Here is a 72,089-nt window from a genome sequence, read left to right as displayed (position 1 = left end):
CCCCCCGGGAGACACGGAAGCTTCCGTGTCTCCCCCCGCCCCCCCACCCGCCCCTTTGTGACGTCAGCGCGCCTCGCGGCGCGCTGACGTTGCAAAGGTGTTTTCCCCATCAAAGCAGGAAGCAGCCTTGCGGCCGCTTCCTGCTTTGATGGGGAAAACGGCCTTTCTCACGTTCGGGAAGGCCTCGTAAGAAAGGGGAGTGTCTCCCCTTTCTTACGAGGCCTTCCTGAAAGTGTTTCCTGGCCCCCGATCGCAGCACAGCTGCGATCGGGGGCCAGGAAACACTTTCAGGAAGGCCTCGTAAGAAAGGGGAGACACTCCCCTTTCTTACGAGGCCTTTCTGAAAGTGTTTCCTGGCCCCCCGGTCGCAGCTGTGCTGCGATCGGGGGCCAGGAAACACTTTCAGGTTTCCTGGCCCCCCGATCGCAGCACAGCTGCGATCGGGGGGCCAGGAAACACTTTGAAAAGGCCTCGTAAGAAAGGGGAGACTCTCCCCTTTCTTACGAGGCCTTCTCGAGTCTCCCCTTTCTTACGAGGCCTTCTCTAAGTGTTTCCTGGCCCCCGATCGCAGCACAGCTGCGATCGGGGGCCAGGAAACACCACTAGACGCCAGGGATTTCACTTTGGGGAGGCGGCCCCCTCGGAAAACGGGCCGCCCCCCCGGGGGCATAATTAATAAAAAAAAAAAAAGGTAGGTGCCCCCTGGGGGGGGGGGGGGGGCGCGATCACGCCCCCCCCCCCCCCAGGGGATTGTTTTTAAAAAAAAAAAATAATAATAAAAAAAAAAAAAAAATGACAGGGGGTCGCCCGTGGGCAGGGTGACCCCCTGTGGGGGCAATTTTTTTTTTAGATGTTGTAGGGTTTCCCTGGGGGCCATTTTGGCCCCCAAGGAAACCATACAACAACTAAAAAAAATAGATCTATATATAGATCTATATTTATATATCTATGTAGATAGATATATCTATGTACATGGATATATCTATAGATATATCTATGTACATAGATATATATATATATATAGAGGTAGATCTATATATACCAAAGAGATTTATAAAGTGTGCTACTCACCTGTGAGGGTCTCAAGGCGCTTGGGGGGGGCGGGGGGAGGGAAAGGGGCTGGGAGGTTCACTGTTCGAAAAGCCAGGTTTTGAGGCCCTTCCTGAAAAGAAGTAGGTTTTGGGTCTTGCGAAGGTGGGTTGTGAGGGCGTTCCAGGTTTTGGGTGCAAGGTAGGAGAAGGATCTGCCCCCGGTGGTGGTGTGTTTGATGCGGGGGACAGAGGCGAGAAAGAGGTCAGCTGAGCGGACGTTTCGTGTGGGGGTGTGGAAGGTGACTCTCGTTGAGGTAGGCAGGGCCTGTGTTGTGGAGTGATTTGTGTGCGAGGATGAGGATCTTGAAGGTGATCCTTTTGTCAATGGGGAGCCAGTGGAGGGATTTGAGGTGTGGAGAGATGTGTTCGTGTCGGCGGAGGTCGAGGATGAGTCGTGCTGCTGAGTTCTAGATGCGTGTAGTTTGCGCTTGAGTTTTACAGTGGTGCCGGCGTAGAGGGCGTTTCCGTAATCAAGCCTGCTGCTGATGTGTGCGTGAGTGACAGTTTTTCTGGTCTCTGTGGGGATCCATTTGAATGTTTTTCAGTATACGGAGTGTGTTGAAGCATGAGGAGGTGAGAGCGTTGATTTGTTGGGTCATCGAGAGGGAGGAGTCTAGGATGATGCTGAGGTTGCGTGCGTGGTTGGCGGGGGTGGGTGCAGGGCCTAGCGTGGTGGGCCACCATGAGGGGTCCCAGGTGTTTTTGTGTGGGCCAAAGAGGATTATTTCGGTTTTGCTTGAGTTGAGTTTCAGGTGATTGGCTGTCATATATATATCACTTTTGTCAATATGTGTGTGGTTTCCCTGGGGGGAAAAGGGTCCGACTTGTCTAGTGGCAGTTTTAGTGCCATAAAGAAGCGCAGAAGGTTTATATGCCTACTGCAAAGAGCAAATCTGTATTTTATGTAAATAGCTGAGTACATTAGCAAAGTCTATGGAGAGATGAAGGGCACTTTTGCTGGGTGGTAATGAGGGAATCCGAGGAGGAGGGAGTGGGAGCACCAATAATGATTGTTGGACTGGGCGCAGGAGGTGCTAAAGACTGTGACGAATGGTATGTGACAAGGTGTTTTTTGAGTGTCTTGAAAGTACGTGCTGATTGAGAGAAGAAGCGCAGGTAAGGTGGCCTCTACTGTTGCACGTATCTCACACACCATCGATTTTGTGACTGTCTACGTAGGCTAGTGTTTTAGAGCAACAGTTTAGCCAATAGCAGAGATGGCATCTTGATGGATGACTGCTGCCTACACTCGGGTTATAGAGGACCGCTCTGACATAGGATCAGAGACTGAGACATCAGATACTGAGACAGCATCTGAGGGATAGGACAATGGCGCAGACTCTGGGAGTGATTTTTCAGTCAGAGGAGTCCCATTCGATAACTCCTCTTCCAGTACATTATGAGGGAGGTGATGAGGACAGTCCTGCTGTCCCTTCGCAAGCTGTTTGTGCAACTGGGTAATAGTGGGTTAGGTCAACCCAGAGAGCAGGTGAATGCGGCGGCAAGCAGAGAGAGAGTGCTCTCTTGGGAGCTCCCCAATTTAGTTCAGCCCCAAATTCCACCACCCAAATCATATTGTGGAGACATCAAAATTATCCATGGCAAAACAAACTGGTTTTGTAAGGCAGGCACCTGTGTTTTTGGTCCTGGATTCGGCGGCCATATAGAGAAACACACTAAACCCAAACATTTCTGGAAACTAGACATTCGGGGGAGTCCACAGAGGTGTGACTTGTGTGGCTTCCCCAAAGTTTTCTTACCCAGAATACCCTGCAAAGCTGAAATGTTGAAAAAAAACTCAATTTTTCTCGCATTTCTGTCACACAAACTACAGGAATATGCTGGGATCCACAATATTCCTACCACCCAGTGACTCCTCACCTGTCCTGATAAAAACACTACCCCACTTGAGTGCCTACACCTAGTGTCTGTGTCAGGAATGGATCACCCCAGGGTCAACAGCTGCCTCACGTAAGGACCAACATTGACCGTTGTGTGATCTATTCCTGTCGCAGGCACCAGGCCTAACCACACAAGTGGGGTATCATTTTTATCGGGAGGCTTGGGGGAACGCTGGGTGGAAGGAAATTTGTGGCTCCTCTCAGATTCCAGAACTTTCTGTCACCGAAATGTGAGGAAAACTTGTTTTTTTAGCCACTTTTTGAGGTTTGCAAAGGATTCTGGGTAACAGAACCTGGTCCGAGCCCCGCAAGTCACCCCTCCTTGGATTCCCCTAGGTCTCTAGTTTTCAGAAATGCACAGGTTTGGTAGGTTTCCCTAGGTGCCGGCTGAGCTAGAGGCCAAAATCTACAGGTAGGCACTTTGCAAAAAACAGCTCTGTTTTCTGTGATGTGTCCACGTTGTGTTTTGGGGCATTTCCTGTCGCGGGCGCTAGGCCTACCCACACAAGTGAGGTATCATTTTTATCGGGAGACTTGGGGGGACGCTGGGTGGAAGGAAATTTGAGGCTCCTCTCAGATTCCAGAACTTTCTGTCACCGAAATGTGAGGAAAACTTGTTTTTTTAGCCACTTTTTGAGGTTTGCAAAGGATTCTGGGTAACAGAACCTGGTCCGAGCCCCGCGAGTCACCCCATCTTGGATTCCCCTAGGTCTCTAGTTTTCAGAAATGTACAGGTTTGGTAGGTTTCCCTAGGTGCCGGCTGAGCTAGAGGCCAAAATCTACAGGTAGGCACTTTGCAAAAAACAGCTCTGTTTTCTGTGATGTGTCCACGTTGTGTTTTGGGGCATTTCCTGTCGCGGGCGCTAGGCCTACCCACACAAGTGAGGTATCATTTTTATCGGGAGACTTGGGGGGACGCTGGGTGGAAGGAAATTTGAGGCTCCTCTCCGATTCCAGAACTTTCTGTCACCGAAATGTGAGGAAAACTTGTTTTTTTAGCCACTTTTTGAGGTTTGCAAAGGATTCTGGGTAACAGAACCTGGTCAGAGCCCCGCGAGTCACCCCATCTTGGATTCCCCTAGGTCTCTAGTTTTCAAAAATGTACAGGTTTGGTAGGTTTCCCTAGGTGCCGGCTGAGCTAGAGGCCAAAATCTACAGGTAGGCACTTTGCAAAAAACAGCTCTGTTTTCTGTGATGTGTCCACGTTGTGTTTTGGGGCATTTCCTGTCGCGGGCGCTAGGCCTACCCACACAAGTGAGGTATCATTTTTATCGGGAGACTTGGGGGGACGCTGGGTGGAAGGAAATTTGAGGCTCCTCTCCGATTCCAGAACTTTCTGTCACCGAAATGTGAGAAAAACTTGTTTTTTTAGCCACTTTTTGAGGTTTGCAAAGGATTCTGGGTAACAGAACCTGGTCAGAGACCCGCGAGTCACCCCATCTTGGATTCCCCTAGGTCTCTAGTTTTAAAAAATGTACAGGTTTGGTAGGTTTCCCTAGGTGCCGGCTGAGCTAGAGGCCAAAATCTACAGGTAGGCACTTTGCAAAAAACAGCTCTGTTTTCTGTGATGTGTCCACGTTGTGTTTTGGGGCATTTCCTGTCGCGGGCGCTAGGCCTACCCACACAAGTGAGGTATCATTTTTATCGGGAGACTTGGGGGGACGCTGGGTGGAAGGAAATTTGAGGCTCCTCTCCGATTCCAGAACTTTCTGTCACCGAAATGTGAGGAAAACTTGTTTTTTTTGCCACTTTTTGAGGTTTGCAAAGGATTCTGGGTAACAGAACCTGGTCAGAGCCCCGCGAGTCACCCCATCTTGGATTCCCCTAGGTCTCTAGTTTTCAAAAATGTACAGGTTTGGTAGGTTTCCCTAGGTGCCGGCTGAGCTAGAGGCCAAAATCTACAGGTAGGCACTTTGCAAAAAACAGCTCTGTTTTCTGTGATGTGTCCACGTTGTGTTTTGGGGCATTTCCTGTCGCGGGCGCTAGGCCTACCCACACAAGTGAGGTATCATTTTTATCGGGAGACTTGGGGGGACGCTGGGTGGAAGGAAATTTGAGGCTCCTCTCAGATTCCAGAACTTTCTGTCACCGAAATGTGAGGAAAACTTGTTTTTTTAGCCACTTTTTGAGGTTTGCAAAGGATTCTGGGTAACAGAACCTGGTCAGAGCCCCACGAGTCACCCCATCTTGGATTACCCTAGGTCTCTAGTTTTCAAAAATGTACAGGTTTGGTAGGTTTCCCTATGTGCCGGCTGAGCTAGAGGCCATAATCCACAGGTAGGCACTTTGCAAAAAAACAGCTCTGTATTTTGTGAAAAAATGGGATGTGTCCACGTTGTGTTTTGGGGCATTTCCTGTCGCGGGCGCTAGGCCTACCCACACAAGTGAGGTATCATTTTTTTCGGGAGACTTGGGGGAACATAGAATAGCAAAACAAGTGTTATTGCCCCTTATCTTTCTCTACATTTTTTCCTTCCAAATATAAGAGAGTGTGTAAAAAAGACGTCTATTTGAGAAATACCCTGCAATTCACATGCTAGTATGGGCACCTCGGAATTCAAAGATGTGCAAATAACCACTGCTCCTCAAAACCTTATCTTGATCCCATTTTGGAAATGCAAAGGTTTTCTTGATACCTCTTTTTCACTCCTCATATTTCAGCAAATGAATTGCTGTATACCCAGTATAGAATGAAAACCAACTGCAGGGTGCACCTCATTTATTGGCTCTGGGTACCTAGGGTTCTTGATGAACCTATAAGCCCTTTATATCCCCGCAACCAGAAGAGTCCAGCAGACAAAACGGTATATTGCTTTCAGAAATCTGACATCGCAGGAAAAAGTTACAGAGTAAAACATAAAGAAAAATGGCTGTTGTTTTCAGCTCAATTTCAATATTTTTTTATTTCAGCTGTTATTTTCTGTAGGAAAACCTTGTAGGATCTACACAAATGACCCCTTGCTGAATTCAGAATTTTGTCTACTTTTCAGAAATGTTTAGCTTTCCGGGATCCAGCATTGGTTTCACACCCATTCCTGTCACTAACTGGGAGGAGGTTGAAAGCACCAAAAATAGTAAAAATGGGGTATGTCCCAGTAAAATGCCAAATTTGTGTTGGAAAATGTGGTTTTCTGATTCAAGTCTGCCTGTTCCTGAAAGGTGGGAAGATAGTGATTTCAGCACCAGAAACCCTTTGTTGATGGCATTTTCAGGGAAAAAACCACAAGCCTTCTTCGGCGGCCCTTTTTTCCCATTTTTTTGGAAAAAACTAAATTTTCACTGTATTTTGTCTATTTTCTTGGTCTCCTCCAGGGTAAACCACAAACTCTGGGTACCATTAGAATCCCTAGGATGTTGGAAAAAAAGGACGCAAATTTGGCGTGGTTAGCTTATGTGGACAAAAAGTTATGAAGCCCTAAGCGCAAACTACCCCAAATAGCCAAAAAAGGGCTCAGCACTGGGGGGGAAAAGGCCCAGAAGCTAAGGGGTTAAAACTTTTTAAGAACTTTTTAGAAAGTTTAGAGGTACTTTTCAGCACTTAGTAAAGAAGTGAGAGAAGAAAAGCAAAACTTTTTGGTTAGGTGTACATACACTGAACTTGTTTTGTATATTTTTCTCTTATGAAAAGTACAATGACAAAAGTGGTAAGTAGTTGCAAAGTACTTATCCCACCGCTGCACAACCAATGTAGGAGGCTGGACTGGCTTGTAGTGAGTACCAAGGGGTTCTTACACCTTGCACCAGGCCCAGGTATCCCTTATTAGTGTATAGGGTGTCTAGCAGCTTAGGCTGATAGATAATGGTAGCTTAGCAGAGCAGCTTAGGCTGAACTAGGAGACGAGTGAAGCTCCTACAGTACCACTAGTGTCACTTGCACAATATCATAAGAAAACACAATACACAGATATACTAAAAATAAAGGTACTTTATTTTTGTGACAATATGCCAAAGTATCTCAGTGAGTACCCTCAGTATGAGGATAGCAAATATACACAAGATATATGTACACAATACCAAAAATATGCAGTATAGTATTAGAAAACAGTGCAAACAATGTATAGTTATAATAGGATGCAATGGGGACACATAGGGATAGGGGCAACACAAACCATATACTCCAAAAGTGGAATGCAAACCACGAATGGACCCCAAACCTATGTGAGCTTGTAGAGGGTCGCTGGGACTGTAAGAAAACAGTAAGGGTTAGAAAAATAGCCCACCCCAAGACCCAGAGAAGTGAGTGCAAAGTGCACTAAAGTTCCCCAAAGAGCACAGAAGTCGTGATAGGGGAATTCTGCAGGAAAAACCAACACCAGTAATGCAACAACGATGGATTTCCAGAGTAGAGTACCTGTGGAACAAGGGGACCAAGTCCAAAAGTCACAATCAAGTCGAGAGTGGGCAGATGCCCAGGAAATGCCAGCTGTGGGTGCAAAGAAGCTGCTACTAGGCAGTAGAAGCTGAGGATTCTGCAGGAATGACAAGGGCTAGAAACTTCCCCTTTAGTGGATGAATGTCCCACGTCGTGAAGAGTTGTGCAGAAGTGTTTTCCTGCAGAAAGACTGCAAACAAGCCTTGCTAGCTGCAAGCTTGCGGTTTAGGGTTTTTGGATGCTGCTGTGGCCCAGGAGGGACCAGGATGTCGAACATTGCGTGAGGGGACAGAAGGGGTATTCAGCAAGACAAGGAGCCCTCTCAAAAGCAAGCAGCACCCGCAGAAGTGCCAGAACAGGCACTACAAAGTGGAGTGAAATGGTACTCACCTGAAGTGGCACAAGAGAGTCCCACGAAGCCGGAGGACAACTCAGGAGGTCGTGCAATGCAGGTTAGAGTGCCGTGGATCCAGGCTTGGCTGTGCACAAAGGAAATCCTGGAAAAGTGTACAGGAGCCGGAGTAGTTGCAAAAGACGCGGTTCCCAGCAATGCAGTCTGGCGTGGGGAGGCAAGGACTTACCTCCACCAAATTTGGACTGAAGAGTCACTGGACTGTGGGAGTCACTTGGACACAGTTTCTGGATTCAAGGGACCTCGCTCGTCGTGCAGAGAGGAGACCCAGGGGACCGGTGATGCAGTTCTTTGTTGCCTGCAGTTGGAGGGTGACGATTCTGTCGACCCACGGGAGATTTCTTCAGAGCTTCTAGTGCAGAGAGGAGGCAGACTACCCCCACAGCATGCACCACCAGGAAAACAGTCGAGAAGGCGGCAGGATCATCGTTACAGAGTTGCAGTAGTCGTCTTTGCTACTTTGTTGCAGTTTTGCAGGCTTCCAGCGCGGTCAGCAGTCGATTCCTTGGCAGAAGGTGAAGAGAGAGATGCAGAGGAACTCTGATGAGCTCTTGCATTCGTTATCTAAGGAATTCCCCTAAGCAGAGACCCTAAATAGCCAGAAAAGAGGGTTTGGCTACTTAGGAGAGAGGATAGGATAGCAACACCTGAAGGAGCCTATCAGAAGGAGTCTCTGACGTCACCTGCTGGCCCTGGCCACTCAGAGCAGTCCAGTGTGCCAGCAGCACCTCTATTTCCAAGATGGCAGAGGTCTGGAGCACACTGGAGGAGCTCTGGGCACCTCCCAGGGGAGGTGCAGGTCAGGGGAGTGGTCACTCCCCTTTCCTTTGTCCAGTTTCGCGCCAGAGCAGGGCTGTGGGATCCCTGAACCGGTGTAGACTGGCCTATGCAGAGATGGGCACCATCTGTGCCCATCAAAGCATTTCCAGAGGCTGGGGGAGGCTACTCCTCCCCAGCCCTTCACACCTATTTCCAAAGCGAGAGGGTGTAACACCCTCTCTCAGAGGAAATCCTTTGTTCTGCCTTCCTGGGCCGGGGCAACCCAGACCCCAGGAGGGGAGAATCCTGTCTGAGGGGTTGGCAGCAGCTGCAGTGGAAAGCCTGAAAAGGCAGTTTGGCAGTACCAGGGTTCTGTGCTAGAGACCAGGGGGATGATGGAAGTGTCCCTCCAATACCAGAATGGTATTGGTGTGACAATTCCATGATCTTAGACATGTTACATGGCCATGTTCGGAATTACCATGGTGACTCTACCCATAGGTAGTGACCTATGTGCAGTGCACGTGTGTAATGGTGTCCCCGCACTCACAAAGTTCGGGGAATTTGCCCTGAACGATGTGGGGGTACCTTGGATAGTGCCATGGTGCCCACATACTGAGTAACTTGGCACCTAACCTTCACCAAGTGAGGGTTAGACATATAAGTGACTTATAAGTTACTTATGTGCAATGAAAAATGGCTGTGAAATAACGTGGACGTTATTTCACTCAAGCTGCAGTGGCAGTCCTGTGTAAGAATTGTCAGAGCTCCCTATGGGTGGCAAAAGAAATGCTGAAGCCCATAGGGATCTCCTGGAACCCCAATACCCTGGGTACCTAAGTACCATATACAAGGGAATTATATGGGTGTACCAGTGTGCCAATTAGAATTGGTAAAATTAGTCACTAGCCTGCACTGACAATTTTAGAAAGCAGAGAGAGCAGAAACACTGAGGTTCTGGTTAGCAGAGCCTCATTGATACAGTTAGGCACCACATAGGGAACACATACAGGGCATACACTATGAGCACTGGAGTCCTGCCTAGCAGGATCCCAGTGACACAAGGGCAAAAACAAACATACATACAGTGAAAATGGGGGTAACATGCCAGGCAAGATGGTACTTTCCTACAAGTCCGTGCAGTGATTTTTGAAGATTTCATTCCTAACGGTGATGCGTGGAAAATCCCAACACACGGCAATGATGAATCCATGCTGAGCTGCCGATGCATCAAATTCACTGGCGCTGCATTGATTTTTCTGCCTCAGTGCAGGCACTGCATTGATTTTGTTGCCGCTTGGCTCCGGTGTGTAGATTTTCACTCTGGTTCTGACAACTTGTCCTTCCAGAGCCCAGGAACTGGATGTGGTACCACTTGGCAAGTCCGGGGGATCTCTGCAAGAAAGACCTGGTGCTGGTAGATGAAGTCCTTGATGTCCCTGAGACTTCTTAAGAGGAGGAAAGCTCATACTGACCCAGAGGTGTATTCAGCAGCCAGGCAGAGGCACAGAATGGTTAAGCAAGAAAATGCTCACTTTCTAAAAGTGGCATTTTCAAACAGACAATCTAAACACCAACTTTACCAAAATATGTATTTTTAAATTGTGATTTCCGAGACCCCAAACTCCGTATCTTTATCTACTCCCAATGGGAAACTGCACTTAAAAGATATTTAAAGGCAACCCCTATGTTAACCAATGGGAGACATGGGCCTTGCAGTAGTGAAAACTGAATTTGGCAGTATTTCATTATGAACTCAAGTAAAACTCACCAATCCATGTCCTACCTTTTAAATACACTGCATCCTGCCCATGGGGCTACCTAGGGCCTACCTTAGTGTGACTGCATGTAGTAAAATGGAAGGTTTGGGCCTGGCAAGTTGGTACACTTGCCAGGTCGAATTGGAAGTGCAGAACTGTACACACAGACACTACAGTGGTAGGTCTGAGACATGTTTACAGGGCTACTGATGTGGGTGGAACAATCAGTGCTGCAGGCCCACTAGTAGCATCTTATTTACAGGCTCTGGGCACCTCTAGTGCACTTTGCTAGGGGCCTACTGGTAAACCAAATATGCCAATCAGGGATGAGTAATCAATCACAATTTACACAAGGAGCCACTTGCACTTTAGCTCTGGTCAGCAGTGGTAAAGTGCCCAGAGTACCAAAAACCGGCACACAGTCAAAAATACAGGAAGCAGAGGCAATAAGACAGGGGAAACCACTCAGAGGATGTCAGGTCTAACATTTTGAAAATAAGGAATTAGTGAAGAACATGCAGCAAGCATCTGATATGGAATATGAAGACATACTAAAAGACATTCAAGTGTGAGCCCCGATGAAACAGGGGAAACGTACTTTGAAAGCTCCCCTTACCAAGAGTCTATTCCCATTTAGTATTACAGCAGCAGAAATAATGTTTAATTTAATTAAAGAAGAGAAATCTATAGTTTGTTTAATGCCAACAATGATAAAATGTAACATCAGGGAGTTACAATATTACTGACAGATAAACTACAAGCAAAATTAGATTCTTTGGAGAAATCAGTGTCCAGCACTGCAGGATTAGAAAAACGATTATGTATCTGCAAAGAGTTTCGAGTTATTTTGCAAAGTAACTTAAAAGTTGAAGAAGGCTTAGTAAATGACGCAATTAGTAAAGTACTCAATTTCATTAATTTTCCAAATAGAGATGAGGTTGAATATTTGGCTATTAAATTTGATCAGAGAGATGATGTACAGAAGATTGGACGGCATATTGTGCATTTTTATTTTGCTTGTAAAAGATTTATGTAACCGATTTCAACAATTCCCTCTCTGTTTAACATATGCTGTAACGATCCACAAATCCCAAGGTTTGAGTTTAAATGCAGCTTTGATTAATGTTGGAAGTTCTATAGTCATGTGTAGCATTGAAGTGAATTAGAACATTATTGGGTTTCTTTTTGATTGATTTTAATGAGAACAAAGTTAGGGTTGGTATAATCTGTGTAACAGAGTACAATTGTTTAAGAAGTCTAAATGCTCCTCATTTAGGCCAGTACCCGCTTCATGAGAAACAGCAATTCTGTGCAAAGTGGAAAGATTGCAAAGCAAGCTACGGACCCTCAGGAAAAGAATGGACAGAAGGAGAACCCAAACACTGCTAAAAAGAGAAAGCTGGAATTTGTAAGTAAATATTGACAATATTTTTGGGCTCAGTTACAAATGGACCCATGACTGCGAACAGTGCTCTTATACATATAGCACTGAAATTAACTTTCAATGATTTCTCTACTTAACATTACCAGATTGTAAAACTCTATCTTTTGACAAATTGTACAGAAATGCTAATCAAAGTATGACGTGCCCAAACCACAGATCTGACCTCATCTCCACACTGTTTCTGCAAAGGGTAGGAACATATCTTATAGTAATGCTACAATTATGCAGACCAGATGGTTCCAAATTGGAAACTCCGATTACAAACTTTAAAGCTGGACAAATATCTTACAGTACTTTGGCAATCATTTTTCATGATGGAGTTTCTACAAGTTCTGGACATTACACTGTGTATTTAAAAAGTAAAACTGAATGGACAGAATGCAACAACAGCAACCTAAAATACAAACAAAAACTTCCATTCAAACTACCAAATTCGTAAAAATATTATTCGGCCTATAAAGGGTAATATCTTTTAAAAAGATCTCCAAATGTCAACACTCCTTTTAATATTCTAGAAAGAAGTCAATATAACAAATCATTACTGCACTCTCTAATTAAAGTGTGAAACTGGATGGACATACTACTAATATAGTAGCCTGAAGTTGAAGGAATACAATTAATTTACAGCTCCAAAAAAGTCTCATTTTATTTCTCCAATGAAACTTCTACATCCTAATTTAGGACCAAAGCTACTGTGTTGACTTTTGTGCACATGGATCATCAGCAGTATAGACATCATTTGACCTGCCACAGATGATGTTTTCAAATTGATTTCTAAAACTGAACAGTACGACACATTTTTGATCTAGTACCAGATACAATTATTAAAGAGAGCCCTTACAAATCTGCTTCACTATATTACTATAGTAACTTGAGACAAAGCTACTAATCAATGAAATGTAGTGAGTGTGAAGCATAGTATCACTTATTTGTAATGATCCACTGCGCACTTGGCTTTTTTTTTTTTTTACAATTCATTGACTCTTTTTTCCCGCTTTTCTAAGATGATGCTTTATACAAACCATTGTTTATGGTGAAGAAGTATAAACCTGGGAACAGAAAAGTAATACAAATGATATTTTAACTTAATTGTAATACAGGTTTACATTATAAGTTATGGGTATTGTTATATTTCCGTACGTTTGAAGATTAAATACTAATATATGTTTTTCTTCTTTTCTTTTTTAATAGTGGCTTCAGCTGAACACCGTTCTACGAAGAGTTTTTGAACCATAAACATATTACATACAGATATGCATAGAGTGTTTTTTAATATAAACTGCTATTGCCATATCTTTTCATTTGTTTACTTTGTCTAGATTCTGTTTAAATCTTAATATTCTCATACATGCACTTATTCAATCATTGAAGTTGTTCTTTATGCAAACACCCAGTTTACATACTCATTATCCATTCAGCCTCTGGGCTCACGCCGACAGGCCGGCGGTAAAGAACGCCACATTACGAGTGTGGCAGTTTGGCCTCTGCCAAACCCCCACATCCCGTTGGTACCACCAGGGCGGTGGACAGCCAGGCCAGAGGACAGCACCTCAGGAACAACTGTCCACTGAAGACCGCTGGCGGGAGTTGCCTGTCCGCCAGGGTTTCCATGGCAGTACCACCTCCACGAAAACCCTGCCAGAAAGGTTGCCGGTGGCAGGAAATTCCTTTCCTGTCGCCGGCAGATGACTCCCCTGTAGGAGACTGGACTGGCTTGTAATGAGTACCAAGGGGTACTTGCACCTTGCACCAGGCCCAGTTATCCCTTATTAGTGTAAAGGGTGTCTAGTAGCATAGGCTGATAGATAATGGTAGCTTAGCAGAGCAGCTTAGGCTGAACTAGGAGACGAGTGAAGCTCCTACAGTACCACTAGTGTCACTTGCACAATATCATAAGAAAACACAATACACAGATATACTAAAAATAAAGGTACTTTATTTTTATGACAATATGCCAAAGTATCTCAGAGTGTACCCTCAGTATGAGGATAGCAAATATACACAAGATATATGTACACAATACCAAAAATATGCAGTATAGTCTTAGAAAACAGTGCAAACAATGTATAGTTACAATAGGATGCAATGGGGACACATAGGGATATGGGCAACACAAACCATATACTCCAAAAGTGGAATGCGAACCACGAATGGACCCCAAACCTATGTGACCTTGTAGAGGGTCGCTGGGACTATTAGAAAATAGTAAGGGTTAGAAAAATAGCCCACCCCAAGACCCTGAAAAGTGAGTGCAAAGTGCACTAAAGTTCCCATAAGGACATAGAAGTCGTGATAGGGGAATTCTGCAGGAAAGACAAAAACCAGCAATGCAACAATGATGGATTTCCAGTCGAGGGTACCTGTGGAACAAGGGGACCAAGTCCAAAAGTCACAAGCAAGCCGGAGATGGGCAGATGCCCAGGAAATGCCAGCTGTGGGTGCAAAGAAGCTGCTACTGGACAGTAGAAGCTGAGGTTTCTGCAGGAACGACAAGGGCTAGAGACTTCCCCTTTGGAGGACAGATCCCACACACCGTGGAGAGTTGTGCAGAAGTGTTTTCCCGCCAAAAGACTGCCAACAAGCCTTGCTAGTTGCAAATCATGCGGTTAGTGTTTGTGGATGCTGCTATGGCCCAGGAGGGACCAGGATGTCGCCAATTGTGTCAGGGGACAGAGGGAGCGTCGAGCAAGACAAGGAGCCCTCTCAGCAGCAGGTAGCACCCAGAGAAGTGCCAGAAATAGGCACTACGAGGATGCGTGAAACGGTGCTCACCCGAAGTCGCACAAAGGAGTTCCACGTCGCCGGAGACCAACTTAGAAAGTCGTGCAATGCAGGTTAGAGTGCCGTGGACTCAGGCTTGGCTGTGCACAAAGGATTTCCGCCGGAAGTGCACAGAGGCCGGAGTAGCTGCAAAAGTCACGGTTCCCAGCAATGCAGTCTGGCGTGGGGAGGCAAGGACTTACCTCCACCAAACTTGGACTGAAGAGTCACTGGACTGTGGGAGTCACTTGGACATAGTTGCTGGATTCAAGGGATCTCGCTCGTCGTGCTGAGAGGAGACCCAGGGGACCGGTGATGCAGTTCTTTGGTGCCTGCGGTAGCAGGGGGAAGATTCCGTCGACCCACGGGAGATTTCTTCGGAGCTTCTAGTGCAGAGAGGAGGCAGACTACCCCCACAGCATGCACCACCAGGAAAACAGTCTAGAAGGCGGCAGGATCAGCGTTACAGAGTTGCAGTAGTCGTCTTAGCTACTTTGTTGCAGTTTTGCAGGCTTCCAGCGCGGTCAGCAGTCGATTCCTTGGCAGAAGGTGAAGAGAGAGATGCAGAGGAACTCTGATGAGCTCATGCATTCGTTATCTAAGGAAATCCCCAAAGCAGAGACCCTAAATAGCCAGAAAAGAGGGTTTGGCTACTTAGGAGAGAGGATAGGCTAGCAACACCTGAAGGAGCCTATCAGAAGGAGTCTCTGACGTCACCTGGTGGCACTGGCCACTCAGAGCAGTCCAGTGTGCCAGCAGCACCTCTGTTTCCAAGATGGCAGAGGTCTGGAGCACACTGGAGGAGCTCTGGACACCTCCCAGGGGAGGTGCAGGTCAGGGGAGTGGTCACTCCCCTTTCCTTTGTCCAGTTTCGCGCCAGAGCAGGGCTAAGGGGTCCCTGAACCGGTGTAGACTGGCTTATGCTGAAATGGGCACCAAATGTGCCCATGAAAGCATTTCCAGAGGCTGGGGGAGGCTACTCCTCCCCTGCCTTCACACCATTTTCCAAAGGGAGAGGGTGTAACACCCTCTCTCAGAGGAAGTCCTTTGTTCTGCCATCCTGGGCCAGGCCTGGCTGGACCCCAGGAGGGCAGAAACCTGTCTGAGGGGTTGGCAGCAGCAGCAGCTGCAGTGAAACCCCTGAAAAGGCAGTTTGGCAGTACCAGGGTCTGTGCTACAGACCACTGGGATCATGGGATTGTGCCAACTATGCCAGGATGGCATAGAGGGGGCAATTCCATGATCATAGACATGTTACATGGCCATATTCGGAGTTACCATTGTGAAGCTACACATAGGTAGTGACCTATGTGTAGTGCACACGTGTAATGGTGTCCCCGCACTCACAAAGTCCGGGGAATTTGCCCTGAACAATGTGGGGGCACCTTGGCTAGTGCCAGGGTGCCCACACACTAAGTAACTTAGCACCTAACCTTTACCAGGTAAAGGTTAGACATGTAGGTGACTTATAAGTTACTTAAGTGCAGTGGTAAATGGCTGTGAAATAACGTGGACGTTATTTCACTCAGGCTGCAGTGGCAGGCCTGTGTAAGAATTGTCAGAGCTCCCTATGGGTGGCAAAAGAAATGCTGCAGCCCATAGGGATCTCCTGGAACCCCAATACCCTGGGTACCTCAGTACCATATACTAGGGAATTATAAGGGTGTTCCAGTATGCCAATGTAAATTGGTAAAATTGGTCACTAGCCTGTTAGTGACAATTTGAAAGAAATGAGAGAGCATAACCACTGAGGTTCTGGATAGCAGAGCCTCAGTGAGACAGTTAGTCACTACACAGGTAACACATTCAGGCACACTTATGAGCACTGGGGCCCTGGCTGGCAGGGTCCCAGTGACACATACAACTAAAACAACATATATAGGGTGAAAAATGGGGGTAACATGCCAGGCAAGATGGTACTTTCCTACACAACCCCCCCCCCCCCAAACGAAGGACAATAAGACTAGTCATTCCCTGATGGGTCTTCGTTGTCTAAGTGGAAATATCTGGAGAGTCCATCTGCATTGGAGTGGCTACTCCCAGGTCTATGTTCCACTGTATAGTCCATTCCCTGTAGGGATATGGACCACCTCAACAATTTAGGATTTTCACCTTTCATTTGTTTTAGCCAAAGTAGAGGTTTGTGGTCTGTCTGAACAATGAAGTGAGTGCCAAACAGGTATGGCCTCAACTTCTTCAGTGCCCAGACCACAGCAAAGGCCTCCCTCTCAATGGCAGACCAACGCTTTTCTCTAGGGGTCAACCTCCTACTAATAAAAGCAACAGGTTGATCCTGGCCCTCAGAATTAAGTTGTGATAGGACTGTCCCTACTCCTAATTCAGATGCATCAGTCTGGACATAGAATTTTTTAGAGTAACAAGGGCTTTTTAGGGCAGGTGCAGAGCACATGGCCTGCTTCAGCTCCTCAAAAGCTTTCTGACAGTTTGCTGTCCATAATACCTTTTTAGGCATTTTCTTGGATGTGAGGTCATTAAAAGGGGCTGCCATGGAGCCATAGTTCTTAATGAACCTCCTGTAATACCCAGTGAGGCCTAGGAAGGCTCTCACCTGAGTCTGAGTAGTAGGGGGAACCCAATCAATAATTGTTTGGATTTTCCCCTGTAGTGGTGCAATCTGTTCCCCACCAACAAGGTGTCCCAGATAAACCACCTTACCCTGCCCTATCTGGCACTTTGAAGCCTTGATAGTGAGGCCTGCCTTTTGCAGGGCCTCTAAAATTTCCATAGGTGGACCAGGTGATCATCCCAGCTGGAGCTAAAGACAGCTATATCGTCCAAATATGCTGCACTGAAAGCTTCCAGCCCTTGCAGGACTGTGTTCACCAACCTCTGAAAAGTGGCAGGTGCATTTTTCAATCCAAAAGGCATTACAGTGAACTGGTAATGGCCTCCAATGGTTGAAAATGCAGTTTTAGGTTTAGCATCTTCTGATAATTTGATCTGCCAATACCCTGCAGTCAAATCAAAAGTGCTTAGATACTTGGCAGATGCCAGTGTATCTATGAGCTCATCTGCCCTGGGTATAGGGTGAGCATCAGTTTTGGTTACCTGGTTGAGACCTCTGTAGTCTACACAAAACCACATTTCCTTCTTTCCATCTTTGGAATGGGGTTTTGGTACAAGTACCACAGGAGAAGCCCATGGACTTTCAGAGTGCTCAACCACTCCCAGTTCTAACATTTTCTGCACCTCTTGCTTTATGCAGTCTCTGACATGGTCAGGCTGCCTATAGATCTTACTTTTGACAGGCAAGCTGTCTCCAGTATCTATAGTGTGCTCACACCAAGAAGTGGTACCTGGCACAGTAGAGAAGAGTTCAGAAAACTGACCCAGGAGATTTATGCAATGGTCTTTCTGCTCAGCAGTAAGACAATCAGCCAAAACGACCCCTTCCACCAGAGCATCTTGTTCAGTGGAAGAGAAGAGATCAGGAAGATGATTACTGTCTTCTTCCTGTCCCTCATCAGTTGCCATGAGCAGGGTGAGATCAGCCCTGTCATAGTAGGGTTTCAGGCGATTGACATGGAGCACCCTAAGGGGACTCCTGGCAGTGCCTCAGTCAACTAAATAGGTGACTTCACCCTTTATCTCAACAATTGTGTGGGGTCCACTCCATTTATCTTGGAGTGCCCTTGTGGCCACAGGCTCCAAGACCCACACTTTATGCCCTGGTTGGTACTGAACCAAAACAGCCTTCTGGTCATGCCATTGCTTCTGGAGCTCTTGGCTGGCCTGAAGGTTTTTACTGGCCTTTTTCATGTACTCAGCCATCCTTGATCTGAGGCCAAGTACATAATCCACAATATCTTGTTTTGGAGCTTTTAAAGGTTGTTCCCAACCCTCCTTAACAAGTGTTAGTGGACCCCTAACAGGGTGTCCAAAGAGGAGTTCAAAGGGGCTGAAGCCCACTCCTTTCTGGGGTACCTCCCTGTAGGCAAAAAGGAGGCATGGTAACAGGATATCCCATCTCCTGCGGAGTTTTTCAGGGAGACCCATAATCATGCCTTTGAGAGTTTTATTAAATCTCTCCACCAGTCCATTTGTTTGTGGATGATAAGGTGTGGTGAACTTGTATGTCACCCCACACTCCTTCCACATGGCCTTCAAGTAAGCAGACATGAAATTGCTTCCTCTGTCTGAAACTACCTCTTTTGGGAAGCCCACCCTGGAAAAGATTCCCAGGAGGGCCTTTGCCACTGCAGGAGCTGTAGTGGTCCTTAGAGGGATTGCCTCAGGATATCTTGTGGCATGGAACACTACCACCAAGATAAATCTATTGCCTGAAGCAGTAGGAGGGTCAAGGGGGCCAACTATGTCAACCCCTACCCTTTCAAAGGGAACCCCAACCACAGGCAGTGGAATAAGGGGTGCCTTTGGTGTGCCACCTGTCTTACCACTGGCTTGACAGGTTTCACAGGACTTACAAAATTCCTTTGTGTCCTCAGACGTTCTAGGCCAATGAAACAAGGGGACAAGCCTGTCCCAAGTTTTCATTTGCCCCAAATGTCCTGCTACGGGAATGTCGTGAGCAAGAGTTAGGAGGAACTTCCTGTACTCCTGAGGAATCACTAATCTCCTGGCAGCTCCAGGTTTAGGATCCCTTGCCTCAGTGTACAAGAGGTTGTCCTCCCAGTAAACTCTGTGAGAGTCACTGACATCCCCATTAGCTTGTTTGACAGCTTGCTGTCCTAGACCCTCTAGTGTGGGACAGGTTTGCTGTGCCACACTCAGCTCCTCCCTGGCAGGCCCCCCTTCACCCAAAAGCTCAGCAGTGTCTGCTTCCAGCTCCTATGGTGTAGGTTCTGCACAGGGTGGAAATTCTTCTTCCTCAGAAGTAGAATCCACTGTAGAGGGAGGGATAATAGGTAGTGCTTTACTTCTACTAGCCCTAGCTTTAGGGAGCACTTGGTCCATTGTTCCAGGATCCAAGCTTCCCTGTCCTTTTTGCTTTTTGGCCTGAGCCCTGGTTAAAGCAAAAATATGCCCTGGGATGCCCAGCATTGCTGCATGGGCCTCCAACTCCACATCTGACCAAGCTGATGTCTCCAAATCATTTCCTAGTAGACAGTTTACAGGTAAATCTGAGGCTACCACAACTTTCTTTGGACCAGTAACCCCCCCCCCCAGTTGAGATTTACAACAGCCATGGGGTGGCTAAGTGTGTTGTTGTGAGCATCGGTTACTTGGTACTGGTGACCAAGTAGGTGTTGTTCAGGGTGGACCAGTTTCTCTATCACCATTGTGACACTGGCACCAGTGTCCCTGTAGGCCTGAACCTCAACACCATTTATTAGGGGTAGCTGCTTGTACTCATCCATATTAAGGGGACAAGCAACTAAGGTGGCTAAATCAATAGCCCCCTCAGAGACTAACACAGCCTCTGTGGTCTCCCTAACAAGACCAACCCCAACTAAGTTACCAAAGGTGAGCCCAGCTACGCCCTTGGATTGGCTATTAGCAGGTTTGCTCCCACCAACACTGCTATTAGTAGGGACACTAGGAGTAGCAGTAGGGGTTGTAGTGGTAGGAGGCTTGGTGCTTTTCTTTGGACAACTGGGATCTGTTGTCCAATGGCCTTTTATTTTACATAAATAGCACCATGGTTTCTTTTCTTTGTTCTGATTAGAAGAGGATTTGGGCCCACCACCCCCACCAGAGTGTTTTTGTGGGCCTGATGAAGACTCATTTTTAGATTTGTCCCCACCCTTGTCAGAAGACTTACCATCCTTCTTCTTGTTGCCATCTTTGTCACCCCCTGTATGAACTTTTCTGTTCACCCTTGTTCTGACCCATTTGTCTGCCTTCTTTCCCAATTCTTGGGGAGAGGTCAGATCAGAGTCCACCAAGTACTGGTGCAACAAATCAGACACACAATTATTAAGAATATGCTCTCTCAGGATCAAGTTATACAGGCTGTCATAATCAGTAACTTTACTGCCATGTAACCACCCCTCCAAGGCCTTCACTGAATGGTCAATGAAATCAACCCAGTCTTGTGAAGACTCCTTTTTGGTCTCTCTGAACTTTATCCTGTATTGTTCAGTGGTTAAGCCATAACCATCCAGGAGTGCATTCTTAAGAACTGTAAAATTATTGGCATCACTTTCTTTCACAGTAAGGAGCCTATCCCTATCTTTCCCACTAAATGATAGCCATAGGATAGCAGCCCACTGCCTTTGAGGGACATCCTGTACAGCACAGGCCCTCTCAAGTGCAGCAAACCACTTGTTAATGTCATCCCCCTCCTTGTAAGGGGGAACTATCTTGTGCAGATTCCTGGAATCATGCTCTTTTGCAGGATGACTGTGGGGAATACTGCTGCTGCCACCATGGGTATCTAAACCCAATTTCTGTCTCTCCTTCTCTACTTCTAAGGTCTGTCTATCCAAATCCAGCTGTTGCTTCTTGAGCTTCAGTCTGGTTTGTTCCACTCTCAATCTATTGAGCTCCCTTTCTAATAATCTGTCATCAGGGTGGGTGGGAGGGACATGCCTTGAAACAGAAGTGTGGTGAGAATGGACAGAAGGAGACCTGTCCCTCACAGAGGGCACCCTAGCAGCTTGGCTAACAGAAACATCACTTCTACTGTGGTGAGAATGAATGTTCTTGCTATGATGTGAGACAACACTATCTGTATGGTGTGACTCTTCATCATTACCAACTATGCTAGACTGTCTAGTAATGGGCAGGGTAGGAAGTTTCTTTCCTGAATCTTTTCCTAGGGGAGTCCCTGGATCAGATTGGGAACCATTAGCTACTTTTTCAACAGATGGGGCACTTTTGGCCTTATCTTGTTCTCTAAGCATGTTAAGCAACAATTCCAAGGAAGGATTCTTCCCTACACTCAAACCTCTTTCTATACAGAGACTCCTTGCTCCTTTCCAGCTAAGGTGGTCATATGCAAGTTTGGACAGATCAACATTTTGGCCTATGCCAGACATTTTTAGAAAGAGTTTAAGTGACAGAAAAAGTGAGAAAAAGGTTTTAGAACTTTTAGAAAGACAGAAAAAAAACTTTTTAAACTTTTTAGAACTTTTTGAAAGTTTAGAAGTACTTTTCAGCACTTCGAAAAGAGTGAAAAGAGGAAATGCAAAAACTTTTTAGTTATGTGTACACACACTGAACTTGTTTTGTATATTTTTCTCTTATGAAAAGTACAATGACAAGAGTGGTAAGTAGTCTCAAAGTACTTATCCCACCGCTGCACAACCAATGTAGGAGGCTGGACTGGCTTGTAGTGAGTACCAAGGGGTACTTGCACCTTGCACCAGGCCCAGTTATCCCTTATTAGTGTATAGGGTGTCTAGCAGCATAGGCTGATAGATAATGGTAGCTTAGCAGAGCAGCTTAGGCTGAACTAGGAGACGAGTGAAGCTCCTACAGTACCACTAGTGTCACTTGCACAATATCATAAGAAAACACAATACACAGATATACTAAAAATAAAGGTACTTTATTTTTATGACAATATGCCAAAGTATCTCAGAGTGTACCCTCAGTATGAGGATAGCAAATATACACAAGATATATGTACACAATACCAAAAATATGCAGTATAGTCTTAGAAAACAGTGCAAACAATGTATAGTTACAATAGGATGCAATGGGGACACATAGGGATAGGGCAACACAAACCATATACTCCAAAAGTGGAATGCGAACCACGAGTGGACCCCAAACCTATGTGACCTTGTAGAGGGTCGCTGGGACTATTAGAAAATAGTGAGAGTTAGAAAATTAGCCCTCCCCAAGACCCTGAAAAGTGAGTGCAAAGTGCACTAAAGTTCCCCAGAAGACAAAGAAGTCGTGATAGAGGAATAATGCAGGAAAGACACAAACCAACAATGCAACAACTGTGGATTTCCAATCTAGGGTACCTGTGGAACAAGGGGACCAAGTCCAAAAGTCACAAGCAAGTCGGAGATGGGCATATGCCCAGGAAATGCCAGCTGTGGATGCAAAGAAGCTTCTACTGGACAGAAGAAGCTGAGGTTTCTGCAGGAACGAAAAGGGCTAGAGACTTCCCATTTGGTGGACGGATCCCTCTCGCCGTGGAAAGTCGTGCAGAAGTGTTTTCCCGCCGAAAGAACGCCAACAAGCCTTGCTAGCTGCAAATTGTGCAGTTAGCGTTTTTGGATGCTGCTGTGGCCCAGGAGGGACCAGGAGGTCGCAAATTGGACCAGGAGGTAGAGGGGACGTCGAGCAAGACACGGAGTCCTCTCAGCAGCAGGTAGCATTCAGAGAAGTGCCAGAAACAGGCACTACAAGGATGCGTGAAATGGTGCTCACCCGAAGTTACACAAAGGAGTCCCACGTCGCCGGAGACCAACTTAGAAAGTCGTGCAATGCAGGTTAGAGTGCCATGGACCCAGGCTTGGCTGTGCACAAAGGATTTCCGCCGGAAGTGCACAGAGGCCGGAGTAGCTGCAAAAGTCATGGTTCCCAGCAATGCAGTCTAGCGAGGTGAGGCAAGGACTTACCTCCACCAAACTTGGACTGAAGAGTCACTGGACTGTGGGGGCCACTTGGACACAGTTGCTGGATTCGAGGGACCTCGCTCGTCGTGCTGAGAGGAGACCCAAGGGACCGGTAATGCAGCTTTTTGGTGCCTGCGGTTGCAGGGGGAAGATTCCGTCGACCCACGGGAGATTTCTTCGGAGCTTCTAGTGCAGAGAGGAGGCAGACTACCCCCACAGCATGCACCACCAGGAAAACAGTCGAGAAGGCGGCAGGATCAGCGTTACAGAGTTGCAGTAGTCGTCTTTGCTACTTTGTTGCAGTGTTGCAGGCTTCCAGCGCGGTCAGCAGTCGATTCCTTGGCAGAAGGTGAAGAGAGAGATGCAGAGGAACTCTGATGAGCTCTTGCATTCGTTATCTAAAGTTTCCCCAGAGACAGAGACCCTAAATAGCCAGAAAAGAGGGTTTGGCTACCTAGGAGAGAGGATAGGCTACTAACACCTGAAGGAGCCTATCAGAAGGAGTCTCTGACGTCACCTGGTGGCACTGGCCACTCAGAGCAGTCCAGTGTGCCAGCAGCACCTCTGTTTCCAAGATGGCAGAGGTCTGGAGCACACTGGAGGAGCTCTGGACACCTCCCAGGGGAGGTGCAGGTCAGGGGAGTGGTCACTCCCCTTTCCTTAGTCCAGTTTCGCGCCAGAGCAGGGCTAAGGGGTCCCTGAACCGGTGTAGACTGGCTTATGCTGAAATGGGCACCAAATGTGCCCGTGAAAACATTTCCAGAGGCTGGGGGAGGCTACTCCTCCCCTGCCTTCACACCATTTTCCAAAGGGAGAGGGTGTAACACCCTCTCTCAGAGGAAGTCCTTTGTTCTGCCATCCTGGGCCAGGCCTGGCTGGACCCCAGGAGGGCAGAAACCTGTCTGAGGGGTTGGCAGCAGCAGCAGCTGCAGTGAAACCCCAGAAAAGGCAGTTTGGCAGTACCAGGGTCTGTGCTACAGACCACTGGGATCATGGGATTGTGCCAACTATGCCAGGATGGCATAGAGGGGGCAATTCCATGATCATAGACATGTTACATGGCCATATTCGGAGTTACCATTGTGAAGCTACACATAGGTAGTGACCTATGTGTAGTGCACGCGTGTAATGGTGTCCCCGCACTCACAAAGTCTGGAGAATTTGCCCTGAACAATGTGGGGGCACCTTGGCTAGTGCCAGGGTGCCCTCACACTAAGTAACTTTGCACCTAACCTTTACCAGGTAAAGGTTAGACATATAGGTGACTTATAAGTTACTTAAGTGCAGTGGTAAATGGCTGTGAAATAACGTGGACGTTATTTCACTCAGGCTGCAGTGGCAGGCCTGTGTAAGAATTGTCAGAGCTCCCTATGGGTGGCAAAAGAAATGCTGCAGCCCATAGGGATCTCCTGGAACCCCAATACCCTGGGTACCTCAGTACCATATACTAGGGAATTATAAGGGTGTTCCAGTAAGCCAATGTAAATTGGTAAATTTGTCACTAGCCTGTTAGTGACAATTTGAAAGAAATGAGAGAGCATAACCACTGAGGTTCTGGATAGCAGAGCCTCAGTGAGACAGTTAGTCACTACACAGGTAACACATTCAGGCACACTTATGAGCACTGGGGCCCTGGTGAACAGGGTCCCAGTGACACATACAACTAAAACAACATATATACAGTGAAAAATGGGGGTAACATGCTAGGCAAGATGGTACTTTCCTACACAACCCCCCCCCCCAAACGAAGGACAATAAGACTAGCCATGACCTGATGAGTCTTCATTGTCTAAGTGGAAATATCTGGAGAGTCCATCTGCATTGGAGTGGCTACTCCCAGGTCTATGTTCCACTGTATAGTCCATTCCCTGTAGGGATATGGACCACCTCAACAATTTAGGATTTTCACCTTTCATTTGTTTTAGCCAAAGTAGAGGTTTGTGGTCTGTCTGAACAATGAAGTGAGTGCCAAACAGGTATGGCCACAACTTCTTCAGAGCCCAGACCACAGCAAAGGCCTCCCTCTGTATGGCAGACCAACACTTTTCTCTAGGGGTCAACCTCCTACTAATAAAAGCAACAGGTTGATCCTGGCCCTCAGAATTAAGTTGTGATAGGACTGACACTACTCCTAATTCAGATGCATCAGTTTGGACATAGAATTTTTTAGAGTAACAAGGGCTTTTCAGGACAGGTGCAGAGCACATGGCCTGCTTCAGCTCCTCAAAAGCTTTCTGACAGTTTGCTGTCCATAATACCTTTTTAGGCATCTTCTTGGAAGTGAGGTCATTAAGAGGGGCTGCAATGAAGCCATAGTTCTTAATGAACCTCCTGTAATACCCAGTGAGGCCTAGGAAGGCTCTCACCTGAGTCTGAGTGGTAGGGGGAACCCAATCAATAATTGTTTGGATTTTTCCCTGAAGTGGTGCAATCTGTTCCCCACCAACAAGGTGTCCCAGATAAACCACCTTACCCTGCCCTATCTGGCACTTTGAAGCCTTGATAGTGAGGCCTGCCTTTTGCAGGGCCTCCAAAACTTTCCATAGGTGGACCAGGTGATCATCCCAGCTGGAGCTAAAGACAGCTATATCGTCCAAATATGCTGCACTGAAAGCTTCCAGCCCTTGCAGGACTGTATTCACCAACCTCTGAAAAGTGGCAGGTGCATTTTTCAAACCAAAAGGCATTACAGTAAACTGGTAATGTCCTCCAATGGTTGAAAATGCAGTTTTAGGTTTAGCATCTTCTGACAATTTGATCTGCCAATACCCTGCAGTCAAATCAAAAGTGCTTAGATACTTGGCAGATGCCAGTGTATCTATGAGCTCATCTGCCCTGGGTATAGGGTGAGCATCAGTTTTGGTTACTAAGTTGAGACCTCTATAGTCTACACAAAACCGCATTTCCTTCTTTCCATCTTTGGAATGGGGTTTTGGTACAAGTACCACAGGAGAAGCCCATGGACTTTCAGAGTGCTCAACCACTCCTAGTTCTAACATTTTCTGGACCTCTTGCTTCATGCAGTCCCTGACATGGTCAGGCTGCCTATAGATCTTACTTTTGACAGGTAAACTGTCTCCAGTATCTATAGTGTGCTCACACCAAGAAGTGGTACCTGGCACAGCAGAGAAGAGTTCAGAGAATTGATCTAGGAGATTTATGCAATGGTCTTTCTGCTCAGCAGTAAGACAATCAGCCAAAACTACACCTTCCACAAGAGCATCTTGTTCTGTGGAAGAGAAGAGATCAGGTAGAGGATCACTGTCTTCTTCCTGTCCCTCATCAGTTGCCATGAGCAGGGTGAGATCAGCCCTGTCATAGTAGGGTTTCAGGCGGTTGACATGGAGCACTCTAAGGGGACTCCTGGCAGTGCCTAAGTCAACCAAGTAGGTGACTTCACCCTTTTTCTCAACAATTGTGTGGGGTCCACTCCATTTATCTTGGAGTGCTCTTGGGGCCACAGGCTCCAAGACCCAAACTTTTTGCCCTGGTTGGTACTGAACCAAAACAGCCTTCTGATCATGCCATTGCTTCTGCAGCTCTTGGCTGGCCTGAAGGTTCTTACTGGCCTTTTTCATATACTCAGCCATCCTAGATCCGAGGCCAAGTACATAATCCACAATATCCTGCTTAGGAGCTTTTAAAGGTTGTTCCCAACCCTCCTTTACAAGTGTTAGTGGACCCCTAACAGGGTGTCCAAAAAGAAGTTCAAAGGGGCTGAAGCCCACTCCTTTCTGGGGTACCTCCCTGTAGGCAAAAAGGAGGCATGGTAGAAGGATATCCCATCTCCTGCGGAGTTTTTCAGGGAGACCCATAATCATGCCTTTGAGAGTTTTGTTAAATCTCTCCACCAGTCCATTTGTTTGTGGATGATAGGGTGTAGTGAATTTATAAGTTACACCACACTCCTTCCACATGGCCTTTAAGTATGCAGACATGAAATTGCTTCCCCTGTCTGATACTACTTCCTTTGGGAAGCCCACCCTGGAAAATATTCCCAGGAGGGCCTTTGCCACTGCAGGAGCTGTAGTGGTCCTTAAAGGAATAGCTTCAGGATATCTTGTGGCATGGTCCACTACCACCAAGATGAATCTATTGCCTGAAGCAGTAGGAGGGTCAAGGGGGCCAACTATGTCAACCCCTACCCTTTCAAAGGGAACCCCAACCACAGGCACTGGAATAAGGGGTGCCTTTGGTGTGCCACCTGTCTTGCCACTGGCTTGACAGGTTTCACAGGACTTACAAAACTCTTTTGTGTCCTCAGACATCCTAGGCCAATGAAACAAGGGAACAAGCCTGTCCCAAGTTTTCATTTGTCCCAGATGTCCTGCTAGGGTAATGTCGTGAGCAAGAGTTAGGAGGAACTTTCTGTACTCCTGAGGGATCACTAATCTCCTGGCAGCTCCAGGTTTAGGATCCCTTGCCTCAGTATACAAGAGATTGTCCTCCCAGTAAACTCTGTGAGAGTCACTGACATCCCCATTAGCCTGTTTGACAGCTTGCTGTCTCAGACCCTCTAATGTGGGACAGGTTTGCTGTGCCATACTCAGCTCCTCTCTGGCAGGCCCCCCTTCACCCAAAAGCTCAGCAGTGTCTGCTTCAAGCTCCTCTGGTGTAGGTTCTGCACAGGGAGGGAATTCTTCTTCCTCAGAAGTAGAATCCACTGTAGAGGGAGGGATAGTAGGAAGTGGTTTGCTTCTACTAGCCCTAGCTTTAGGGAGCACTTGGTCCATTGTTCCAGGATCCAAGCTTCCCTGTCCTTTTTGCTTTTTGGCCTGAGCCCTGGTTAAAGCAAAAATATGCCCTGGGATGCCCAGCATTGCTGCATGGGTCTCCAACTCCACATCTGACCAAGCTGATGTCTCCAAATCATTCCCTAGTAGACAGTCTACAGGTAAATCTGTGGCTACCACAACTTTCTTTGGACCAGTAACCCCCCCCCCCAGTTGAGATTTACAACAGCCATGGGGTGGCTAAGTGTGTTGTTGTGAGCATCGGTTACTTGGTACTGGTGACCAAGTAGGTGTTGTTCAGGGTGGACCAGTTTCTCTATGACCATAGTCACACTGGCACCAGTGTCCCTGTAGGCCTGAACCTCAACACCATTTATTAGGGGTAGCTGCTTGTACTTATCCATATTAAGGGGACAAGCAGCTAAGGTGGCTAAATCAATAACCCCCTCAGAGACTAACACAGCCTCTGTGGCCTCCCTAACAAGGCCAACCCCAACTAAGTTACCAATAGTGAGCCCAGCTACTCCCTTGGATTGGCTATTAGTAGTTTTGCTCCCACCACCACTGCTATTAGTAGGGACACTAGGTGTAGCAGTAGGGGTTGTATTGGTAGGAGGCTTGGTGCTTTTCTTAGGACAACTGAGATCTGTTGTCCAATGGCCTTTTACTTTACATAAATAGCACCATGGTTTCTTTTCTTTGTTTTGATTAAAGGAGGATTTGGACCCACCACCCCCACCAGAGTGTTTTTGTGGTCCTGATGAAGACTCATTTTTAGATTTGTCCCCACCCTTGTCTGAAGACTTACCATCCTTCTTTTTGTTGCCATCTTTGTCACCCCCTGTATGAACTTTTCTGTTCACCCTTGTTCTGACCCATTTGTCTGCCTTCTTTCCCAATTCTTGGGGAGAGGTCAGATCAGAGTCCACCAAGTACTGGTGCAACAAATCAGACACACAATTATTAAGAATATGCTCTCTCAGGATCAAGTTATACAGGCTTTCAAAGTCAGTAACCTTACTGCCATTTAACCACCCCTCCAAGGCCTTCACTGAATGGTCAATGAAATCAACCCAGTCTTGTGAAGACTCCTTTTTGGTCTCTCTGAACTTCATCCTGTATTGTTCAGTGGTTAAGCCATTACCATCCAGGAGTGCATTCTTAAGAACTGTAAAATTATTGGCATCACTTTCTTTCACAGTAAGGAGCCTATCCCTACCTTTTCCACTAAATGATAGCCATAGGATAGCAGCCCACTGCCTTTGAGGGACATCCTGTACAACACAGGCCCTCTCAAGTGCAGCAAAACACTTGTTAATGTCATCCCCCTCCTTATAAGGGGGAACTATCTTGTGCAGATTCCTGGAATCATGCTCTTTTACAGGATGACTATGGGGAATACTGCTGCTGCCACCATGGGTATCTAAACCCAACTTCTGTCTTTCTTTCTCTAGTTCAAAAGACTGTCTATCCAAATCCAGCTGTTGCTTTTTAAGCTTCAGTCTGGTTTGTTCCACTCTCAACTTGTTGAGTTCCCTTTCTAACATTCTGTCATCAGTGTTGGTGGGAGGGACATTCTTAGACACAGAAGAATGAACAGAAGGAGACCTGCCCCTTACAGAAGCCACCCTAACAGCTTGGCTAACAGAAACATCACTACCAGTGTGGTGAGAATAAATGCTTTTGCTATGATGTGAGACAACACTATTTGTATGGTGTGGCTCTTCATCATTACCAACTATGCTAGACTGTCTAGTAATGGGCAGGCTAGGAACTTTCTTTCCTGAATCTTTTCCTGGGGGAGTCCCTGAATCAGATTGGGAACCATTTGCTACTTTATAAACAGATGTGGCCCCTTTGGCCTTATCTTGTTCTCTAAGCATATTAAGCAACAATTCCAAGGAAGGATTCTTCCCTACACTCAAACCTCTCTCTATGCAGAGACTCCTTGCTCCTTTCCAGCTAAGGTGATCATATGCAATTGTGGACAGATCAACATTTTGGCCTGTGCCAGACATTTTTAGAGAGAGTTACAGTGATAGAAAAAGAGTAAAAAGTTTGTCAGAGCTTTTTAGAAAGACAGAAAAAAAACTTTTTAAACTTTTAAGAACTTTTTGAAAGTTTAGAAGTACTTTTCAGCACTTAGAAAACAGTGAAAAGAGGAAATGCAAAAACTTTTTAGCTATGTGTACACACACTGAACTTGTTTTGTATATTTTTCTCTTATGAAAAGTACAATGACAAGAGTGGTAAGTAGTCTCAAAGCACTTATCCCACCACTGCACAACCAATGTAGGAGGCTGGACTTGCTTGTAGTGAGTACCAAGGGGTACTTGCACCTTGCACCAGGCCCAGTTATCCCTTATTAGTGTATAGGGTGTCTAGCAGTTTAGGCTGATAGATAATGGTAGCTTAGCAGAGCAGCTTAGGCTGAACTAGGAGACGTGTGAAGCTACTACAGTACCACAAGTGTCACTTGCACAATATCATAAGAAAACACAATACACAGTTATACTAAAAATAAAGGTACTTTATTTTTATGACAATATGCCAAAGTATCTTAGAGTGTACCCTCAGTGAGAGGATAGAAAATATACACAAGATATATGTACACAATACCAAAAATATGCAGTATAGTCTTAGAAAACAGTACAAACAATGTATAGTTACAATAGGATGCAATGGAGACACATGGGGATAGGGGCAACACAAACCATATACTCCAAAAGTGGAATGCGAACCACGAGTGGACCCCAAACCTATGTGACCTTGTAGAGGGTCGCTGGGACTATTAGAAAAAAGTGAGAGTTAGAAAATTAGCCCTCCCCAAGACCCTGAAAAGTGAGTGCAAAGTGCACTAAAGTTCCCCAGAAGACAAAGAAGTCGTGATAGAGGAATAATGCAGGAAAGACACAAACCAACAATGCAACAACTGTGGATTTCCAATCTAGGGTACCTGTGGAACAAGGGGACCAAGTCCAAAAGTCACAAGCAAGTCGGAGATGGGCATATGCCCAGGAAATGCCAGCTGTGGATGCAAAGAAGCTTCTACTGGACAGAAGAAGCTGAGGTTTCTGCAGGAACGAAAAGGGCTAGAGACTTCCCCTTTGGTGGACGGATCACTCTCGCCGTTGAGAGTCGTGCAGAGGTTTTTTCCCGCCGAAAGAACGCCAACAAGCCTTGCTAGCTGCAAATCGTGCGGTTAGTGTTTTTGGACGCTGCTGTGGCCCAGGAGGGACCAGGAGGTCGCAAATTGGACCAGAAGGTAGAGGGGACATCGAGCAAGACATGGAGTCCTCTCAGCAGCAGGTAGCACCCGGAAAAATGCCAGAAACAGGCACTACAAGGATGCGTGAAACGGTGCTCACCCGAAGTTACACAAAGGAGTCCGACGTCGCCAGAGACCAACTTAGAAAGTCGTGCAATGCAGGTTAGAGAGCGGTGGACCCAGGCTTGGCTGTGCACAAAGGATTTCCGCCGGAAGTGCACAGGGGCCGGAGTAGCTGCAAAAGTCGCGGTTCCCAGCAATGCAGTCTAGCGAGGTGAGGCAAGGACTTACCTCCACCAACTGTGGACTGAAGAGTCACTGGACTGTGGGGGCCACTTGGACACAGTTGCTGGATTCGAGTGACCTCGCTCGTTGTGCTGAGAGGAGACCCAAGGGACCGGTAATGCAGCTTTTTGGTGCCTGCGGTTGCAGGGGGAAGATTCCATCGACCCACGGGAGATTTCTTCGGAGCTTCTAGTGCAGAGAGGAGGCAGACTACCCCCACAGCATGCACCACCAGGAAAACAGTCGAGAAGGCGGCAGGATCAGCGTTACAGAGTTGCAGTAGTCGTCTTTGCTACTTTGTTGCAGTGTTGCAGGCTTCCAGCGCGGTCAGCAGTCGATTCCTTGGCAGAAGGTGAAGAGAGAGATGCAGAGGAACTCTGATGAGTTCTTGCATTCGTTATCTAAAGTTTCCCCAGAGACAGAGACCCTAAATAGCCAGAAAAGAGGGTTTGGCTACCTAGGAGAGAGGATAGGCTACTAACACCTGAAGGAGCCTATCAGAAGGAGTCTCTGACGTCACCTGGTGGCACTGGCCACTCAGAGCAGTCCAGTGTGCCAGCAGCACCTCTGTTTCCAAGATGGCAGAGGTCTGGAGCACACTGGAGGAGCTCTGGACACCTCCCAGGGGAGGTGCAGGTCAGGGGAGTGGTCACTCCCCTTTCCTTTGTCCAGTTTCGCGCCAGAGCAGGGCTGAGGGGTCCCTGAACCGGTGTAGACTGGCTTATGCAGAATTGGGCACATCTGTGCCCAAGAAAGCATTTCCAGAGGCTGGGGGAGGCTACCCCTCCCCTGCCTTCACACCATTTTCCAAAGGGAGAGGGTGTAACACCCTCTCTCAGAGGAAGTCCTTTGTTCTGCCATCCTGGGACAAGCCTGGCTTGACCCCAGGGGGGCAGAAACCTGTCTGAGGGGTTGGCAGCAGCAGCAGCTGCAGTGAAACCCCAGAAAAGGCAGTTTGGCAGTACCAGGGTCTGTGCTACAGACCACTGGGATCATCGAATTGTGCCAACAATGCCAGGATGGCATAGAGGGGGCAATTCCATGATCTTAGACATATTACATGGCCATATTCGGAGTTACCATTGTGAAGCTACATATAGGTATTGACCTATATGTAGTGCACGCGTGTAATGGTGTCCCCGCACTCACAAAGTTCAGGGAATTGGCCCTGAACAATGTGGGGGCACCTTGGCTAGTGCCAGGGTGCCCTCACACTAAGTAACTTTGCACCTAACCTTTACCAGGTAAAGGTTAGACATATAGGTGACTTATAAGTTACTTAAGTGCAGTGTAAAATGGCTGTGAAATAACGTGGACGTTATTTCACTCAGGCTGCAGTGGCAGGCCTGTGTAAGAATTGTCAGAGCTCCCTATGGGTTGCAAAAGAAATGTTGCAGCCCATAGGGATCTCCTGGAACCCCAATACCCTGGGTACCTCAGTACCATATACTAGGGAATTATAAGGGTGTTCCAGTAAGCCAATGTAAATTGGTAAAATTGGTCACTAGCCTGTTAGTGACTATTTGAAAGAAATGAGAGAGCATAACCACTGAGTTTCTGATTAGCAGAGCCTCAGTGAGACAGTTAGTCACTACACAGGTAACACATTCAGGCACACTTATGAGCACTGGGGCCCTGGTGAACAGGGTCCCAGTGACACATACAACTAAAACAACATATATACAGTGAAAAATGGGGGTAACATGCCAGGCAAGATGGTACTTTCCTACAACAATGACTCCCCACAGCTGCTGATTCCCAGAGACTTTAAGGATCAGATAATGGTTTACGCTCATGCCCATCTATTGGCTGGTCAGTCTGGTGCAGAGAAACCCACGAAGAAATCGTATAACACTTCTATTGGCCTGGTATCTTGGCACAGTTTAAAAGGTATTGCCAAGAGTACAAGATTTGTCAGAGTAAAAAAACTGTACCTTCTGCCACCAGTTCCATTACAACCACTACCCATTATAGGAACCTCATTTAAAAGGATGCGGATGGATCTCATAGGACTGTTCCCAAAATCTTCTAAAGGAAACTAATATATCTTAGTATTGGTTGATTATGCCTCCCAGTACCCAGAGGCCATCCCCCTATGGAGCCTTACTACTAGTGATTGTAGGAGGCTGGACTGGCTTGTAGTGAGTACCAAGGGGTACTTGCACCTTGCACCAGGCCCAGTTATCCCTTATTAGTGTATAGGGTGTCTAGCAGCTTAGGCTGATAGATAATGGTAGCTTAGCAGAGCAGCTTAGGCTGAACTAGGAGACGTGTGAAGCCACTACAGTACCACTTAGTGTCATATGCACAATATCATAAGAAAACACAATACACAGTTATACTAAAAATAAAGGTACTTTATTTTTATGACAATATGCCAAAGTATCTTAGAGTGTACCCTCAGTGAGAGGATAGGAAATATACACAAGATATATATACACAATAGCAAAAATATGCAGTATAGTCTTAGAAAACAGTGCAAACAATGTATAGTTACAATAGGATGCAATGGGGAAACATAGGGATAGGGGCAACAGAAACCATATACTCCAGAAGTGGAATGCGAACCACGAATGGACCCCAAACCTATGTGACCTTGTAGAGGGTCGCTGGGACTATTAGAAAATAGTGAGAGTTAGCAAAATAACCCTCCCCAAGCCCCTGAAAAGTGAGTGCAAAGTGCACCAAAGTTCCCCTAAGGACAAAATAGTCGTGTTAGAGGGAAAATGCAAAGAAAACACAAATCAGCAATGCAACAACGATGGATTCCTGACTGAGGGTACCTGTGGAACAAGGGGACCAAGTCCAAAAGTCACAAGCAACTCAGAGATGGGCAGATGCCCAAGAAATGCCAGCGGTTGGTGCAAAGAAGCTCTTACTAGGCTGAAGAACTGTGAATACTGCAGGAACGACAAGGGCTAGAGACTTCCCCTTTGGAGGATGGATCCCCCACGGCTTGGAGAGTCGTGCAGAAGTGTTTTCCCGCCGGATGGACGCCAACAAGCCTTGCTACACGCAAATCGTGCGTTTGGCGTTTTTGGACGCTGCTGGGGCCCAGGAGGGACCAGGAGGTCGCAAATTGGACCTGCAGAGAGAGGGGACGTCGCGCAAGACAAAGAGCCCTCGCTGAAGCAGTTAGCACCCGGAGAAGTGCCAGAAACAGGCACTACAAGGATGCGTGAAACGGTGCTCGCCGAAGTTGCACAAAGGAGTCCCACGTCGCCGGAGACCAACTTAGAAAGTCGTGCAATGCAGGTTAGAGTGCCGTGGACCCAGGCTTGGCTGTGCACGAAGGATTTCCGCCGGAAGTGCACAGGGGCCGGAGTAGCTTGCAAAGTCGCGGTTCCCAGCAATGCAGCCCAGCGAGGTGAGGCAAGGACTTACCTCCACCAAACTTGGGCTGAAGAGTCACTGGACTGTGGGGGTCACTTGGACGGTGTCGCTGGATTCGAGGGACCTCGCTCGTCGTGCTGAGAGGAGACCCAAGGGACCGGTAATGCAGCTTTTTGGTGCCTGCGGTTGCAGGGGGAAGATTCCGTCGACCCACGGGAGATTTCTTCGGAGCTTCTGGTGCAGAGAGGAGGCAGACTACCCCCACAGCATGCACAAGCAGGAAAACAGTCGAGAAGGCGGCAGGATCAGCGTTACAGAGTTGCAGTAGTCGTCTTTGCTACTATGTTGCAGGTTTGCAGGCTTCCAGCGCGGTCAGCGGTCGATTCCTTATCAGAAGGTGAAGAGGGAGATGCAGAGGAACTCGGCTGAGCTCATGCATTCGTTATCTAAAGTTTCCCCAGAGACAGAGACCCTAAATAGCCAGAAAAGAGGGTTTGGCTACCTAGGAGAGAGGAAAGGCTACTAACACCTGAAGGAGCCTATCAGCAGGAGTCTCTGACGTCACCTGGTGGCACTGGCCACTCAGAGCAGTCCAGTGTGCCAGCAGCACCTCTGTTTCCAAGATGGCAGAGGTCTGGAGCACACTGGAGGAGCTCTGGACACCTCCCAGGGGAGGTGCAGGTCAGGGGAGTGGTCACTCCCCTTTCCTTTGTCCAGTTTCGCGCCAGAGCAGGGGCTAAGGGGTCCCTGAACCGGTGTAGACTGGCTTATGCAGAATTGGGCACATCTGTGCCCAACAAAGCATTTCCAGAGGCTGGGGGAGGCTACTCCTCCCCTGCCTTCACACCATTTTCCAAAGGGAGAGGGTGTCACACCCTCTCTCAGAGGAAGTTCTTTGTTCTGCCATCCTGGGCCAGGCCTGGCTGGACCCCAGGAGGGCAGCTGCCTGTCTGAGGGGTTGGCAGCAGCAGCAGCTGCAGTGAAACCCCAGGAAGGGCAGTCTGGCAGTACCAGGGTCTGTGCTACAGACCACTGGGATCATGGAATTGTACCAACAATGCCAGGATGGCATAGAGGGGGCAATTCCATGATCATAGACATGTTACATGGCCATATTCGGAGTTACCATGGTGAAGCTACATATAGGTAGTGACCTATATGTAGTGCACGCGTGTAATGGTGTCCCCGCACTCACAAAGTTCAGGGAATTGGCTCTGAACAATGTGGGGGCACCTTGGCTAGTGCCAGGGTGCCCTCACACTAAGTAACTTTGCACCTAACCTTTACCAGGTAAAGGTTAGACATATAGGTGACTTATAAGTTACTTAAGTGCAGTGTAAAATGGCTGTGAAATAACGTGGACGTTATTTCACTCAGGCTGCAGTGGCAGGCCTGTGTAAGAATTGTCAGAGCTCCCTATGGGTGGCAAAAGAAATGCTGCAGCCCATAGGGATCTCCTGGAACCCCAATACCCTGGGTACCTCAGTACCATATACTAGGGAATTATAAGGGTGTTCCAGTAAGCCAATGTAAATTGGTAAAAATGGTCACTGCCTGTTAGTGACAATTTGAAAGTAATGAGAGAGCATAACCACTGAGGTTCTGATTAGCAGAGCCTCAGTGAGACAGTTAGGCACCACACAGGGAACATATACATGCACACCTATGAGCACTGGGGCCCTGTGTGACAGGGTCCCAGTGACACATACATATAGGCCACAAACCTATGAGCACTGGGGTCCTGACTAGCAGGATCCCAGTGACACATAACAACCATACTGAAAACATGGTGTTTTCACTATGAGCACTGAGGCCTGGCTATCAGGATCCCAGTGAGACAGTGAAAACAGTGAAAAACACCCTGACATACACTCACAAACAGGCCAAAAGTGGGGGTAACAAGGCTAGAAAGAGGCTACCTTCTCACAGTGATAGCTCAATGTCCTTAAGAAAAGAAGATCAAGAAAAGACTGCCTTCTCTACTCCTTTTGGGCTGCTTCACTTTAATGTATTGCCCTTTGGGCTACATGGGGCCCCAGACACTTTTCAACAACTCATGAACCTACCTTTGAGAGAAATAATACAGTTGCGCACTTCCTTTCTCAGTTCCCTCTTTTTCTCAGTCGGGAAAATCCTGGAGGGGGATGTGCCACGATGCAGTGGGTGATATGGAGGAGGACATTCCTGCTGCTACCCCTTGGTTAGGTTGCAACTCACTCCCATGGTTCGCAACTACAATTAACCCATTATGTCCCTGAAGGCATTCCATGAAGGAAGCAACCTGAAAAAAGGACAAGGCCAGGCAGCAGGTAACAGACATTAGGATGAGCGAAGAGGGACTAGGGACAGCATCACAACATGACATGCAATGCCCAAAGGAGGACCGGGGTAGGGAAATTGAGGGAGGTGTTGTAGGAGGCTGGCCTATAGTGGGTACGTTGCAGTACTTACACCTTGTGACAGGTCCAGTTATCCCTTATTAGTAGAATAGAGGTGTTTCTAGCAGCCTAGGCTCTTAGAGGTAGCTATGGCAAAGCAGCTCAGGCTGAACTAGGAGACATGCAAAGCTCCTACTATACCACTTATATCAAATAGCACAATATCATAAGAAAACACAATACTCAGAGTTACTAAAAATAAAGGTATATATTTTAGTGACAATATGCCAAAAGTATCTCAGAGGATACCCTCACTTAGGAGGTAAGTAATATACACAAATTATATGTACACAAACCCAAAACAGGTAAGTAACAGTGAGAAAAGTAGTGCAAACAATGTAGAATCACAATTGGATGCAATGGGTAGACATAGGTCTAGGGGCAACACAAACCATATACTCCAAAAGTGGAATGCGAATCACAAATGGACCCCAGACCTATGGGAGATTGTAGAGGGTTGCTGAGACTATGAGAAAACAGTAAGGGTGTCCAAAATACCCCACCCCAAGACCCTGAAAAGTAGGAGTAAAGTTACCCTACTACCCCAAAAAGACACAATAGTCGTGATAGGGGGATTCTGTAAGAACCACAAGCACCAGCACAACACTGAAGACGGATTCCTGGACCTGAGGACCTGTAAAGCAAGGGGTCCAAGTCCAAGAGTCACGAAAGTGTCCAGGGGGGGCAGGTGTCCACTAAACCCCAGATAAAGGTGCAAAAGGGCTGCCTCCAGGTGGAAGAAGCTGAAGATTCTGCAACAACGAAAAGGGCTAGGAACTTCTCCTTTGGACGGAAGATGTCCCACGGCATGCTGGATGTAGAAGAAGTGTTTCCAGGCCGAAATACCGCAAACAAGCCTTGTTAGCTGCAAAAGTCAAGGTTGAGGATTTTGGGTGCTGCTGGGGACCAGGAAAAACCAGGATGTCGCCCCTTGGAGGAGGAGACAGGATGGGCGCTCAGCAACTCAGAGAGCCTCCGCAGAAACAGGCAGCACCCGCAGAAGTACCGGAACAGGTACTTAGAAGATCTGTAAACTCAGAATCACAAAAGAAGGGTCCCATGATGTCAGAGTCCAACTCGGAGACTTGGGCAATGCAGGGCGGAGTGCTGGGGACCCAGGCTAGGCTGCGCACAAAGGAATCCTTGGAGAAGTGCACAGAAGCCGGAGCAGCTGCAAATCACGCAGTACACAGGTTTGCTGTCTGGTGTGGGGAGGCAAGGATTTACCTCCACCAAATTTGGACAGAAGGGCCACTGGACTTTGGGAGACAGTTGGACCCAGCTCCTGTGTTCCAGGGACCATGCTCGTCAGGATGAGAGGGGACCCAGAGGGCCGGTGATGCAGAAGTTTGGTGCCTGCGTTGGCAGGGGGAAGATTCCGTCTACCTACGGGAGATTTCTTCTTGGCTTCCAGTGCAGGGTGAAGGAAGACAGCCCTCAGAGCCTGCACCACCAGGAAACAGTCGAGAAAGCCGGCACGATGAGGCGCTACAATGTTGCTGGTAGTCGTCTTGCTACTTTGTTGCGGATTTGAAGGCGTCCTGGAGCAGTCAGCGATCGAACCTTGGTAGAGGTCAAAGAGGGAAGTGCAGAGGAACTCTGGTGAGCTCTTGCATCGTTATCTGAGGAATAGCCCAGAGGAGAGACTCTAAATAGCCAGAGAAGGAGGTTTGGCTACTAAGAAAGGAGGCTTGGCTCCTGAAAGAGGTAAGAACCTATCAGGAGGGGTCTCTGACGTCACCTGCTGGCACTGGCCACTCAGAGCAGTCTGTTGTGCCCCAACACCTCTGAATCCAAGATGACAGAGGTCTGGGACACACTGGAGGAGCTCTGGGAACCTCCCCAGGGAGGTACTGGTCAGGGGAGTGATCACGCCCCTTTCCTTTGTCCAGTTTCGTGCCAGAGCAGGGCTGGGGGATCCCTGAACCAGTGTAGACTGGCTTATGCCGAGATGGGCACCATCTGTGTCCATAAAAGCATTTCCAGAGGCTGGGGGAGGCTACTTTTTCCCAGCCCTTCACACCTATTTCCAAAGGGAGAGGGTGTAACACCCTCTCTCAGAGGAAATCCTTTGTTCTGCCTTCATGGGACTGGGATGCCCAGGCCACAGGGGGGCAGAAACCTGTCTGAGGGGTTGGCAGCAGCAGCAGCTGCAGTGGAAACCCCGGAAAGGTAGTTTAGCAGTGTCCGGGTTCTGTGCTAGAGACCCGCGGGATCATGAAATTGTCCCCCCAATACCAGAATGGTATTGGGGTCACAATTCCATGATCTTAGACATGTTACATGGCCATGTTCGGAGTTACCATTGTGACACTACAAATAGGTACTGACCTATGTGTAGTGCACGCGTGTAATGGTGTCCCCGCACTCACAAATTTCAGGGAATTTGCCCTGAACGATGTGGGGGCACCTTGGCTAATGCCAGGGTGCCCACACACTAAGTAACTTGGCACCTAACCTTCACCAAGTGAGGATTAGACATATAGGGGACTTATAAGTTAATTATGTGCAGTGAAAAATGGCTGTGAAATAACGTGGACGTTGTTTCACTCAGGCTGCAGTGGCAGTCCTGTGTAAGAATTGTCTGAGCTCCCTATGGGTGGCAAAAGAAATGCTGCAGCCCTTAGGGATCTCCTGGAACCCCAATACCCTGGGTACCTAGGTGCCATATAAAAGAGAATTATATGGGTGTTCCAGTGTGCCAATGAGAATTGGTATAATTAGTCACTAGCCTGCAGTGACAATTTTAGAAAGCAAAGAGCATAAACACTGAGGTTCTGGTTAGCAGAGCCTCAGTGATACAATTAGGCAGCACACAGGGAACACATACATGGCATACATTATGAGCACCGGGGTCCTGCCTAGCAGGATCCCAGTGACACATGGGCAAAAACAAACATACATACAGTGAAAATGGGGGTAACATGCCAGGCAAGATGGTACTTTCCTACAACCCCCCCCCAAACGAAGGACAATAAGGCTAACCTCGCCCAGATGAGTCTTCATTGTCTAAGTGAAAGTATCTGGAGAGTCCATCTGCATTGGAGTGGGTACTCCGAGGTCTATGTTCCACTGTATAGTCCAATCCCTGTAGGGATATGGACCACCTCAACAATTTAGGGTTTTCACCTTTCATTTGTTTTAGCTAAAGTAGAGGTTTGTGGTCTGTCTGAACAATAAAGTGAGTACCAAACAGGTATGGTCTCAACTTTTTCAGTGCTCAGACCACATCAAAGGCCTCCCTCTCTATGGCAGACCAACGCTTTTCTCTAGGGGTCAACCTTCTGCTGATAAAAGCAACTGGTTGATCCTGGCCCTCAGAATTCAGTTGTGATAGTACTGCCCCTACCATTAATTCAGATGCATCAGTTTGAACAATGAATTTCTTGGAGTAACAAGGGCTTTTTAGCAGATAGCCTGTTTGAGCTCCTCAAAAGCTTTATGACAGCTGGCTGTCCATAATACCTTCTTAGGCATTTTCTTGCTAGTTAAATCATTAAGAGGGGCTGTCATGGAGCCATAATTCTTTACGAATCTCCTATAGTACCATGTGAGGCCTAAAAGGCTCTCACCTGGGTTTGAGTTGTAGCGGGAACCCAATCCATGATAGCTTGGATTTTCCCCTGTAGTGGTGCAATCTGTTCTACACCTACCAGGTGGCCCAGATAAAGCACTTTCCCCTGCCCTATCTGGCACTTTGAGGCCTTGATAGTGAGGCCTGCCTTCTGCAGGGCCTCCAAAACTTTCTATAGGTGGACCAGGTGATCCTCCCAGGTTGAGCTAAAGACAGCAACATCATCTAGATATGCTGCACTGAAAGCTTCCAAACCTTGCAGGACTGTGTTCACCAACCTCTGAAAAGTGGCAGGTGCATTTTTTTAACCAACGTGCATTACTGTGAATTGGTAGTGCCCTCCAATGGTAGAAAATGCAGTCTTGGGTTTAGCATCTTCGGATAGTCTAAACTGCCAATACCCTGCAGTTAGATCAAAAGTGCTTAGATACTTGGCAGAAGCCAGTGTATCTATGAGCTCATCTGCCCTGGGTATAGGGTGAGCATCTGCCTTGGTTACCTGATTGAGCCCTCTGTAATCTACACAAAACCTCATCTCTCTCTTTCCATCTTTGGTGTGAGGTTTTGGTACAAGCACAACTGGGCTAGCCCAGGGGCTTTCAGATGGCTCAGTCACCCCTAAGTCCAACATTTTCTGCACCTCTTGCTTAATGCAGTCCCTGACTAGATCAGGCTGCCTATAAATTTTACTTTTGACAGCCAGGCTGTCTCCAGTATCAATTGTATGTTCACACCAGGAAGTTGTACCTGGTATAAGTGAAAAGAGGTCTGAAAACTGACTGAAGAGATTGATAAAGTTGTCTTTCTGTTCTGCAGTGAGACAATCTGCTAAGACTACTCCCTCCACTAAACCATCAGTTTCAGTGGTGGAGAAGAGATTAGGGAGAGGGTCACTCTCTTCCTCCTGTCCCCCCTCATCTGTTTCCATGAGCAGGGTAAGATCACCCCTGTCATAGTAGGGTTTTATGCGGTTGACATGAATCACCCTAAGAGGACTTCTGGCAGTGCCCAGATCTACCAAATAGGTAACCTCACCCTTCTTTTCAACAGTTAGTTGGGGCCCACTCCATTTGTCCTGGAGTGCTTTTAGGGCCACAGGCTCCAATACCCACACCTTCTGTCCTGGGTGGTACTGAGTCAGGATAGCCTTCTGGTCATGCCATTGCTTTTGCAGCTCCTGGCTGGCCTGAAGGTTTTTACTGGACTTTTTCATATACTCAGCCATTCTTGATCTTAGACCAAGTACATAGTCTACATGTCCTGTTTAGGAGCTTTTAAATGTTGTTCCCAACCCTCCTTCACAAGAGCTAGTGGACCCCTTACAGGGTGCCCAAAGAGGAGTTCAAAGGGGCTGAAGCCCACTCCTTTCTGGGGTACCTCCCTGTAAGCAAAAAGGAGGCAAGGTAACAGGACATCCCATCTCCTTCGGAGTTTTTCAGGGAGTCCCATTATCATTCCTTTGAGAGTTTTATCAAACCTCTCAACCAGACCATTTGTTTGTGGATGGTAAGGGGTGGTGAACTTGTAGGTTACACCACACTCCTTCCCATTGCTTTTAGGTATGCAGACATGAAGTTGCTACCTCTGTCTGACACCACTTCCTTAGGAAAACCCACCCTGGAAAAGATTCCCAGAGGGCCTTTGCCACTGCAGGAGCTGTAGTGGTCTTTAAGGGGATGGCTTCAGGGTATCTTGTGGCATGGTCCACTACCACTAAGATAAATCTGTTGCCTGAAGCTGTTGGAGGGTCAAGGGGGCCAACTATGTGTAGGAGGCTGGCCTGCCTTGTAGTGGGTACCAGAGGTACTTACACCTTGTGCCAGGTCCAGTTATCCCTTATTAGTGTAGAAGAAGAAGGTAGCTATGGCAAAGCAGCTTAGGCTGAACTAAGAGACATGCAAAGCTCCTACTATACCACTTATATCATATGCACAATATCATAAGAAAACACAATACACAGAGGGGGTCATTACAACCCTGGCGGAAAGCGGAGAACCGGAGGTAAGACCGCCAACAGGCTGGCGGTATTACTTTGTGGAATTATGCCCATGGCGGTTACCGCCATGGTCATCCACTGGTTCTCCGTTCTGCCCGCGGGCGTCACTATACCGCGGCGGTATTTAGACCCGGCTTACCGCCGTGGATTTCCAGCGGTTTGAACCAGCACTATCAGTGCCAGGGAATTCCTTCCCTGGCACTGATAGGGGTCTCCCCCACCCCCCAACCCCACCCGACTCCCTCCCCTACCCCCCACCACCCCTGCCACCCCCCAAAGGTGGCAGGGCCCCCCTCGCCACCCCGACCCCCAACATAATTTCACCCATACCCACACGACACGCACGCAGGCACCACCTACATACTTACACGCACACACGCCGACATACATGCCTACATCCACACACACAGTCATACATGCACACCCACATTCAAACATACACGCACACATCCATACAGACATACCCACAGACATACACGCACTCATTCCCATACACACAACACCCCTGCAGGCATACACGCACTCACACACCCCCTCTACTTACACCCAACCACACCCCTATGCACCCACACAACACACAACACCCCCCCACCCCCTCACCCCACTCCCCTCACGGACGATCGACTTACCTGGTCCGACGATCCTCCGGGAGGGGATGGGAGCCATAGGGTCAGCTCCGCCGACACCACACCGCCAACAGAACACCGCCACGGCGAATCACAGGACGTGATTCGCTAGGCGGTGTTCTGTTGGCGTGGCGGTGGAGGTGGAGCAACCTCCACTTCCCCGCCTCCAGCCAGTATGGCTGTTGGTGGCTCTCCGTCCGTAAAAGGACGGAGAGCTGCCAACGGTCATAATAGGCCGGGCGGCAAACCACCACCAATGGCGGTCTTCCGCACTGCGGTCCCTCGGCGGTCTTTAAAAAAGACCTCCGAGGTCAAAATGACCCCCAGAGTTACTAAAAATAAAGGTACTTTATTTTTATGACAATATGCCAAAAGTATAGTCCATCCCCTGTAGGCAAACGGACCACCTCAACAATTTATGGTTTTCACCTTTCATTTGTTTAAGCCATAATAGAGGTTTGTGGTCTGTCTGAACAACGAAGTGAGTCCCAAACAAGTAGGGTCTCAGCTTCTTCAGTGCCCAGACCACAGCAAAGGCCTCCTTCTCTATGGCAGACCAACGCTTTTCTCTAGGGGTCAACCTCCTGCTAATGAAAGCAACAGGTTGATCCTGGCCCTCTGAGTTCAGTTGTGATAGTACAGCTCCTACCCCTAATTCAGAAGCATCTGTTTGAACAACAATTTTCTTTCTGGCTAGCTGTCTACAATACCTTTTTAGGCATTATTTTACTGGTGATGTCATTAAGAGGTGCTGCAATGGAGCCATAGTTCTTAATGAACCTCCTGTAGTACCCAGTGATACCTAAGAAGACTCTGACCTGGGTCTGAGTTGTAGGGGGAGCCCAGTCCATAATGGTCTGAAACTTCCCCTGAAGTGGTGCAATCTGTTCTCCACCTACCAGGTGGCTCAGATAAACCACTTTCCCCTGCCCTATCTGGCACTTTGAGGCCTTGATAGTTAGGCCTGCCTTTTGCAGGGTCTCCAGAACTTTCCAGAGGTGGACTAGGTTTTCACCCCGGTGGAGCTAAAGACAGCAATATCATCCAAATATGCTGCACTATAATCTTCCAAACCTTGGAGGACTGTATTCACCAGCCTCTGAAAAGTGGCAGGTGCATTTATCAAACCAAAGGGCATCACTGTGAAGTGATAATGCCCTCCTCTGGTAGAAAATGCAGTTTTTGCTTTAGCATCTTCTGACATTTTGATCTGCCAATACCATGCAGTCAAATCAAAGGTGCTTAGATACTTGGCAGATGCCAGTGTATCTATTAGCTCATCTGCTCTGGGTATAGGGTGCGCATCTGTTTTGATTACTGTATTGAGACCCCTATAGTCCACACAAAACCACATTTCTCTCTTTTCTTCTTTGCTATATGGTTTGGGGACAAGCACCACTGGGCTGGCCCAGGGGTTATCAGAAGGCTCAATAACTCCAAGGTCTATCATTTTCTGAACTTCAGCTTTTATGCAATCTCTGACATGGTCAGGTTGCCTGTTAATGTTACCTTTGACAGGTAAACTATCTCCAGTGTCAACTGTATGTTCACACCAAGCAGGTGTACCAGGTGTGAGCGAGAAGAGTTCAGAAAACTGATCAAGGAGATTTTTACAGTCTTACTTCTGCTCAGCAGTAAGGCAGTCTGCCAGAACTACTCCCTCCACTAAGCCATCAGCTTCAGTGGTGGAGAAGAGATCAGGGAGAGGGTCACTCTCTTCTTCCTGCCCCTCATCTGTAGTCATGAGCAGGGTTAAGTCAGCCCAGTCGTAGTAAGGCTTTAGGTGATTGACATGAAGCAACCTAAGGGGGATTCTGGCAGTGCCCAGGTCCACCAGGTAGGTGACCTCACCTTTCTTTTCTACAAGTAGACCTGGAGTGCTCTAGGGGCCACAGGCTCCAATATCCACACCTTCTGTCCTGGGTGGTACTCTGTCAGGACAGCCTTCTAGTCAAACCATTGCTTTTGGAGCTCTTGGCTGGCCTCAAATGTTTTGCTGGCCATTTTCATGTACTCAGCCATTCTACTTCTCAGGCCAAGTACATAGTACACAATATCTTGTTGTGGAGCTTTTAAAGGTTGTTCCTAACCCTCCTTAACAAGAGCAAGAGGACCCCTAACAGGGTAACCAAATAGGAGTTAAAAGGGGATGTAGCCCACTCCTTTTTGGATACCTTCCTGCAGGCGAAAAGGAGGCATGGTAATAGGACATCTCATCTCCTTCTGAATTTTTCAGAGAGTCCCATAACCATGTGTTTGAGAGTTTTACTAAACCTCTGAACCAGTCCATTAGTTTGTGGAGGATAAGGAGTGGTGAACTTGTAGGTAACACCACACTCCTTCCACATCGCTTTTAGGTATGCAGACCTGAAGTTACTTCCTCTGTCTGACACCACTTCCTTAGGGAAACCCGCCCTGGAAAAAATTCCTAGGAGGGCTTTTGCCACTGCAGGAGCTGTAGTGGTCCTTAAGGGGAAAGCTTCTGGGTACCTTGTAGCATGGTCCACCACTGCAAGGATTAATCTATTGCCAGAAGCTGTTGGAGGGTCGGGGGGCAACAATATCAACCCCTACCCTTTCAAAGTGCACCCCAACCACTGGCAGTGGGATCAAGGGGGCCTTTGGGGTGCTACCAGTCTTGCCACTGGGTTGGCAGGTGACACAGGAGCGACAAAACTCCTTTGTGTCTTCTGACATATGGGGCCAGTGAAAATGTGGAACAAGTCTGTCCCATGTTTTACTCTGGCCTAAATGCCCAGCTAAAGGGATGTCATGAGCCAGAGTTAGGAGGAATTTCCTGTACTGAAGGGGGATGACCAGTCTCCTGGTAGCACCAGGTTTAGGGTCCCTTGCTTCAGTATAAAGGAGATTATTCTTCCAATAAACTCTATGGGTGTCAGTGACATCACCTTTTTACTGCTTGACAGCTTGCTGTCTTAGGCCCTCCAATGTGGGACAGGTTTGCTATGCCACACTCAGCTCTTCCCTGGCAGCCCCCCCTGCACCCAAAAGCTCAGCTGCCTCAGCTTTCACCTCCTCTGGTGTAGGTTCTGCACAGGGAGAGAATTCCTCTTCCTCAAAAGGGGAATCATCTGTGGAGTAAGGGATAGCGGACAAGGGTTTGCCCTTCTTACCCCTAGTGTTTGGGAGCACTTGGGGGCATATTTATACTCTGTTTGCACTGAATGTGCGTCACAATTTTTGACGCACATTCGGTGCAAAACGTGCACAATATTTATACTATGACGACCGACCCTGCGGATGTCAACATTCCTCCGTGTGTGTAATTTTTCGGCTGCAGGAAACTGCCTTGTGTTAATGACATGCAAGGTAGGCGTTCCCGCCCAAAAAATGACTTTAAGGCCTGTGCGCCTTATTTATACTCGCGCGTCATTTTGATGCGCAGGAGGAAGCGGGCCTTAAAAAACGGCGCCCAGCCTGATGAGTGCCGTTTTTTAACGTCTGGGTGAGGGCAGGCGTTGAGGCACCTGTGGGCTCACTTCCATGGTCTCTGACCATGGAAGCAGTCCAGGGGTGCCCTTCCCTGCCCCAGGGACAACCCCTGCCACCCTCGTCCACCCTTGGAGGACACCCATGGGTGGGGGACCCATCCCAAGTAAGTACAGGTAAGTTCAGGTGAGTATTATTTTTTTTAAAGTGGCATAGAGAAGCCTAATTTGCCCCCCCCCTACATGCCACTGTGCCCAATGGCCATGCCCAGGGGACAGAAGTCCCCTGGGGATGGCCGTTGGGCAAGGGGGCATGACTCCTGTCTTTGCTAAGACAGGAGTCATTTCAATGTGGGATTGTGCGCCAAAAAATGACGCAAGTCCGGTTTGAGCCATGATTTTTGACTCAAACCAGACTTGCACCATTTTTTGACGCACAACCCCCATTTTCCCCTATGCCAGCGCTGCCTGGTTTGAGTCACTTGTTTTTACTCTGACCAACCCGCAGCGCCGGCTAACATCAGTCCTTAAATATGGCACCTGCATGGCGCATAGGAATGGCATTAGCTGACGGTAAAATTTTTGACGCAAAGCAGCGCCAGCGCTGGTTTGCATCAAAAAGTATAAATATGGGCCTTGGTCCACTATTCCAAGATCCAACTTTCCCTGTCCTCTTTGCTTCTTGGCCTGAACCCTGGTGAGAGCAAAGATATGCCCAGGAATGCCCAGCATTGCTGCATGGGTCTCCAACTCCACTTCAGCCCAAGGTGAAGTCTCCAAATCATTGCCTAGCAGACATTCTACAGGTAAATCAGTGGCTACCACAACTTTCTTTGGACCAGTAACCCCCCCGCCAGTTGAGATTTACAACAGCCATGGGGTGGCTTACAGTGTTGCTATGGGCGTCTGTCACTTGGTACTAGTGACCAAGTTTGTCTATCACCATTGTGACACTGGCACCTGTGTCCCTGTAGGCCTTAACCTGAACACCATTAATCAGGGGTAGCTGCTTGTATTTATCCATATTGAGGGGACAAGCAACTAAAGTGGCTAGGTCAATGTCACCATCAGAGACTAAAACAGCCTCATTGATCTCCCTAACTAGACCAACCCCAACTACATTACCAATGGTGAGCCCAGTTACACCCTTTGATTTGATATAAGTAGTTTCCCACCCCCACTGTTGTTTCTAGGGCACTAGTGGTTGCCGTTGGGGTTTTGGTGGTAGGAGGTTTGGTGTTTTTATTTTGAGCAATGACTGCCAGTTGCCCAATGGCCTTTCTCTCTACACAAATAACACCAAGGTTTCTTCTCTCTGTGAGAAAAGGATTTGGACCCACCACCCCAGAGGATTTTTGTGGGCCTGATGAATACTCTGATGATATTTTATTCTTGTCCCCACCCTTGTCATATGACTTACCATCATTCTTCTTGCCATCCTTGTCACCCTTGTATGAATGTTTCTGTTCACCCTTGTTCTGACCCATTTTTCAGTATTCTTTCCCAATTCTTGGGGCGAGGTCAGATCTGAGTCCACAAGATACTGATGTAACAAGTCAGACACACAATTATTCAAAATATGCTCTCTCAGAATTAAGTTATTTAGGCTTTCATATTCAGTCACCTTACTGCCTTTTAACCAACCTTCTAGGGCCTTCACAGAACAGTCTACAAAGTCTGTCCAGTCCTGTGCTGACTCCTTTCTGGTCTCTCTTAACTTAAGTCTTTACTGTTCAGTGGTTAAGCCCAGACCCTCCAAGAGTGCATTTTTCAGAACTTGATAGTTATCTGCATCATTGTCTGTAAGAGACTGGCCTGGTTTGTAGAGGGTACCTTGGGTACTTGCACCTTATACCAGGTCCAGTTATCCCTTATTAGTGAAACGTAGTAGTGTTCTAGTAGCTTAGGCTGACAGAGGTAGCTATAGCAGAGCAGCTTAGGCTGAACTGGGAGACATGCAAAGCTCCTGCAATACCACTTATAGTTACACAGTACTCATATACAATTAAGGACAATACTCAGTGTTCCCAAAAATAAAGGTATTTATTTGGGTGACACAGTACCAAAAATATCTTAGAGACAATACTCCTTCTGGGAGTAAGTATTATACACAATATATACACTAGACACCAAACTTAGACAAGTAAATAGTCATAGAACAATGCAAACAGTAGGAAATCCTATAGAATGTAATGGGAGAAAATAGGTCTAGGGGCAACACAAACCATATACTAAGAAAGTGGAATGTGAATCACAAATTCCAACTCAACAAGTGTAGTGTGTGCAGAATCGCTGGGAGAGTAAGAATACAGTAAAGGTAAGTAATGCAAGTTTCCTTAGGACACACTACACTGTGTTTTGGGGATTTTGCAGCAGCCAACCAAGTCTGCAAAGAATAACTGCTGGATTCCTGGACCTGAAGACCTGCAAAGGAAGGGGACCAAGGCCAGAAGTCGAAAGAAGTTCCAGGAAGGACAGGAGCCCCTGCCAACCCCGAAGAGGGCGCAAAAGAAGAGTCCTTGGTTGGTTGAAGACTGCAGAAATGCACCATAGGAAGATGCCAGCGGGTTCCTGCATGATGCAAAAGATGTCCCGCGGCGTGAAGATCGTTGCAGGCGAGATTTTGTGTTGGAAGTCACCAACAAGCCTTGGCTACGCCAAAAGTGCATTTTGCATCAAAATGGCACTGGATGGAACCTGGATGGACCTGGGGGGCTCAACTCAGTGAGAGGAGGAACAGGATCTGGGTACGAAGGAGGTGCAAAACACAGTTGATGCAGCACAACAAAAGAAGGCCCCACGCCCGCCGGATAACAACTCAGCAAGTTGAGTGTCACAGGATGGAGTGCTGGGGACCTGGGCCAAGCTGTGCACGAAGGAATCTTGCAAAGAATGCACAGATACCTCAGGAGGTGAAGAAGACACAGTACACAGGGATACCGTCGCTCTCGGGGAAGGCAAGGTCTTACCTCCTCCAAATTGCGTCAGCAGAACCTCAGGACCGTCTATGTAGATGATGTCCACCCTCTGTGTCATTAGGAGCATGCTCGTCACTGTGAGAGGAGTCCCAGCGAACCAGTCGTCATCTTGGAAGGTGCCTGCTTGGAGCAGGGGAGTGACTCCGTCACTCCACCGGAGATTTCTTTGGTTCTTCTGGTGCAGGATGAAGACAGGGAGTCCCCAGAGCGTGCACACCGTGGAAACTGTTGTAGTTGCTGACTTGGAGCTGAGGTTGCTGAAGAAAAGTGTCTCTTGTAGACACTTTGTTGCAGTTACAGCATTTCTTGGAGCAGGCTGCGGTTGATCTGAGGTCAGATGAGTCTGAAGTTGTTGCAGAGGATCCCTGAAGGACACTTGCAAGCAGAATCTGAAGAGAACTCACAGGAGAGAGACCCTCAATAGCCTGAGGGGGGATTGGCTACCTTATCAGGTATGGACCTATCAGGAGGGGTCTCTGATGTCACCTGCTGGCACTGGCCACTCAGAGCCCTACAGAGTGCCCCCACAACTTGCAAAGCAAGATGGCTGAAGTCCCCAGACTTGATCTGGGCACCACCCCTAGGGGGTGATGGACAGGGGAGTGGTCACTCCCCTTTCCTTTGTCCAGAATCCCACCAGAGCAGGGGAGAAGGGGTCCGTGAACCAGTGTAGACTGGCTTATGCAAGGAGGGCACCATCTGTGCCCTTCAAAGAGTTTCCGGAGGGTGGGGGAGGCTACCCCTCCCCAGTCTGTAACACCTATTTCCAAAGGGAGAGGGTGTAACACCCTGCTCTCAGAGGAAATGCTTTGTTCTGCCTTCCTAGGACTGGGCTGCCCAGACCCCAGGATGGCAGAACCCTCTATGTGAGGTGGTAGCAGCTGTAGCTGCAGTGCAAGCCTCAGAGAGCTGGTTTGGCAGTATTGGAGGTCGATGGTGGAGCCCCCAGGATGCATGGAATTGGATACCAATACCATAATTGGAAAGGGGTGGACAATTCCATGATCTTAGATATGTTACATGGCCATATTCGGAGTTACCATTGTGAAGCTCCATATAGGTATTGACCTATGTGTAGTGCATGCGTGTAATGGCGTCCTCACACTCACAAATTCCGGGGAAATGGCCCTGAACTATGTGGGAGCACCTTTGCGAGTGCGGGGGTGCCCTCTCACTTAATAACATTGCACCTAACCCTCAGCAAGTGAAGGTTAGACAGATAGATGACTTATAAGTTACTGAAGTGCAGTGAAAATGTCTGTGAAATAGTGTGTGCACTATTTCACGCAGGCTGCAGTGGCAGACCTGTGTAAGGGTTTGTCTGAGCTCCCTATGGGTGGCAAAAGAAATGCTGCAGCCCATATGGATCTCCTGGAACCCCAATGCCCTGGGTACCTAGGTACCATATACTAGGGACTTATAAGGGGTGTCCAGTGTGCCAATTGAAATTGGTAAATGTAGTCACTGGCCTACAGTGACAAATTTAAAAGCAGAGAGAGCGTAAGCACTGAGGTTCTGATTAGCAAAGCCTCAGTGACACAGATAGGCACTACACAGGCATGCACATTAGGCCACAAACTATGAGCACTGGGGTCCTGGATAGCAGGATCCCAGTGAGACAGGCAAAACACACTGACACACACTCACAAACAGGCCAAAAATGGGGGTAACCATGCTGGAAAGAGGCTACTTTCCTACAAAACCCCTCCCCCCAAATGAAGGATAATAAGGCTAACCTTGGCCAGTTGAGACTTTATTGTCTAAGTGGTGATAAGAGGAGAATAGATCTTCAATAGAGTGGTTACTCCCTATATCACCCAATATATGGTTACTTCCCTGAGGGGATGTAAACCACCCTGTTTGGGGATGTTTACCTAACCAACAGTGTGAGTGTAAATTCTCAGAGTTCCTATTAGTATGTTTTAAAGTTGGGCAGAGGGCTTGGTCCACTGGGCCTATGTCAAAAGCAGTAAATGCTAGAGAGGGATGCTGTCTCAATAAAACCATATCTGGGCAAAAACTTTGTTCATGAGGGTGTAAGAGAGAACAGGGTTGCTGTTTCTCTTGAGTTGGAGCAGGGCAGGCTGCTGTCCTATAAGCTCCACAGCAGGACAGGGCTACTGTCCTAAGCGTTTAGAGGCAGTACAGGGCTCTTGCACTAAAGGTTCTCTGGGAGGGATGGAGGGTTGCTCCATATTTACTAAAATGGTGCAGCTTTGCACATCTTGATTAGTAGTTCACAGAGAGGTACTTTCACCTCTGCGAGTACAGCTATGGTAGCTGATGGCTCCTTTGGTACAGGTTCCACCCCAGGAGAGGTTTCTCTCACCACAGGACTCGTATCCTTAGTGGAAGGGTCGGAAAGGCATACTTTGATACCCTTTTTACCTGTTGGTGGAGACGGATCCTGAGATTTCTGGCCTTTTTCTCTCCTTTGCTTTTTCATTTCACTAGAAATGAGAGGAAGCAATTCCTCAGGGATACCCAGCATGGATGCATGGAGTAGGAGGCTTGCCTGGCTTGCAGTGGGTACCAGAGGTACTTACACCTTGTGCCAGGTCCAGTTATCCCTTATTAGTGTAGAAGAGGTGTTTCTAGCAGCTTAGACTGATAGCAGGTAGCTATGGCAAAGCAGCTTAGGCTGAACTAGGAGGCATGTAAAGCTCCTACTATACCACTTATATCATATGCACAATATCATAAGAAAACACAATACACAGAGTTACTAAAAATAAAGGTACTTTATTTTTATGACAATGTGCCAAAAGTATCTCAGTGAGTACCCTCAGTAAGAGGATAAGTTACATACACAAGTTATATGTACACAAACCAAAAATTAGGTAAGCAATAGCAAGAAAAGTAATGCAAACAGTGTAGAATTACAATAGATTGCAATAGGAGCACATAGGTATAGGGGCAACACAAACCATATACTCCAAAAGTGGAATGCGAACCACAAATGGACCCTAAACCTATGTGAGCTTGTAGAGGGTCGCTCGGACTGTAAGAAAACAGTGAGGGTTAGAAAAATACCCCACCCCAAGACCCTGAAAACTGATGCCAGTTGTCCAAAGAAAGACACCATACCTCCCACTACCACAACCCCTACTGCACATTCTAGTTCCCCTAGTGATAGCAGTGGTAGAGGGAGCAAACCTACTAATAGCCAATCCAAGGGAGTAGCTGAGCTCACTTTTGGTAATTTAGTTTGGGTTGGTCTTGTTAGGGAGACCACAGAGGCTGTGTTAGTCTCTGAAGGTGCCATTGATTTGGCCACCTTGGTTGCTTGTCCCCTTAATATGGATAAGTACAAGCAACTTCCCCTAATAAATGGTGTTGAGGTTCAGGCCTACAGAGACACAGGTGCCAGTGTTACCATGGTGATAGGGAAACTGGTGCACCCTGAACAACACCTACTTGGTCAACAGTACCAAATGACAGACGCTCATAACAATACTCTTAGCCACCCGATGGCTGTTGTGAATCTCAACTGGGGGGGTGGTTACTGGTCCAAAGAAAGTTGTGGTTGCCTCAGATTTACCTGTAGACTGTCTACTAGGAAATGATTTAGAGACATCAGCTTGGGCAGAAGTAGAGTTGGAGGCTCATGCAACACTGCTGGGCACTCCTGGGCATACTTTTGCTTTGACAAGGGCTCAGGCCAAAAAGCAAAAAGGACAGGGTAACTTGGATCCTGGTACAATGGACCAAGTGCTTCCGAAAGTTAGGGGTAGCAAGGGTAAATCCCTACCCACTATCCCTCCCTCTACAGATGATTCTCCTTCTGAGGAAGAAGAATTTCCTCCCTGTGCAGAACCTTCACCAGATGAGCTGGCAGCAGACACTGCTGAGCTTTTGGGTGGAGGGGGGCCTGCCAGGGAAGAGCTGAATGTGGCACAGAAAACCTGTCCCACATTAGAGGGTCTCAGACTGCAAGCTGTCAAGCAGCAAAATGGGGATGCCAGTGACTCACATAGAGTTTACTGGGAGGACAACCTCTTGTACACTGAGGCAAGGGACCCAAAACCTGGAGCAGCCAGGAGATTGGTCATTCCCCTGCAGTACAGAGAGTTACTCCTAAAACTTGCACATGTGTAGGAAAGTACCATCTTGTCTGGCATGTTACCCCCATATTTCACTGTATATATGTTCTTTTAGTGTATGTGTCACTGGGACCCTGCCAGCCAGGGCCCCAGTGCTCATAAGTGTGCCCTGAATGTGTTCCCTGTGTGATGACTAACTGTCTCACTGAGGCTCTCCTAACCAGATACTCAGTGGTTATGCTCTCTCTGCTTTCCAAATTGTCACTAACAGGCTAGTGACCAATTTCACCAATTCACATTGGCATACTGGAACACCCTTATAATTCCCTAGTATATGGTACTGAGGTACCCAGGGTATTGGGGTTCCAGGAGATCCCTAAGGGCTGCAGCATTTCTTTTGCCACCCATAGGGAGCTCTGACAATTCTTACACAGGCCTGCCACTGCAGCCTGAGTGAAATACCGTCCACGTTATTTCACACCAATTTACCACTGCACTTAAGTAACTTATAAGTCATCTATATGTCTAACCTTCACCTGGTGAAGGTTGGGTGCAAAGTTACTTAGTGGGTGGGCACCCTGGCACTAGCCAAGGTGCCCCCACATCATTCAGGACAAATTCCCTGGACTTTGTGAGTGCGGGGACACCATTTCACGCGTGCACTATACATAGGTCACTACCTATGTATAGCGTCACAATGGTAACTCCGAACATGGCCATGTAACATGTCTAAGATCATGGATTTGTCACCCCAATGCCATTCTGGCATTGGGGAGACAATTCCATGATTCCCCGAGTCTCTAGCACAGACCCAGGTACTGCCAAACTGCCTTTCCCGGAGTTTCACTGCAGCTGCTGCTGCTGCCAACCCTTCAGACATGTTTCTGCCCTCCTGGGGTCCAGCCAGGCCTGGTCCAGGAAGAAAGAACAAAGGACTTCCTCAGAGAGAGGGTGTTACACCCTCTCCCTTTGGAAAAAGGTGTCAGGGCTGGGGAGGAGTAGCCTCCCCCAGCCTCTGGAAATGCTTTGATGGGCACAGATGGTGCCCATCTCTGCATAAGCCAGTCTACACCGGTTCAGGGATCCCCCAGCCCTGCTCTGGCACGAAACTGGACAAAGGAAAGGGGAGTGACCACTCCCCTGACCCACCACCTTCTCCAGCGTGCCCCAGACCTCTGCCATCTTGGATTCAGAGGTGTGCTGGCACACTGGACTGCTCTGAGTGGCCAGGGCCAGCAGGTGACGTCAGAGACTCATTCTGATAGGCTCTTACCTGTGTTACTAGCCTATCCTCGTTCCTAGGTAGCCAAACCTCCTTTTCCGGCTATTTAGGGTCTCTGCTTTGGGGAATTCTTCAGATACCGAATGGAAGAGCTCACCAGAGTTCTTCTGCAGCTCCCTCTTCACCTCCTGCCAAAGGATCAACCGCTGACTGCTCAGGACGCCTGCAAAAATGCGACTAAGTAGCAAAGACGACTACTGCAACCTTGTATCGCTTCATCTTGGCGGCTTTCTCACCTGTTTCCTGGTGGTGCATGCTCTGGGGGTAGCCTGCCTCCTTCTTGCACCAGGAGCTCTGAAGAAATCTCCTGTGGGTCGACGGAATCTTCCCTCTGCAACCGCAGGCAACAAAAGACTGCATCACCGGTCCTCTGCGTCCCCTCTCAGCACGATGAGCTTGGTCCCTGGAACTCAGCAACTCTGTCCAAGTGACTCCCACAGTCCAATGACTCTTCAGTCCACGTTTGGTGGAGGGAAGTCCTTGCCTCCCCACGCTAGACTGCATTGCTGGGTACCGCGTGATTTGCAGCTGCTCCGGCTCCTGTGCACTCTTCCTGGATTTCCTTCGTGCACAGCGAAGCCTGGGTTCCTGACACTCTAACCTGCAGTGCACAACCTTCTGAGTTGTCCTCCAGCGTTGTGGGACTCCCTTTTCTGACTTCAGGTGGACTCCGATTCACCCCTCTTCCAAGTGCCTGTTCCGGTACTTCTGTGGGTGCTGCCTGCTTCTGTGAGGGCTCCCTGACTTGTCGGGCGCCCCCTCTGTCTCCTCGTCCAAGTGGCGACATCCTGGTCCCTCCTGGGCCACAGCAGCATCCAAAAACCCTAACCGCGACCCTTGCAGCTAGCAAGGCTTGTTTGCGGTCTTTCTGTGTGGGAGCACCTCTGCAAGCTTCTTCATGACGTGGAACATCCATCCTCCAAAGGGGAAGTTCCTAGTCCTCTTCATTCTTGCAAAACACCAAGCTTCTTCCATCCGGTGGCAGCTTCCTTGCACCCTCAGCTGGCATTTCCTAGGCATCTGCCCACTCTTGACACTGTCGCGACTCTTGGACCTAGTCCCCTTGTCTTACAGGTACTCAGGTCTGGAAATCCACTGTTGTTGCTTTGCTTGTGTTGGTCTTCCTTGCAGAATCTCCCTATCACAACTTCTGTTCTCTCTGGGGGTTGTAGGTGCACTTTACACCTACCTTACAGGTTGGGCTATCTTTCTAACCCTCACTGTTTTCTTACAGTCCCAGCGACCCTCTACAGGCTCACATAGGTTTGGGGTCCATTCGTGGTTCGCATTCCACTTTTGGAGCATATGGTGTGTGTTGCCCCTATACCTATGTGCTCCTATTGCAATCTACTGTAACTTTACATTGCTTGCATTACTTCCTTTTGCTATTACTGCATATTTTTGGTATTGTGTACATATATCTTGTGTATATTTGGCATCCTCATACTGAGGGTACCCACTGAGATACTTTTGGCATATTGTCATCAAAATAAAGTACCTTTATTTTTAGTATATCTGTGTATTGTGTTTTCTTATGATATTGTGATTATGACACCAGTGGTATAGTAGGAGCTTTGTATGTCTCCTAGTTAAGCCTAAACTGCTCTGCTATAGCTACCTTCTATCAGCCTAAGCTGCTAGAAACACCTCTTCTACGCTAATAAGGGATAACTAGACCTGGTACAGAGTGTAGGTACCCCTTGGTACCCACTGCAAGCCAGGCCAGCCTCCTACATTGGTTGTGCAGCGGTGAGATAAGTACTTGCAACTACTTACCACTTTGTCATTTTGTACTTTTCATAAGAGAATAATATACAAAACAAGATCAGTGTATGTAGACCTAATCAAAAAGTTTCAAAAGTTTGAAAAAGTTTTTTTTTCTGTTCTTTAAAAAGTCCTGAAACTTTTTCTCTCTTCTCTCTGTCCCTAAACCTTCTTCTATCATGTCTGATGTAGGAACTTCTCTTAAAATGATCAGTACAACATATGACAATCTTAACTTTAAGAGCCTAAGGAGTCTCTGCGTTGATGGAGGTTTAGTGGTAGGAAAGAACCCTTCTAGAGAATTTCTGTCTAATATGCTTATTGAGAATGATGAGGCCCAGGGTGACACCTCATCTGAAAAGTTGATAGATAGCTCAAACTCTGACTCAGGGGAGCCCCTTGAGAGAGTGGTACAGGGCTCTCCTCCTAATCTGCCCCTTAGCAGACCAACTAGCAATGCTGGTAGTAATAGAAGCTCCCATCATAGTAGGGATGGTTTTGTTCCTGAAGGCCAGGTTGTTAGAGTGCAATCTGTTAGAGGCAGGTCTCCCTCTGTTGAATCCAGTATTTCTTCTGTGTCAAAGCATTCCCAACCCACAGACCTTCAAGACAAATTGTTAGAAAGGGAACTCAATAATTTGAGAGAGGAAGAGACCAGGCTGAAGCTTAAACAGCAACAGCTGGCTCCAGACAGGGAATCCCTAGACTTAGAGAAGGAGAGACAGAGGTTGGGGTTTGGACCCCATGGTGGCAGCAGCAGTATTCCTGATAGCAATCCTGTGAGAGAGCATGATTCCAGGAATCTGCACAAGATAGTTCCCCCTCACAAGGAGGGTGATTACATTAACAAGTGGTTTGCTGCACTTGAGAGGGCCTGTATGGTACAGGGGGTCCCTCAAAGGCAGTTGCTGCTATCCTATGGCTATCTTTCAATTGAAAGGGTAGGGATAGGCTCCTTACTGTGAAAGAAAGTGATGCCAATAATCTTACAGTTTTGAAGGATGCACTCTTGGATGGATTTGGCCTAACAACTGAACAATACAGGATTAAGTTCAGAGAAACCAGAAAAGAGTCCTCACAAGACTGGGTAGTCTTTGTTGACTATTCAGTGAAGGCCTTGGAGGGGTGGTTACATGGCAGTAAAGTTTCTGACTATGAAAGCCTGTACAATCTAATCCTGAGAGAGCATATTCTGAATAACTGTGTGTCTGATTTGTTACACCAATATCTAGTGGACTCAGATCTGACCTCTCCCCAAGAATTGGGAAAGAAGGCAGACAAATGGGTCAGAACAAGAGTGAATAGAAAAGTTCATACAGGGGGGGACAAGGATGGCAAGAAGAAGGATGGTGAGTCTTCAGACAAGGGTGGGGACAAATATAAAAAGGATTCTTCATCAGGCCCATAAAAACACTCTGGTGGGGGTGGTGGATCCAAATCATCTTCTACTCAAGTAAAAAAACCATGGTGCTATTTATGTAAAGTAAAAGGCCATTGGACAACTGATGCCAGTTGTCCAAAGAAAAGCACCAAGCCTCCCACTACCACAACCCCTACTGCAACCTCTAGTGCCCCTAGTAATAGCAGTGGTGGTGGGAGCAAACCTACTAATAGCCAATCCAAGGGACTAGCTGGGCTCACTTTTGGTAATTTAGTTGGGGATGGTCTTGTTAGGGAGACCACGGAGGCTGTGCTAGTCTCTGAAGGTGCCATTGATTTGGCCACCTTGGTTGCTTGTCCCCTTAATATGGATAAGTACAAGCAACTTCCCCTAATCAATGGTGTTGAGGTTCAGGCCTACAGGGACAAAGGTGCCAGTGTTACCATGGTAATAGAGAAACTGGTACACCCTGAACAACACCTACGTGGTCACCAGTACCAAGCGACAGACGCTCATAACAACACTCTTAGCCACCCCATGGCTGTTGTGAATCTCAACTGGGGGGGTTACTGGTCCAAAGAAAGTTGTGGTTGCCTCAAATTTGCCTATAGACTGTCTACTAGGGAATGATTTCGAGACATCAGCTTGGGCAGAAGTGGAGTTGGAGGCTCATGGAGCAATGCTGGGCATTCCTGGGCATATTTTTGCATTGACAAGGACTCGGGCAAAAAAGCAAAAAGGACAGGGTGACTTGGATCCTGGAACAATGGACCAAGTTCTCCTTAATGATAGGGGTAGCAAGGGTAAATCCCTACCCACTACCCCTCCCTCTACAGATGATTCTACTTCGGAGGAAGAAGAATTTCCACCCTGTGCAGAACCTTCACCATAGGAGCTGGCAGCAGACACTGCTGAGCTTTTGGGTGGAGGGGGGCCTGCCAGGGAGGAGCTGAGTGTGGCACAGCAATCCTGTCCCACATTAGAGGGTCTCAGACAGCAAGCTGTCAAACAGCAAAATGGGGATGTCAGTTACTCACATAGAGTTTACTGGGAGGACAACCTCTTGTACACAGAGGCAAGGGACCCAAAACCTGGAGCAGCCAGTAGATTGGTCATTCCCCTGCAGTACAGAGAGTTCCTCCTAACTCTGGCACACGACATTCTCTTGGCTGGACATTTGGGTCACATTAAAACATGGGAAACACTGTTTCACTGGCCTAGTATGTCAGAGGACACAAAATACTTTTGTAAGTCCTGTGTGACCTGCCAAGCCAGTGGCAAGACTGCTGGCACTCCAAAGGCCCCCCTTATTCCACTACCTGTGGTTGGGGTTCTCTTTGAAAGGGTAGGGGTTGACATAGTTGGCCCCCTTGACCCTCCTACTGCTTCAGGCAATAGGTTTATCTTGGTGGTAGTGGACCATGCCACAAGATATCCTGAAGCTATTCCTCTAAGGAGCACTACAGCTCCTGCAGTGGCCAAAGCCCTCCTGGGAATCTTTTCCAGGGTGGGTTTCCAAAAATAGGTTGTTTCAGACAGGGGTAGCAACTTAATGTCTGCATACTTGAAGGCCATGTGGAAGGAATGTGGTGTAACATACAAATTCACCACACCTTATCATCCACAAACAAATGGACTGGTAGAGAGGTTTAATAAAACTCTCAAAGGAATGATAATGGGACTCCCTGAAAAACTCAGGAGGAGATGGGATGTCCTGTTACCTTGCCTCGTTTTTGCTTACAGGGAGGTACCCCAGAAAGGAGTGGACTTCAGCCCCTTTGAACTCCTATTTGGACACCCTGTAAGAGGTCCCCTAACACTTGTGAAGGAGGGTTGGGAACAACCTATAAAAGCTTCCAAGCAAGACATAGTGGACTATGTACTCGGCCTAAGATCCAGAATGTCTGAGTACATGCAAAAGGCCAGTAAAAACCTTCAGGCCAGCCAAGAGCTCCAAAAGCAATGGCATAACCATAAGGCTGTTCTGATTCAGTACCAACCAGGACAGAAGGTGTGGGTATTGGAGCCTGTGGCCCCAAGAGCACTCCAAGACAAATGGAGTGGACCCCATCTCATTGTTGAAAAGAAGGGCAAGGTCACCTACTTGGTTGACCTGGGCACTGCCAGGAGTCCCCTTAGGGTGCTCTATGTCAATCGCCTAAAACCCTACTATGACAGGGCTGATCTCACCCTGCTCATGGCAACAGATGAAGGACAGGAAGAAGAGAGTGGCCCTCTCCCTGATCTCTTCTCTTCCACAGAACAGGATGCTCTAGTGGAAGGTGTAGTTTTGGCAGACTGTCTTACTGCTGAGAAGAAAGACAACTGCATAAATCTCCTAGGTGAGTTTTCTGAACTCTTTTCAACTGTGCCAGGCACCACATCTTGGTGTGAGCCCACAATAGATACTGGAGACAGCATGCCTGTCAAAAGTAAAATCTATAGGCAGCCTGACCATGTCAGGGACTGCATAAAACAAGAAGTTCAGAAAATGCTTGAACTAGGAGTGGCTGAACATTCTGAAAGCCCATGGGCCTCTCCTGTGGTGCTTGTACCAAAGCCTCACTCCAAAGATGGAAAAAGGGAGATGAGGTTTGGTGTAGATTACAGAGGTCTCAACCAGGTAACAAAAACTGATGCTCACCCTATACCCAGGGCAGATGAGCTCATAGATACACAGGCATCTGCCAAGTATCTAAGCCCCTCTGATTTGACTGCAGGGTATTGGCAGATCAAGTTATCAGAGGATGCTAACGCAAAAACTGTATTTTCAACTATTGGAGGGCACTACCAATTCACAGTAATACCCTTTGGTTTGAAAAATGCACCTGCCACTTTTCAGAGGTTGGTGAATACAGGTCTGCAAGGGTTGGAGGCTTTTAGTGCAGCATATCTATATGATATTGCTGTCTTTAGCTCCACCTGGGATGAGCACCTGATCCACCTTTGGAAAGTTTTGGAGGCCCTGCAAAAGGCAGGCCTCACTATCAAGGCCTCAAAGTGCCAGATAGGGCAGGGTAAGGTGGTTTATCTGGGACACCAGGTAGGTGGAGAACAGATTGCACCACTTCAGGGGAAAATCTAGACAATCATGGATTTGGTTCCCCCAACAACACAGACCCAGGTGAGAGCCTTTTTAGGCCTACTTGGGTATTACAGGAGATTCATTAAAAACTATGGCTCCATTGCAGCCCCACTTAATGATCTCACTTCCAAGAAGATGCCTAAAAAGGTATTGTGGACAGCTAGCTGTCAAAAAGCTTTTGAGGAGGTCAAACAGGCCATGTGTACTGCACCTTTCCTAAAAAGCCCATGTTACTCCAAGAAATTCATTGTTCAATCTGATGCATCTTAATTAGGGGTAGGGGCAGTCTTATCACAACTCAATTCTGAGGGCCAGAATCAACCTGTTGCTTTTATCAGCAGGAGGTTGACCCCTAGAGAAAAGCGTTGGTCTGCCATAGTGAGGGAGGTCTTTGCTGTGGTCTAGGCACTGAAGAAGTTGAGGCCATACCTGTTTGACACTCACTTCATTGTTCAGACAGACCACAAACCTCTACTTTGGCTAAAACAAATGAAAGGTGAAATCCCTAAATTGTTGAGGTGGTCCATATCTCTACAGGGAAGGGACTATACAGTGGAACATAGATCTGGGAGTACCCACTCCAATGCAGATGGACTCTCCAGATATTTCCACTTAGACAATGATGACTCATCAGGTCATGGCTAGTCTTATTATCCTTCGTTGGGGGGGAAGGGGGTGTAGGAAAGTACCATCTTGCCTGGCATGTTACCCCCATATTTCACTGTATATATGTTGTTTTAGTGTATGTGTCACTGGGACCCTGCCACCCAGGGCCCCAGTGCTCATAAGTGTGCCCTGTATGTGTTCCCTGTATGATGACTAACTGTCTCACTGAGGCTCTGCTAACCAGAACCTCAGTGGTTATGCTCTCTCTGCTTTCCAAATTATCACTAACAGGCTAGTGACCAATTTCACCAATTTACATTGGCATACTGGAACACCCTTATAATTCCCTAACATATGGTACTGAGGTACCAGGGTATTGGGGTTCCAGGAGATCCCTATGGGCTGCAGCATTTCTTTTGCCACCCATAGGGAGCTCTGACAATTCTTACACAGGTCTGCCACTGCAGCCTGAGTGAAATAACGTCCACGTTCTTTCACAGCCATTTACCACTGCACTTAAGTAACTTATAAGTCACCTATATGTCTAACCTTTACCTGGTAAAGGTTGGGTGCTAAGTTACTTAGTGTGTGGGCACCCTTTTCACTAGCCAAGGTGCCCCCACAATGTTCAGGGCAAATTCCCCGGACTTTGTGAGTGCGGGGACACCATTACACACGTGCACTATACATAGGTCACTACCTATGTATAGCGTCACAATGGTAACTCCGAACATGGCCATGTAACATGTCTAAGAACATGGAATTGTCACCCCAATGCCATTCTGGCATTGGGGAGACAATTCCATGATCCCCTGAGTCTCTAGCACAGACCCGGGAACTGCCAAACTGCCTTTCCCGGGGTTTCACTGCAGCTGCTGCCAACCCTTCAGACATGTTTCTGCCCTCCTGGGGTCCAGCCAGGCTTGGCCTAGGAAGGCAGAACAAAGGACTTCCTCAGAGCGAGGGTGTTACACCCTCTCCTTTGGAATACCCTCCAGAATACCGCACCGCGGTCATTAGACCGCTGCGGTTATTCTGTGTTTCCCGCTGGGCTGGCGGGCGACCGCCAGAAGGCCACCCGCCAGCCCAGCGGGAAACCCCCTTCCCACGAGGAAGCCGGCTCCGAATGGAGCCGGCGGAGTGGGAAGGTGCGACGGGTGCAGTTGCACCCGTCGCAAATTTCAGTGTCTGCGAAGCAGACACTGAAATTCTTTGTGGGGCCCTCTTACGGGGGCCCCTGCAGTGCCCATGCCATTGGCATGGGCACTGCAGGGGCCCCCAGGGGCCCCACGACACCCCATACCGCCATCCTGTTCCTGGCGGGCGAACCGCCAGGAACAGGATGGCGGTATGGGGTGTCTGAATCCCCATGGCGGCGCAGCGAGCTGCGCCACCATGGAGGATTCAGAAGGGCAGCGGAAAACCGGCGGGAGACCGCCGGTTTTCCTGTTCTGACCGCGGCCAAACCGCCGCGGTCAGAATGCCCTGCGGGGCACCGCCAGCCTGTTGGCGGTGCTCCCGCCGACCCTGGCCCCGGCGGTCATGGACCGCCGGGGTCAGAATCACCCCCATAGTGTTTTCACGTAGAGCACTGGGCCCTGGCTGGCAAGGTCCCAGTGAGACAGTGAAAACACCCTGACATACACTCACAAACAGGCCAAAAGTGGGGGTAACAAGGCTAGAAAGAGGCTACTTTCTCACACGACCCCCCCCCCCCCCAAACGAAGGACAATAAGGCTAACCTTGGCCAGTTGAGACTTTATTGTCTAAGTGGTGATAAGTAGAGAGTAGCTCTGCAATAGACTGGTTACTCCCTTTATCATCCACTATATGGTTACTTCCCTGTGGGGATGTAAACCACCCTGTTTGTAGTTTTTTAGCTAAGCAACAATGTGAAGATGTATTTTCAGAGTTTCTATCAGAAAGTTTTAGTTTAGAGCAGTGGGAATTATCCACTGAACCTATTTCTAGTGATGAGAATGCCAGACAGGGATGCTGTCTCAGAAAAGCCATAGCTGGGCAAAACTTTGTCCATATGGCTGGAAGAGAGAACAGGGATGCTGTTTCTCTTGAGTTGGAGCAGGGCAGGGATGCTGTCCTATGAGCTCCACACTAGGGCAGGGATGTTGTCCTAAGTGTTGTGAGGCAGTGCAGGGTTTCTGCACTAAAGTTTCTCTGGGAGGGTTGGAGGGATGCTCCATGTTAACTAAAATGGTGCTCTTTTTCTCACCAATGTTAGTTATCCCACAGAGAGGTACTTCTACTTCAGGGAGTCCAGCTTTGCCAGCTGATGATTCCCTTGGAACAGGCGCCACCCCAGGAGAGGTTTCTCCCACCACAGGAATGATATCCTGATTGGCAGGGTGGTTAGGGGATACTGTGATACCCTTTTTACCTGTTGTTGGAGAGGGATCCTGAGTTTTCAGGCCTTCTCTCCTTTGCTTTTTCATTTCAGTAGATATGAGAGGGAACAATTCCTCTGGGATGCCCAGCATGGCTGCATGGGCATAAAACTCTACATCAGCCCAACCTGAGGCCTCTAGGTCATTACCTAAGAGACAGTCTACAGGTAAGCTAGGTGATACTACCACCTGCTTAGGGCCAGTAACTCCACCCCAACTAAACTGAATTATAGCTAAGGGAAGAAACTTAGTGGAAGTATGGACATCAATAATCTTATACTGTTGTCCAATGATGTGTTGTTCAGGGTGCACTAGGTTTTCAGTCACCAAAGTGATACTGGCACCTGTGTCCCTGTAGGCCAAGGCCTCAACACCATTTATTGAAACTGTCTGCCTGTACTTATCCATTGTAAGGGGACAAGCAGCCAGTGTGGCAAGGCCAATGCCACTAGGTGTGACAGAAACTGTCTTGGGACTGATTACCCCAGTTTCTATGATGGACCCATAAGTGAACCTAACTACACCCTTAGTTTGACTGTTGCCAGCAGTCCCACCACTAGTACCACTACTGCTAGGGGCACTAGAGCTTGATGTATTAGTGGTGGTAGGCTCAGGGGGTTTACCTGGACAGGACTTATCCCCTGGCCTATGGCCTCTGTTTTTACACACAAAGCACCAAGGCTTTTTAAATTGTGTAGGTTGTGAAGAAGAGGAAGAATTTGTTTTATCCCCACCCCCTGAAGAGTGTTTAAGATTTGAAGAAGGATCTTTGGTTTTACCCTCATCCCCATGCTTATCTTGAGATTTCTCACCATCTTTCTTCTTGCCATCCTTGTCACCACCTGTATGAACTTTTCTGTTCACTCTTGTTCTGACCCATTTGTCTGCCTTCTTTCCCAATTCTTGGGGAGAGGTCAGATCTGAGTCCACTAGATACTGGTGTAACAAATCAGACACACAATTATTAAGAATATGCTCTCTCAGGATTAAGTTATACAGGCTTTCATAGTCAGAAACTTTACTGCCATGTAACCACCCCTCCAAGGCCTTCACTGAATGGTCAACAAAGTCTACCCAGTCTTGTGAAGACTCCTTTTTGGTTTCTCTGAACTTCATCCTGTACTGTTCAGTGGTTAAGCCATAACCATCAAGGAGTGCATTCTTAAGAACTGTAAAATTATTGGCATCACTTTCTTTAACAGTAAGGAGCCTATCCCTACCCTTTCCACTGAAAGATAGCCATAGGATAGCAGCCCACTGCCTTTAAGGGACCTCCTGTACAACACAGGCCCTCTCAAGTGCAGCAAACCACTTGTTAATGTCATCCCCTCCTTGTAAGGGGGAACTATCTTGTGCAGATTCCTAGAATCATGCTCTTTTACAGGATGACTATTTGGAATACTGCTGCTGCCACCATGGGGTCCTAACCCCAATTTCTGTCTTTCTCTTTCTAAATCAAAGGACTGCCTATCTAAATCCAGCTGTTGCTTCTTGAGCTTCAGTCTGGATTCTTCCACTCTCAATCTATTGAGCTCCCTTTCTAACACTCTGTCATCAGGGTGGGTGGGTGGGGCATGCCTTGAAACAGAAGTATGGTGAGAATGAACAGAAGGAGACCTGACCCTAACAGATGGCACTATAACAACCTGGCTAACAGAAGTAACACTCCTACTATGATGAGAAGTAACACTCTTACTGTGATGTGAGGTAACAGTATTACTGTGGTGTCAATTCACATCAGTACCAGCTATGCTAGATGGTCGTCTAATGGGCAGGTTGGGAAGGTTCCCTTCTAAATCATTAGCTAGGGGTGCCCCAGGGTCAGATTGGGAACTATCAGCTAATTTCTCAACAGAAGTGCCAACTCTGGTCTTATCTTGTTCAATGAGCATATTAACCAACAGTTCTCTAGAGGGATTCTTCCCTACCCCTAAACTTCTTCCAATGCAGAGACTCCTTTCTCCTTTCCAGCTAAGGTGATCATAAGCAAATTTGGACAGATCAACAGTTTGGCCTGTACCAGACATTTTAGAAAGTGTTTAAGGGACAGAAAAAGTGAGAAAACGTTTTCAGAACTTTTTAAAGAACAGAAAAAAAACTTTTAAAACTTTTTAAGAACTTTTTGAAAGTTTAGAGGTACTTTTCAGCACTTAGCAAGAAGAGTAAGAGAAGAAAAGTAAAACTTTTTGGTTAGGTGTACATACACTGAACTTGTTTTGTATATTTTTCTCTTATGAAAAGTACAATATGACAAAGTGGTAAGTAGTTGCAAAGTACTTATCCCACCGCTGCACAACCAATGTAGGAGGCTGGACTGGCTTGTAGAGGGTACCACGGGGTACATACACCTTGCACCAGACCCATGTATCCTGTATTAGTGTAGAGGGGTGTCTAGCAGCTTAGGCTGATAGAAAAGGTAGCTTAGCAGAGCTGCTTAGGCTGAACTAGGAGACGAGTGAAGCTCCTACAGTACCACTAGTGTCACTTGCACAATATCATAAGAAAACACAATACATAGATATAATAAAAATAAAGGTACTTTATGTTTATGACAATATGCCAAAGTATCTCAGTGAGTACCCTCAGTATGAGGATAGCAAATATACACAAGATATATGTACACAATACCAAAATATGCCGTAATAGCAATAGAAAACAGTGCAAACAATGTCTAGTCACAATAGAATGCAATGGGGGCACATAGGGATAGGGGCAACACAAACCATATACTCTAGAAGTGCGCGGTCAGCAGTCGATTCCTTGGCAGAAGGTGAAGAGAGAGATGCAGAGGAACTCTGATGAGCTCTTGCATTCGTTATCTAAGGAATTCCCCAAAGCAGAGACCCTAAATAGCCAGAAAAGGAGGTTTGGCTACCTAGGAGAGAGGATAGGCTAGCAACACCTGAAGGACCCTATCAGAAGGAGTCTCTGACACTGGCCACTCAGAGCAGTCCAGTGTGCCAGCAGCACCTCTGTTTCCAAGATGGCAGAGGTCTGGAGCACACTGGATGAGCTCTGGGCACCTCCCAGGGGAGGTGCAGGTCAGGGGAGTGGTCACTCCCCTTTGCTTTGTCCAGTTTCGCGCCAGACCAGGGCTGGGGTATCCCTGAACCGGTGTAGACTGGCTTATGCAGAGATGGGCACCATCTGTGCCCATGAAAGCATTTCCAGAGGCTGGGGGAGGCTACTCCTCCCCAGCCCTGACACCTTTTTCCAAAGGGAGAGGGTGTAACACCCTCTCTCTGAGGAAGTCCTTTATTTTGCCTTCCTGGGCCAAGCCTGGCTGGACCCCAGGGGGTCAGAAACCTGTCTCATGGGTTGGCTGCAGCAGCAGCTGCAGTGAAAACCCGGGAAAGGTAGTTTGGCAGTACCCGGATCTGAGCTAGAGACTCGGGGGATCATGGAATTGTCTCCCCAATGCCAGAGTGGCATTGGGGTGACAATTCCATGGTCTTAGACACTTTTGGCCTGTTTGTGAGTGTATGTCAGGGTGTTTTCACTGTCTCACTGGGACCCTGCCAGCCAGGGCCCAGTGCTCATAGTGAAAACGCTATGTTTTCAGTATGTTTGTTATGTGTCACTGGGACCCTGCTAGTCAGGACCCCAGTGCTCATAAGTTTGTGACCTATATGTATGTGTTCACTGTGTGATGCCTAACTGTCTCACTGAGGCTCTGCTAACCAGAACCTCAGTGGTTATGCCCTAGTATATGGTACTGAGGTACCCAGGGTATTGGGGTGCCAGGAGATCCCTATGGGCTGCAGCATTTCTTGTGCCACCCATAGGGAGATCTGACAATTCTTACACAGGCCTGCCTCTGCAGCCTGAGTGAAATAACGTCCACGTTATTCCACAGCCATTTACCACTGCACTTAAGTAACTTATAAGTCACCTATATGTCTAACCTTCACCTGGTAAAGGTTGGGTGCTAAGTTACTTAGTGTGTGGGCACCCTGGCACTAGCCAAGGTGCCCCCACATCGTTCAGGGCAAATTCCCCGGACTTTGTGTGTGCTGGGACACCATTACACGCGTGCACTATACATAGGTCACTACCTATGTATAGAGTCACAATGGTAACTCCGAACATGGCCATGTAACATGTCTAAGATCATGGAATTGTCACCCCAATGCCAGAATTCCATGATCCCGAGTCTCTAGTACTGCCAAACTACCTTTCCTGGGGTTTCACTGCAGCTGCTGCCAACCCCTCAGACAGGTTTCTGCCCTCCTGGGGTCCAGGCAGCCCTGGCCCAGGAAGGCAGAACAAAGGACTTCCTCAGAGAGAGGGTGTTACACCCTCTCCCTTTGGAAAAATGTGTCAGGGCTGGGGAGGAGTAGCCTCCCCCAGCCCCTGGAAATGCTTTGATGGGCACAGATGGTGCCCATCTCTGCATAAGCCAGTCTACACCGGTTCAGGGATCCCCCAGCCCTGCTCTGGTGCGCAACTGGACAAAGGAAAGGGGAGTGACCACTCCCCTGACCTGCACCTGCCAGGGGAGGTGCCCAGAGCTCCTCCAGCTTGCCCCACACCTCTGCCATCTTGGATTTAGAAGTGTGCTGGCACACTGGACTGCTCTGAGTGGCCAGGGCCAGCAGGTGACTTCAGAGACTCCTTCTGATAGGCTCTTACCTGTGTTACTAGCCTATCCTCCTTCCTAGGTAGCCAAACCTCCTTTTCTGGCTATTTAGGGTCTCTGCTTTGGGGAATTCTTCAGATACCGAATGCAAGAGCTCACCAGAGTTCCTCTGAACTTCTATCTTCACCTTCTGCCAAAGGATCGACCGCTGACTGCTCAGGACGCCTGCAAAACCCCAACAAAGTAGCAAAGACGACTACTGCAACCTTGTATCGCTTCATCCTGCTGACTTTCTCGCCTGTTTCCTGGTGGTGCATGCTCTGGGGGTAGCCTGCCTCCTTCTTGCACCAGGAGCTCTGAAGAAATCTCCCGTGGGTCGACGGAATCTTCCCCCTGCAACCGCAGGCAACAAAAGACTGCATCACCGGTCCTCTGGGTCCCCGCTCAGCATGACGAGCGTGCTCCCTGGAACTCAGCAACTCTGTCCAAGTGACTCCCACAGTCCAGTGACTCTTCAGTCCAAGTTTGGTGGAGGGAAGTCCTTGCCTCCCCATGCTAAACTGCATTGCTGGGAACCGTGTGATTTGCAGCTGCTCCGGCTCCTGTGCACTCTTCCAGGATTTCCTTTGTGCACAGCCAAGTCTGGGTCCCCAACACTCTAACCTGCAGTGCACAACCTTCTGAGTTGTCCTCCGGCGTCGTGGGACTCCCTTTTGTGTCTTTGGGTGGACTCCGGTTCACTCCTCTTCCACGTGCCTGTTGCGGTACTTCTGCGGGTGCTGCCTGCTTCTGTGAGGGCTCCCTGACTTGCTGGGTACACCCTCTGTCTCCTCATCCAAGTGGCGACATCCTGGTCCCTCCTGGGCCACAGCAGCATCCAAAAACCCTAACTGCGACCCTTGCAGCTAGCAAGGCTTGTTTGCGGTCTTTCTGCATGGGATCACCTCTGCAAGCTTCTTCTCGATGTGGGACATCTATCCTCTAAAGGGGAAGTTTCTAGCCCTCTTCGTTCTTGCATAATCCACAGCTTCTACCATCCGGTGGCAGTTTCTTTGCACCCTCAGCTGGCCTTTCCTGGGCATCTGCCCACTCTCGACATTGTCACGACTCTTGGACTTGGTCCCCTTGTTCCACAGGTACTCAGGTCCGGAAATACACTTTGGTTGCTTTGCTGGTGTTGGTCTTCCTTGCAGAAACCCCCTATCACGACTTCTGTGCTCTATGGGGGTTACAGGTGCACTTTACACCTACTTTCCAGGGTCTTGGGGTGGGCTATTTTTCTAACCCTCACTGTTTTCCTACAGTCCCAGCAACCCTCTACAAGCTCACATGGGTTTGGGGTACATTCGTGATTCACATTCCACTTTTGAAGCATATGGTTTGTGTTGCCCCTATACCTATGTGCTCCTATTGCAATCTACTGTAACTTTACATTGCTTGCATTACTTCCTTTTGCTATTACTGCATATTTTTGGTTTTGTGTACATATATCTTGTGTATATTTTGCATCCTCATACTGAGGGTACCCACTGAGATACATTTGGCATATTGTCATAAAAATAAAGTACCTTTATTTTTAGTATATCTGTGTATTGTGTTTTGTTATGATATTGTGCATATGACACCAGTGGTATAGTCGGAGCTTTGTATGTCTCCTAGTTCAGCCTAAGCTGCTTTGCTATAGGTACCTTCTATCAGCCTAAGCTGCTATAAACACCTCTTCTACACTAATAAGGGATAACTGGACCTGGTACAGAGTGTAAGTACCCCTTGGTACCCACTACAAGCCAGGCCAGCCTCCTACATTGGTTGTGCAGCGGTGGGATAAGTACTTGCAACTACATTACCACTTTGTCATTTTGTACTTTTCATAAGAGAAAAATCTACAAAACAAGTTCAGTGTATGTACACCTAACCAAAACGTTTTTGCTTTTCTTCTCTTACACTATTTGCTAAGTGTTGAAAAGTACTTGTAAACTTTCTAAAAGTTTCAAAAAGTTTGAAAACGTTTTTTTTCTGTCCTTTAAAAAGTCCTGAAACTTTTTCTATCTTTTATCTGTCTCTAAACCTTTTTCTACCATGTCTGGTGTAGGAACTCCTCTTAATTTGGTCAATACAACTTATGACCACCTTAACTTTAAGAGCCTAAGGAGTCTCTGCATTGATAGAGGTTTAGTGGTAGGAAAGAACCCTTCTAGAGAATTATTGTCTAACATGCTCATTGAGAATGATAAGGCCTTAGCTGGCAGTTCAATTGAGAAGTTAGGAGCTAGCTCACACTTTGACTCAGGGGAGCCCCCAGTAGGAGTGTTGCAGGGTTCCCTTCCTAATCTGCCGCTTAGCAGACCACCTAGCAATGCTGGTAGTAATAGAAGCTCCCATCACAGTAGGGATGTTTTTGTTCCTGGAGGCCAGGTTGTTGGGGTGCCAACTGCTAGGGACAGGTCTCCCTCTGCTCATTCAAATCTTTCTTCTATTTCAAAACATTCCCAACCCACCCACCCTGATGACAAGATGTTAGAAAGGGAACTCAATAAGTTGAGAGTGGAAGAGTCCAGGCTGAAGCTTAAACAGCAACAGCTGGCTCTGGACAGGGAATCCCTAGACTTAGGAAAAGAGAGACAGAGGTTGGGATTAGGACCCCATCGTGGCAGCAGCAGTATTCCTGATAGCAATCCTGTGAGAGAGCATGATTCTAGGAATCTGCACAAGATAGTTCCCCCTTACAGGGAGGGGGATGACATTAACAAGTGGTTTGCTGGACTTGAGAGGGCCTGTACAGGGAGTCCCTCAAAGGCAGTGGGCTGCAATCCTATGGCTATCTTTCAGTGGAAAGGGTAGGGATAGGCTCCTTACTGTGAAGGGAAGTGATGCCAATAATTTTACAGTTTTGAAGAATGCACTCTTGGATGGATTTGGCTTAACCACTGAACAGCACAGGATTAAGTTCAGAGAAACCAGAAAAGAGTCCTCACAAGACTGGGTAGACTTTGTTGACTATTCAGTGAAGGCCTTGGAGGGGTGGTTACATGGCAGTAAACTTTCTGACTATGAAAGCCTGTACAATCTAATCTTGAGAGAGCATATTCTGAATAACTGTGTGTCTGATTTGTTACACCAATATCTAGTGGACTCAGATCTGACCTCTCCTCAAGAATTGGGAAAGAAGGCAGACAAATGGGTCAGAACAAGAGTGAACAGAAAAGTTCATACAGGGGGTGACAAGGATGGCAAGAAGAAGGATGGTAAGTCTTCAGACAAGGGTGAGGA

Source organism: Pleurodeles waltl, chromosome 8, assembly GCF_031143425.1.
Source record: "Pleurodeles waltl isolate 20211129_DDA chromosome 8, aPleWal1.hap1.20221129, whole genome shotgun sequence".
Classification (NCBI taxonomy): Eukaryota; Metazoa; Chordata; class Amphibia; order Caudata; family Salamandridae; genus Pleurodeles; species Pleurodeles waltl.
Note: the sequence above shows the minus strand (reverse complement) of the source record.